This window comes from Salmo salar, chromosome ssa09, assembly GCF_905237065.1.
Source record: "Salmo salar chromosome ssa09, Ssal_v3.1, whole genome shotgun sequence".
NCBI classification, from domain to species: Eukaryota; Metazoa; Chordata; class Actinopteri; order Salmoniformes; family Salmonidae; genus Salmo; species Salmo salar.
The window spans coordinates 141,486,733-141,551,451 of NC_059450.1; the positions used below are offsets into that span (position 1 = coordinate 141,486,733).

General features: G+C 42.7%; 2 protein-coding genes across 7 annotated transcripts; one reads left to right on the forward strand and one right to left on the reverse strand.

Annotated features, from left to right (window-relative positions):
• Positions 1–25,402: 25,402 nt before the first annotated feature.
• Positions 25,403–37,058, forward strand: LOC106613114 (retinol-binding protein 2-like). 5 transcript variants are annotated; one of them, XM_014215046.2, is made up of 4 exons: positions 25,405–25,551; positions 35,352–35,530; positions 36,178–36,297; positions 36,867–37,058. In XM_014215046.2, the coding sequence occupies exons 1-4, from the start codon at positions 25,479–25,481 to the stop codon at positions 36,918–36,920; spliced, it is 426 nt and encodes a 141-aa protein (XP_014070521.1). In that variant the 5' UTR covers positions 25,405–25,478; the 3' UTR covers positions 36,921–37,058. The 5 variants fall into 5 exon arrangements, with proteins under 5 accessions (XP_045580684.1, XP_014070521.1, XP_014070524.1 ...); XM_014215049.2 differs by having other exon boundaries at positions 36,182–36,297; XM_014215047.2 differs by having other exon boundaries at positions 36,196–36,297.
• A 10,684-nt stretch (positions 37,059–47,742) lies between these two features.
• Positions 47,743–59,827, reverse strand: mrps22 (mitochondrial ribosomal protein S22). Of its 2 annotated transcripts, XM_014215045.2 has the most exons (8): positions 59,646–59,827; positions 56,160–56,320; positions 55,835–55,999; positions 55,418–55,645; positions 55,155–55,300; positions 48,472–48,580; positions 48,238–48,351; positions 47,743–48,172 (listed from the first exon to the last, which is right to left on the reverse strand). In XM_014215045.2, exons 1-7 carry the CDS (start codon positions 59,770–59,772, stop codon positions 48,262–48,264), a joined length of 1,026 nt encoding a protein of 341 aa, XP_014070520.2. In that variant the 5' UTR covers positions 59,773–59,827; the 3' UTR covers positions 47,743–48,172; positions 48,238–48,261. The 2 variants fall into 2 exon arrangements, with proteins under 2 accessions (XP_014070520.2, XP_014070519.2); XM_014215044.2 differs by having other exon boundaries at positions 47,743–48,351.
• Positions 59,828–64,719: the final 4,892 nt, after the last annotated feature.

Here is a 64,719-nt window from a genome sequence, read left to right on the forward strand (position 1 = left end):
GATTGCTATAGGGGAGGCAGATGGGCATCTGTGGACTAGGCGAAAGAGGAGTTGAGGTCAAGAGGTGAGGTCAGATCCCCTGAAGGGAGTAATAAGGGTTTAGTATCCCGTTACCCTCTTCCTGTGGAACCATAAAATGTAAGGATTGGAGAGAAGGAGTGTCTTAAGTAGGATATATATGCGTGTGATGGTGAGAAATGTCTGGCTGTCTGAATTACAGCTGTAAAGACCCTTTGGGCAGAATTAAACTTGGTCAAGCTTCTTTAGTGTCTGTGAGTTATTTACTCTGAAAAATAAGAACCTAACACTTCTTTAAAATCATGTTCACTTGTCTCCTATGGGAGACTAAATGTTTCAGCAAAGGAGAGATTTGCATCCAAAAACAACCTTTTTTTATTAATCTTTTTTTATTGTAGATACAAGTTGACCAACTCTCGCTCCAACACTTCATCTGTAATACAGTGAGGGAAAAAAGTACTTGATCCCCCTGCTGATTTTTTTATGTTTAGGTTTATTTGAACAGTGAGAGACAGAATAACAACAAAAAAAATCCAGAAAAACGCATGTCAAAAATGTTATAAATTGATTTGAATTTTATTGAGGGATATAAGTATTTGACCCCCTCTCAATCAGAAACATTTCTGTCTCCCAGGTGTATTTTATACAGGTAACGAGCTGAGATTAGGAACACACTCTTAAAGGGAGTGCTTCTAATCTCAGCTTGTTACCTGTATAAAAGACTCCTGTCCACAGAAGCAATCAATCAATCAGATTCCAAACTTTCCACCATGGCCAAGACCAAAGAGCTCTCCAAGGATGTCAGGGACAAGATTGTAGACCTACACAAGGCTGGAATGGGCTACAAGACCATCGCCAAGCTGCTTGGTGAGAAGGTGACAACAGCTGGTACGATTACTCGCAAATGGAAGAAACACAAAAGAACTGTCAATCTCCCTCGGCCTGAGGCTCCATGCAAGATCTCACCTCGTGTAGTTGCAATGATCATGAGAACGGTGAGGAATCAGCCCAGAACTACACGGGAGTATCTTGTCACTGATCTCAAGGCAGCTGGGACCATAGTCACCAAGAAAACAATTGGTAACACACTATGCCGTGAAGGACTGAAATCTTGAAGCGCCCGCAAGGTCCCCCTGCTCAAGAAAGCACAAATACATGCCCGTCTGAAGTTTGCCAATGAACATCTGAATGATTCAGAGGACAACTGGGTGAAAGTGTTGTGGTCAGATGAGACCAAAATGGAGCTCTTTGGCATCAACTCAACTCGCCGTGTTTGGAGGAGGAGGAATGCTGCCTATGACCCCAAGAACACCATCCCCACCGTCAAACATGGAGGTGGAAACATTATGCTTTGGGGGTGTTTTTCTGCTAAGGGGACATGACAACTTCACCGCATCAAAGGGATGATGGACGGGGCAACGTACCATCAAATCTTGGGTGAGAGAGCTGAAGGTTCGAGTTGCCAAACGTCAGCCTCGAAACCTTAATGACTTGGAGAAGATCTGCAAAGAGGAGTGGGACAAAATCCCTCCTGAGATGTGTGCAAACCTGGTGGCCAACTACAAGAAACGTCTGACCTCTGTGATTGCCAACAAGGGTTTTGCAACCAAGTACTAAGTCATGTTTTGCAGAGGGGTCAAATACTTATTTCTCTCATTAAAATGCAAATAATTTTATCACATTTTTGACATGCGTTTTTCTGGATTTTTTGTTGTTATTCTGTCTCGCACTGTTCAAATAAACCTACCATTAAAATTATAGACTGATCATTTTTTTGTCAGTGGGCAAGCGTACAAAATCAGCAGGGGATCAAATACTTTTTTCCCTCACTGTAAGTGGTGACACGTTAGAAAGTATAAAAGGATTCATAAGAGGAAATACCGACATCTGTGTCTCCCGCAATACAACACCACTGTCGTATTCACCTATTCAATGGAATCTAAGTATATCACTACAGCGCTTTTCATCCTTGAGGCTGATTTTATGCACTCATACCCAATGATAGCGCCAACTGCTAAGCTACATTATTCCACTGAACACTTAGCCGGAGCAGGAATCTTTACTCCATGCCACCTCAACCCTCCGCGAGTGGCCATTGCAACCAGCCCCACATGCTGGATGCGCCCTCGAGAAAAACAACCTCAACTATCACACCAGTCCTATACGTGCTTAGCCTCTTGGGGCTAGGTGGGACGCTAGCGTGCCACCCGTGGTGCACTCCATCAACAGCAGGTGCATTTCAAGAGCGGCAAATTTGAATCCAAATAAATGTCAAAATTCAAATTTTTCAAAAATACAACTATGTTACACCATTTGAAAGATAAACATCTCCTTAATCTAACCACGTTTTACGATTTCAAAAAGGTTTTACGGCGAAAGCATAAATTTAGAGTATGTTAGGACAGTACATTTACAAGAGTTGTGTGTAATGTTTTGTCAAGTCAAAGACAGGGTCACCAAAACCATAAAACCAGCTAAAATGATGCACTAACCTTTTACAATCTCCATCAGATGACACTCCTAGGACATTATGTTAGACAATGCATGCATTTTTAGTTCTATCAAGTTCATATTTATATCCAAAAACAGCGTTTTACTATGGCATTGATGTTGAGGAAATGGTTTCCCTCCAATAACCGGCAGTCAAGTCAGCGTAACAAATTAAATAATTAAAATTAGAAAACATTGGTAAAATATTATATTGTCATTTAAAGAATTATAGATTTACATCTCTTGAACGCAATCAACTTGCCAGATTTAAAAATAACCTTACTGGGAAATCACACTTTGCAATAATCTGAGCACTGCGCCCAGAAAAATACGCGTTGCGATACAGACTAGACGTCATGTTGGGGAGATCTAAAATCGAAAATACTATGTAAATAATCCATTACCTTTGATTCTCTTCATCAGATGTCACTTCCAGGTATCACAGGTCCATAACGAATGTAGTTTTGTTCAAAAAAGCTCGTCATTTATGTCCAAAAATCTCCGTCTCGTTAGCACATGATGTAAGCCAGCCGGACTTCTCGTCATGAACGAGGGGAAAAAATATATTTCCGTTCGTTCAAACATGTCAAACGTTGTATAGCATAAATCATTAGGGCCTTTTTAACCAGAACATGAATAATATTCAAGGTGGACGAATGCATACTCTTTTATAACGTATTGGAACGAGGGTACCCAACATGAACTAGCGCGCCAGGTGTCTAATGGGACATCATCGTTCCATGGCTCTTGTTCGGTCAGATCTCCCTCCAGAAGACTCAAAACACTTTGTAAAGGCTGGTGACATCTAGTGGAAGCAATAGGAAGTGCCAAAATATTCCTAAACCCCTGTGTTTTTCAATGGGATAGGTTTAAAGTCAATACAACACATCAGGTATCCACTTCCTGTCAGAAAATGTCTCAGGGTTTTGCCTGCCAAATGAGTTCTGTTATACTCACAGACACCATTCAAACAGTTTTGGAAACTTTAGAGTGTTTTCTATCCATATATAATAAGTATATGCATATTCTAGTTACTGGGTAGGATTAGTAACCAGATTAAATCGGGTACATTTTTTTTTATCCAGACGTGCAAATGCTGCCCCCTAGACCCAACAGGTTAGTGATAGTGAGACAAAGATAACCTTAAAACAACGGAACTAATCAATATCTATACACAGTTGAAGTCGGAAGTTTAGATACATCTTAGCCAAATACATTTATACTCAGTTCTTCACAATTCCTGAAATTTAATCCTAGTAAAAATTCCCTGTCTTAGGTCAGTTAGGATCACCACTTTATTTTAAGAATGTGAAATGTCAGAATAATAGTTGAGAGAATGATTTATTTCAACTTTTATTTATTTCATCACATTCCCAGTGGGTCAGAAGTTTACATACACTCAATTAGTATTTGGTAGCGTTGCCTTTAAATTGTTTAACTTGGGTCAAACATTTCAGGTAGCCTTCCACAAGCTTCCCACAACAAATTGGATGAATTTTGGCCCATTCCTCCTGACAGAGCTGGTGTAACTGAGTCAGGTTTGTAGGCCTCCTTGCTCGCACACGCTTTTTCAGTTCTGCCCACAAATTTTCTATGCAATTGAGGTCAGGGTTTGTGATGGCTATTCCAATACCTTGACTTTGTTGTCCTTAAGCCATTTTGCCGCATCTGTGGAAGTATGCTTGGGGTCATTGTCCATTTGGAAGACCCATTTGCGGCCAAGCTTTAACTTCCTGACTGATGCCTCAAGATGTTGCTTCAATATATCCACATAATGTTCCTCCTCATGATGCCATCCTTTATGTGAAGTGTACCAGTCCCTCCTGCAGCAAAGCACCCCCACAACATGATGATGCCACCCCTGTGCTTCATGGTTGCGATGGTGTTCTTCGGCTTGCAAGCATCCCCCTTTTTCCTCCAAATATAACAATGGTCATTATGTTCAAACAGTTCTATTTTTGTTTCATCAGACCAGAGGACATTTCTCCAAAAAGTACGATCTTTGTCCCCATGTGCAGTTGCAAACCAAACCAACCAGATTTTGGAGCAGTGGCTTCTTCCTTGCTGAGCGGCCTTTCAGGTTATGTCGATAAAGGACTCATTTTACTGTGGATATAGATACTTTTGTACCAGTTTCCTCCAACATCTTCACAAGGTCCTTTGCTGTTGTTTTGGGATTGATTTGCACTTCTCGCGCAAAAGTACGTTCATCTCTAGGAGACTGAACGCGTCTCCTTCCTGAGCGGTATGACGACTGCGTGGTCCCATGGTGTTTATACTTGCGTACTATTGTTTGTACAGATGAACGTGGTACCTACGTTCAGGCGTTTGGAAATTGCTCCCAAGGATGTACCAGACTTGTGGAGGTCAACATAGAAGGGCCTTTGCCATAAAAGGAACATAAAATTTGACATGCCGATTAGGATCTGGCTAAGCAACCAGTTGTAGAACCCATTGCCCTTTATGGTAAATAAAAATAACAAGAAAATTGTGTCGTCAGGTTATCTTAATATACGACACTTTAATTATTTATAATTTTACTTTTGATACTGAAGTACATTTAAGACCAAATACTTTTAGACTTTAACTCAAGTTGTATTTTACTAGGTGACTTTTACTTTTACTTGAGTCATTCTTTTTGAAAGGTATCTATACTTAAAAAAAATAAAACTTTTACTCAAGTATGAAAATTGGGTAGTTTTTCCACCACTGCTTATATTTATGTTTATTTATTTTCCCTTTTGTACTTTAACTATTTTCACATCATTACAACACTGTAAATAGACATAATATGACATTTGAAATGTCTTTATTCTTTCTGAACTTTTGTAAGTGTAATGTTTACTGTTATTTTTTTATTGTTTATTTCACTTTTGTTTATTATCTATTTAACTTGCTTTGGCAATGTAAATATATGTTTCCCATGCCAATAAAGCCGTTAAATTGAAATTGAAATTGAATTGAGTTTAACGGCCGTCGGAAGAGAGAGTAGACCAAGGTGCAGCGGAGTTAGTGTTCATCTTCAGGAATTTATTAAACAACGTGAACACTATACAAAAACAAGAAAACTGACAGCCAAACAGTACTGTCAGGTGCAAACACGAAACAGAAACAATCCCCCACAAAACCCAAAGGAATAACAGGCTCCTTATGTGCGACTCCCAATCAGCAACAAAGAACGACAGCTGTGCCTGATTGGGAGCCACACACGGCCCAAAACAAAGAAATACAAAAACATAGAGAAATTAACTTAGAACGATGACCCAATGTAACACCCTGGCCTAACCAAAAATAAAGAACAAAAACCCCTCTCTATGGCCAGGGCGTTACATTGAGAGAGACAGAGAGAGAGAAGAGAGCGAGAGAGAGAGAGAGAGAGAGAGAGAGGGAGAGAAGAAAGACAGAGAGAGAACAGAGACAGAGAGACAGACAAAGCGATAGAGACAGAGTGAGACAGGGAGAGAGAAGAGAGAGAAAAAGACACAGAGAGAGAGAGAGAGACAGAAAGAGAGAGAGACAGAGACAGAGACAGAGACAGAGAAAAGAGACAGAGAAAAGAGGTAGAAAGAGTTTGAGTTTTAACCTCACTAGGGGGTGTGGGAGCGTCCCACCTGGCCAACATCCAGTGAAATTGCAGAGCGCCAAATTCAAAAACAGAAATACTCATTATAAAATTTCATGAAACATACAAGTGTTATACATGGGTTTAAAGATAAACGTCTTGTTAATCCAACCAAGGTGTCAGATTTCAGATTTGGGAAAGTGGGGCAGTATTGAGTAGCTTGGATGAATAGGCAAAAATATGAGAAAAAATCCAACCAGGAAGAAGGAAATCTGAGGTTTGTAGTTTTTCAAATGATTGCCTATCCAATATGCAGTGTCTGTGGGGTCATATTGCACTTCCTAAGGCTTCCACTAGATGTCAACAGTCTTTAGAACGTTGTTTCAGGCTTCTACTGTGAATGAGGAGAGAATGAGAGCTGATTGTATCAGGTGTCTGGCAGTAGGCCATGAGCTCAGTCTCGCGCACAGCCATGAGCGCAAGCCACATTCCCTTTCCTTTCTGAAGACAAAGGAATTGTCCGGTTGGAATATTATTGAAGATTTATGATAAAAACATCCTAAAGACTGATTCTATACATCGTTTGACATGTTTCTAAAAACTGTAATGGAACTATTTTTACTTTTCGTCTGGACTAAATGCGCGCGCCTTGTGAATTTGGAATGCTGGACTAAACGCGCGAACAAAATGGAGGTATTTGAACATAAAGATGAACTTTATTGAACAAAATGAACATTTATTGTGGAACTGGGATTCCTGGGAGTGCATTCTGATGAAGATCATCAAAGGTAAGTGAATATTTATAACGCTGTTTCTGACTTCTGTTGACTCCACAACATGGCGGATATCTGTATGGCTTATTTTGGTGTCTGAACGCTGTACTCAGATTATGGCATGGTGTGATTTTGCCGTAAAGCTTTTTTGAAATCTGACACAGCGGTTGCAATAAAGAGAAGTGTATCTTTAATTCTATGTAAAACACTTGTATCTTATATCAACGTTTATGATGAGTATTTCTGTAAATTGATGTGGCTCCCTGCAAAATCACTGGATGTTTTGGAGGGAAAACATTACTGAACATAACACGCCAATGTAAACTGAGATTTTTGGATATAAATATGAACTTTATCGAACAAAACATACATATATTGTGTAACATGAAGTCCTATGAGTGCCATCTGATGAAGATCATCAAAGGTTAGTGATTCATTTTATTTCTATTTCTTCTTTTTGTGACTCCTCTCTTTGTCTGGAAAATGGCTGTATCTTTTCTTGTGACTAGGCGCTGACCTAACATAATCGCAAGGTATGCTTTCTCCGTAAAGCCTTTTTGAAATCGGACACTGTGGTTGGATTAATGAGAAGTTCATCTTTAAAATGGTGTATAATCCTTGTATGTTTGAGGAATTTTAATTATAAGATTTTTGTTGTTTTGAATTTGGCGCCCTGCACTTTCATTGGCTGTTGGCAGGGTGGGACGCTAGCATTTCTCAGAGAGGTTTTAAGGCGAAAGCATACCATGTGATTATCTGAGGACAGCGCCCAGGAGACAAATAATTACAAACAGTAACAAGCCAAGTAGAGGAGTTACACAAGTCAGAAATAGTGATAAAATGAATCACTTACCTTTGATGATCTTCATAAGTTTGCACTCACAAGACTCCCATTTACTCAATAAATGTTTGTTTTGTTCGATAAAGTCCATGTCTATATCCAAAAACATCTGTTTTGTTAGCACGTTTTGTTCAATAATCCACTGTCTCAAACAACATCCGGTGAAATTGCAGAGCGTGAAACTCAACGAAACAGAAATTCTCATAATAAACATACATAAAAGATACAAATGTTATACACCAGCTTAAAGATAAACTTCTTGTTAATCCAACCGCTGCTCCCGATCGCGAGCTGGACTCATCAAATCAAATCAAATGTATTTATATAGCCCTTCTTACATCAGCTGATATCTCAAAGTACTGTACAGAAACCCAGCCTAAAACCCCAAACAGCAAGCAATGCAGGTGTAGAAGCACGGTGGCTAGGAAACACTCCCTAAAAAGGCCAAAACCTAGGAAGAAACCTAGAGAGGAACCAGGCTATGAGGGGTGGCCAGTCCTCTTCTGGCTGTGCCGGGTGCAGATTATAACAGAACATGGCCAAGATGTTCAAATGTTCATAAATTACCAGCATGGTCAAATAATAATAATCACAGTTGTCGAGAGTGCAACAAGTCAGCACCTCAAGAGGAAATGTCAGTTGGCTTTTCATAGCTGATCATTGAGAGTATCTCTACCGCTCCTGCTGTCTCTAGAGAGTTGAAAACAGCAGGTCTGGGACAGGTAGCACGTCCAGTGAACAGGTCAGGGTTCCATAGCCGCAGCATTTTAAAGACAAGACTCTCCTTTATCTAACCACACTGTCCGATTTCAAAAAGGCTTTACAGCGAAAGCAAAACATTAGATTATGTCAGCAGAGTATCAAGCCAGAAATAATCAGACACCCATTTTTCAAGCTAGCATATAATGTCACAAAAACCCAGAAGACAGCTAAATGCAGCACTCACCTTTGATGATCTTCATCAGATGACACACCTAGGACATTATGTTATACAATACATGCATGTTTTGTTCAATCAAGTTCAAATTTATATCAAAAAACAGCTTTTTACATTAGCATGTGACGTTCAGAACTAGCATACCCCCCGCAAACTTCCGGAGGAATTTGCTAACATTTTACTAAATTACTCACGATAAACGTTCACAAAAAGCATAACAATTATTTTAAGAATTATAGATACAGAACTCCTCTATGCACTCGATATGTCCGATTTTAAAATAGCTTTTTGGTGAAAGCACATTTTGCAATATTCTAAGTACATAGCCCAGGCATCACGGGCTAGCTATTTTGACACCCGGCAAGTTTAGCACTCACCAATATCAGATTTACTATTATAAAAGTTTGATTACCTTTTGTTGTCTTCGTCAGAATGCACTCCCAGGACTGCCACTTCAATAACAAATGTTGGGTTGGTCCAAAATAATCCATCGTTATATCCGAATAGCGACGTTTTGTTCGTGCGTCCCAGACACTATCCGAATGGTAAAGAAGGGTCGTGCGCATGGCGCAATTCGTGACAAAAAAATTCTAAATATTCCATTACCGTACTTCGAAGCATGTCAACCGCTGTTTAAAATCAATTTTTATGCCATTTTTCTCGTAGAAAAGCGATAATATTCCGACCGGGAATCTCCTTTTCGGCAAACAGAGGAAAAAATCACAAAGACGGGGGCGGCCAGGTCACGCGCCTAAGCCCACAGTCCCTTGATCGGCCACTTGAGAAAGGCGATAATGTGTTTCAGCCTGGGGCTGGGATGACGACATTCTGTTTTTTCCCAGGCTCTGAGCGCCTATGGACGACGTAGGAAGTGTCACGTTAGAGCAGAGATCCTTTGTAAAAGATAGAGATGGCAAAGAAGTTCCAGAAATGGTCAGACAGGCCACTTCCTGTAAAGGAATCTCTCAGGTTTTGACCTGCCATTTGAGTTCTGTTATACTCACAGACACCATTCAAACATTTAGAAACTTTAGGGTGTTTTCTATCCATATATAATAAGTATATGCATATTCTAGTTACTGGGTAGGATTAGTAACCAGATTAAATCGGGTACGTTTTTTATCCAGCCGTGAAAATACTGCCCCCTAGCCATAAGAGGTTAAGGTTCTCTCAAATACATTAAAGGTGTATTAGGGGGCCTCCTCAGCTAGAGTCAATTGGGAAAAGAGTGAATTGCTGTGGGCAGGTCAGTTTCAGACAGGGTCCGCTCCGAGGTTCCCACGGGGGATTCAGTGGGGCAGAGATGGGATGAAGACTTTTTTTTTCTTTTTCTAGGCTCCGATGTCTTTCAAAAAAATAACTGGGACGGTGTAGCGGAGAAAGTGATTGTCAAGGTGGAAATGGGTGCTACCCCAGCTGTCTTATTGGGGAAGGGTGCGGTTGGTGGTCTTTATACAAACTGCCTATTGATAAGAGGACAGCTGCCCTTCATTGGAGGATAATACATGGAGCCATAGCCACCAATATCATCTGGTACATCTGGATCCTACTATTGGGAAAGGGTGTCCATTCTGTGCTAAGTCTGAAACTCTGGCACATCTGTTCTTACAGCGTCCCAGGTTGGTCGGGATGATTGACCTGATCCCTACTTGGTTCTCAGCTCTGGCAGAGGTTTTCTCTTCCCAACAGTTTATATTCGGGCTAAGTACAGGTTTAAAATCAAATCAAATCAGATTGTATTAGTCAACTGCGCCGAATACAACAGGTGTAGACCTTAGTGAAATAGTTGCTTACGAGCCCCTAACCAACAATGCAGTTTAAAAAAATACAGACAAGAATAAGAAATAAAAGTAACAAGTAATTAAAGACCAGCAGTAAAATAACAATAGCGTTACTATATACAGGGGGTACTGGTACAGAGTCAATGTGCGGGGGCACCGGTTAGTCGAGGTAATATGTACATGAAGGTAGAGTTATTAAAGTAACTATGCATAGATGATTACAAAAGAGAGTAGCAGCGGTGTAAAATAAGGGGGGGGGGGGCATTTGTGTCAGGGGAAGCTAAGTTAGCAATATGGAAGACACAAAAGAACAGTATTCGGGGGCAGGGGTCTGTAGATGTGGTGGGTATGATGGAGGGGATGTTGGCAGCGAGACTGAGGGTTGAGTTTGCCTATTACAAAATGGATTTTTATTTATTTCACCTTTATTTAACTAGGCAAGTCAGTTAAGAACAAATTCTTATTTTCTATGACGGCCTAGGAACAGTGGGTTAACTGCCTGTTCAGGGGCAAAACGACAGATTTGTACCTTGTCAACTCAGGGATTTGAACTTGCAACCTTTCAGTTACTAGTCCAACACTCTAACCACTAGGCTACCCTGCTGCCCCCTAACATCCTCACCCCCTGTAATAAAAACTGTCATGACATCTGCATACACAGACAGTGCTATCGTGGGACCCTTCATTACCCCTGGCACAGAGAAACCAGTAAGCCTTACTCTTAAAAAACAAAGCATTGGTTCAATTGCCAGACAATATAACTGTCCTGAAATTGGGTATCCCTGCCTGATACTCCTTTGGACGGGGATGGGGCAACTCTAACCACCCCCCACCTTCACCATACATGAGGCCCCAGCATACAGTAAACTCATCCATGACAAAAAAACATCCCCAAACCCAAAGGCTTTCATTGTTTTGAACAAGTACTGGTGGTCCACACGGTCAAAGGCCTTCTCCTGATCCAAATAAATTAAACCCACATTCACATCAGACAGTTTACAAATGTCGAAAACATTATTAGAAACATCAACAATAGTGCGGTCAGGTACACAGTAAGACTGGTCCTTGGGGACTAACAGCCCCAGATATTCTTTCAACCTGTTTGAGAGACATTTAGATACAATTTTATATTCTGCACACAGCAATGCAACAGGTCACCAATTTTTTAGAAGAGCCAAATCCACCTTTTTTGGCAACAATGAAAGCACAGCACGTTGACAGGATACAGGAAGAGAACCCCCACTTCATTTAAATCCCCCCCAATAGACCCCCAAAAGCGCTTATAGAACTCAGATGGTAAACCATCAATGCAAAGGGCTCGGCCTGGTGAGAGCTGCAAAACTGCTGTGGACAGCTCCTGCAGGGTAATGTCAGTCCAAAGCATCTCTTTGCTCGGGGCCCAATTGAGGAAGTCCATGTAACAACTGTTCAGCACACAGACAATCACAATCCTCCTCCTTATAGAGGGCAGAGTAGAAATTCACGGCATGTTGGCGCATTTCCTTAACTGTCATCCGTGGTCACCTTCAGGGAGACGAAGGCATTGCCATGTCGACTGCCCTAGATTATATAAAAAAAGTGCTAGGAGCATCCATATCCTTGAGGGTAGCAAAGTGAGACCTAATCAAGGCCCCTTCACTCTTTCATGTAGAAAAGCCCTCAGTTCATGTTTCTGTAAGTTCATGACTAGTCCCGGGTCATTCTGAGTGAGCAACATCAATTCAATAGATTTGATGTCCTGTTCAAGGGCCCTGATTGTCTCTTTAACTTCAATGCGAGACAGAGCAGTATACTGTTGACAAAACACCTGTATTTGGGCCTTCCCAACCTCCCACCATTGTCTCAAGGACTCAAAATTCCATTTAGTAACCCTCCATTTTTTACAAAACAAAATGTTTCACAAAACATGACATCATGTAACACCTTAACATTAAAATACCAATAAGGTGAGGACCTTCATGGACAGGATAAGTGAATATCAACAGACACATTATGGTGATCAGAGAAACCCACAGGAGTGATGTCACACCTTCCAACCCTACTACAGTAGTGATCAGATACATACAACCTGTCTAACCTTCCAACCCTACTACAGTAGTGATCAGATACATACAACCAATCCATGGTTTTCTTCTGAGCTCTCTTCTATTATTCCCGAACGTAATCTAGCCCGGGCTAAAGCAAGGAAATCATGTTCTGATGCTGATTGGCTTATTTTTAGGCCATTACGAAACAAGTGTTATTTTCTTCTCAGGAAGGTCAAGTCTGAATATTTTATGTCTGTTACCACTGATAACCTGAATGACCCTAGAAAGTTTTGGAAGGCTATTACTGTTGGGGCTACAGGTTAGCAATGAACCCCGAGCCGGGATTGCTAACAAGGCTGGAAATTCAAAACATCAAAAATCTAATAATTTCAATTTCTCAAACAATCAACTATTTTACACAATTTAAATGATAAACATCTCCTTAATCTAACCACATTGTTCGATTTTCAAAGAGGCTTTACGGCAAAAGCATAAAGTTAGATTATGTTAGGACAGTACATAGCCACAAAAGTACAAACATCCATTTTCAATTCAAGGTCAGGCGTCACCAAAAGCAGAAACCAGCTTGAATTATGCACTAACTTTTGTCAATCTCCATCAGATGACACTCCTAGGACATTATGTTATACAATACATGCATTTTTTGTTCCATCAAGTTCATATTTATATCCAAAAACAGCATTTTACAGTAGCGTGAAATTCAGATTTTTTCTTCTCTGAAATGCTTCCGGTGAACATAACAAAATTACTATTCGAAAACATTGGTAAATTATAATATTGTCATTCAAAGAATAATATATTATCATCTCGTAATTGCTACCGAATGGCCAGATCTCAAAATAACTTTACTGGGAAATCACATTTTGCAATAAACGGGGTGCTATGCTAAGAACAACAGGCTATGCTATACAGTTAGCATCATCTAAAATCGATAATAACATTGTAAATATCCCCTTACCTTTGATTATCTCCATCAGAAGACAGGCATCCCAGGTCCGGAAGGCATCCCAGGTCCGGAACAAATGTGGTTTCTTTTGACAAAGTTCATAATTTATGTCCAAAAACACCAAGTACTTAGCGTTCATTATGCTCCCACAAAACGTGGTGGGGGGACTGTAAAATCACGCCGAAAAGCTAAAAAAACCTAGTAAATAATCTATTTATGTTCGTTCAAACATGTCAAATGTTGTTTAGCATTAATCTTTTGGTCCATTTTTAACGTTAAACATCAGTAATATTTTCACACAACCTATCCTATGTCGAGATAAACAATGAAGACAAAACTCACGTTTCTCAGATTTATGCGCAGGCGCAAAAAAATGAAGTGATGACATGTCAACTTCCTTGGATTCTAATTTGCTCTCTGTTTATCATAGACGCTTCAAACAACTTTATAAAGATCGTTGACATCTAGTGTTGCGAAATGAATCCTTTCTCACTATGGTATCTATAAAACAATGACACTAAATAGTACAGTCACAAAATTCACATTTTTTTGGATCTATTTTTCACAGGTTTTTGCCTGCAATATGAGTTTTGTTATACTTACAGACACCATTCAAACTGTTTTAGAAAATTCAGAGTGTTTTCTATCCGAATGTGTTAATAATATGCATATCCTAGCTTCTGAGTTGGTGTAGGAGGCAGTAAAAAATGGGCACATATTCTTTTCAAAATGTCTCAATACTGCCCCCGAGCCCCAACAGGTTTTAAGTCAATTTCTGGAAACAGTGATGTTAACAAATTACTGTCATGTGTATTGAAGGACTTTGTTGCTGTATATGACAAAACTGAAATGCTGAATTGTTTCAATGAGCACTTTGTATCATCTGGTAGGCTGTTTGATTCAGTGTCCTCTGTCTTTGTACAACCATGTGTGGTTGATCCAGTGAGAGCTGGTCAAACTTTTGGCTTTTTGCCATTCTCAGTGCAGGAGGTACATAAAGCCCTGAAATCCTTAGATCAGAGAAAGCCTGCAGGTCCTGATCTTCTGGATCCCTGCTTTTTAAATCTGACAGCTGATTTCATAGATGAACCACTTACATATTTGTTCAATCTAACCCTGGAATGTAATGAAATTACAAAGATCTGGAAATCAGCATTTGTCCTACCACTTTTAAAAGGGGGAGATCCAACTCTTTTAAATAATTATAGGCCAATCTCAAAGCTGTCACCCCTGGTGAAAATACTTGAAACCCTTGTGAGTGAACAGCTAAAAGAGTTTTTATTTACTAACTCTATTTTATCAATGTACCAATCGGGCTTCACGAAGAAGCATAGCACAATTACAGCAGCCATGAAGGTTTTAAATGATATCACTGAAGCCCTTGACAAAAACAGCACTGTGTCTCACTTTTTATTGATCTCTCTAAGGCTTTTGATACAGTTGATCATGCTATACTAAGGCAGAGATTGTCGAGTGTAGGTCTTTCGGAGCATGCAGTTGCATGGTTTGCTAACTATCTGTCTGATAGAACTCAGTGCACTCAATTTGATGGGCTCATGTCTGTTAAATTGTCTGTCTGTAATGGTGTGCCCCAAGGATCTGTACTTGGTCCTCTCTTATTCACTATTTATATAAATAATTTAGACAAAAATGTCCAAAATGCGCAACTTCATTTTTGTGCTGATGATACTGTTATTTACTGTTGTGCCTCATCTCTTACAAAAGCTTTCCAGAACTAGCAAACTGCTTTTTATACTGTTCAACATACCTTGTGTCAATTGAAGCTTATCCTCAATACTGATAAAACTAAACTAATGGTGTTTTCTAAAGCAAGAAATAGACCTCTGAACTTTTCACCTATTATTACCTGTCAGGGCAATGAGATTGAGACTGTAAACTCATATAAATATATTGGAATTTTAATTGATGACGGCCTCTCTTTTAAATTGCATATTCAACAACTTACAAAAAAATTGAAGCTGAAATTGGGATTTTATTTTAGAAATTAGGCCTGTTTTTCTTTTGAAGCCAGAAGGAAGCTAGAATCAGTTACATTTTTGCCTTTACTAGATTGTGGGGATATTTTATATATGAATGCTTCCACTCAGTGTTTGAGATAAATTGACACCCTTTACCATGGCACTTTGAGATTTATTTTAAACTGCAAAACCCAAAACCCTGCACCACTGCAGTTTGTATACCAGGGTTGGCTGGCCTTCTCTAGTCACTCGTAAGCTCAGTCAGTGGTATACTTTTATTTACAAAGCCATTTGGGGTGTACTACCTTTTTATTTGGGCATTTTTATTGTTCAGAAATGTGGTGGGTACTCTCTTTGTTCGCTGGACTTTATCCTCTCTGGGCTAGGCGGGACGAATTCGTCCCACCTACGTAACAGCCACTTGAAGCCTGTGGCGCGATTTTCAAAACCTTAAAAATCCTATTACTTCAATTTCTCAAACATATGACTATTTTACAGCTATTTAAAGACAAGACTCTCGTTAATCTAACCACACTGTCCGATTTCAAAAAGGCTTTACAACGAAAGCAAAACATTAGATTATGTCAGCAGAGTACCAAGCCAGAAATAATCAGACACCCATTTTTCAAGCTAGCATATAATGTCACAAAAACCCAGAAGACAGCTAAATGCAGCACTAACCTTTGATGATCTTCATCAGATGACAACCCTAGGACATTATGTTATACAATACATGCATGTTTTGTTCAATCAAGTTCATATTTATATCAAAAACCAGCTTTTTACATTAGCATGTGACGTTCAGAACTAGCATACCCCCGCAAACTTCCGGGGAATTCGCTAACATTTTACTAAATTACTCACGATAAACGTTCACAAAAAGCATAACAATTATTTTAAGAATTATAGATACAGACCTCCTCTATGCACTCGATATGTCCGATTTTAAAATAGCTTTTTGGTGAAAGCACATTTTGCAATATTCTAAGTACATAGCCCAGGCATCACGGGCTATCTATTTAGACACCCGGCAAGTTTAGCACTCACCATAATCATATTTACTATTATAAAAGTTTGATTACCTTTTGTTGTCTTCGTCAGAATGCACTCCCAGGACTGCTACTTCAATAACAAATGTTGGTTTGGTCCAAAATAATCCATCGTTATATCCGAATAGCGGCGTTTTGTTCGTGCGTTCCAGACACTATCCGAAATGGTAAAGAAGGGTCGTGCGCATGGCGCAATTCGTGACAAAAAAATTCTAAATATTCCATTACCGTACTTCGAAGCATGTCAACCGCTGTTTAAAATCAATTTTTATGCCATTTTTATCGTAGAAAAGCGATAATATTCCGACCGGGAATCTCCTTTTCGGCAAACAGAGGAAAAAATCACAAAGACGGGGGCGGCCAGGTCACGCGCCTAAGCCCAGAGTCCATTGATCGGCCACTTGAGAAAGGCGATAATGTGTTTCAGCCTGGGGCTGGGATGACGACATTTAGGTTTTTCCCGGGCTCTGAGCGCCTATGGACGACGTAGGAAGTGTCACGTTAGAGCAGAGATCCTTAGTAAAAGATAGAGATGGCAAAGAAGTTCCAGAAATGGTCAGACAGGCCACTTCCTATAAAGGAATCTCTCAGGTTTTGACCTGCCATTTGAGTTCTGTTATACTCACAGACACCATTCAAACAGTTTTAGAAACTTTAGGGTGTTTTCTATCCATATGTAATAAGTATATGCATATTCTAGTTACTGGGTAGGAGTGGTAACCAGATTAAATCGGGTATGTTTTTTATCCAGCCGTGTCAATACTGCCCCCTAGCCCTAACAGGATAAATTATCCTGCTAACTGTTCCAAACGTCCGAACTGAATGTGGTAAAAGGGCTTTTATGTACTCTGCGCCATCGTCTTGGAACGCCTTACAAAATACTTTTAAACTGGAAGAAGTTGTCCCGATTGGTATTTTTAAATCACTGATGAATGATTTTGAGACTGATTCCCTGACCTGTCAATGTTTTTAATTTGCTGTTTTTGATTTTGTTATACTCTTGTGAATTCTATGGTTTTTACTAGAATACTTGTAGTTTTTCATGTTGTTTGTCTGTAATTTTTGTAATGACTTGGTGCTTCCTATCTTGGCCAGAACGCCCTTGAAAAGGAGATTTGAAATATCAATGAGCCCTTCCTGGTTAAATAAAGGTTAAATACATTTTTTTTTAAATTAAAAACCTGTCTAACCTTGCTGCACTGACACCACCTTCATTAACTTTCAACCATGTGTACTGCCTAACTTTTGCATTCCTTACTCTCCACACATCAGAAAGCTCAGTTAATAGACAAGACAGGCAAGTAGCTTACCGCAGGTGAGGTTCTTCAGCAGCGCGGTCAACAGTAAAATCCACCGTACAGTTCCAGTCCCCCCCTAAAATCATACACCCCTCTTTGTCACACTGTCTTAAGGTTTCCTTTCTTTTATCAAATACAGCAATATGCTCTGTACCCTCATTAGGAGCATAAACATACAAAACTAATTTGAAAAACCATAACATCCGCCTTGACCAATAAAACCCGACTCTTGACAATCTCTGTTGTAGATACCACAGTCACCCCTAAGCCTAAGGAAAACAAAATTGCCACCCCAGCACTGAAATTAGTACCATGACTGAGTATATGCTGCCCCTCCCACCACGTACCCCAGTCAACCTAATTACTATGTGTCTCCTGTAGAAAAACTACATTAAGCCTTTCTGTTTTATTACTTCTAATACCCAAGCCCTCTTATTCCTGTCCCTTCCCCCATTAATATTGAAATAACCCACACTTGGTACCTCCATATAGAAAAGAGAAAGGAAAAGCAGAAGAAACCACAGAGAAACCAGACATAGAGAAAAGAAGACCCTATGAGGCATAATCATCATCATTGTTTTAATTTTCTCTTAACCTTACCACGTTTCCCACTACCTTTTGCTGCGGTGACAGCCCAACAAATTTCCTCAAGTGAAAGCGCTTCTTCTCACGTCAGAGTGACCATCGGGTTTTTGGTCACCTCTCTGACCAAGGCCCTTCTCCCCTGATTGCTTAGTTTGGCCGGGCAGCCAGCTCTAGGAAGAGTCTTGGTGGTTCCAAACTTCTTCCATTTAAGAATGGAGGCCACTGTGTTCTCCGGGACCTTCAATGCTGCAGAAATGTTTTGGTTCCCTTCCCCAGAGCTGTGCCTCGACACAATCCTGTCTCGGATCTCTACGGACAATTCCTTCGACCTCATAGCTTGGTTTTTGCTCTGACATGCACTGTCAACTTTGAGACCTCATATATACAGATGTGTGCCTTTCCAAATAATCTCCAATCAATTGAATTTACCACAGGTGGACTCCAATCAAGTTGTAGAAACATCTCAAGTATGATCAATGGAAACAGGATGCACCTGAGCTCAATTTGGTGTCTCATAGCAAAGGGTCTGAATAGTAATGGAAATAAGTATTTCTGTTTTGTATTTTTAATACATTTGCAAAATATTCTGAAAACCTGTTTTCACTTTGTCATTATGGTGTATTGTGTGTAGATTGCTGATGATTTTTTATTTATTTAAGCCATTTCAGAAAAAGGCTGTAGCGTAACAAAATGTGGAAAAAGTCAAGGGTCTGAATACTTTCCGAAGGCACTGTAAACAGTGCCAACTGTTGGAGTTAGCATAGGGCTAACGTGTACCATGTTTTCTGATGGGACCATCTACAATTTAGCGTTCTGTCACATGCAAGTAAATCGACGATTTTAATTGACTGATATGTATTTTGAGCTGGAGAACCCATTTAACTTTAAAACGTTACTTATATTCGCAAGTATGGCCCCATAATGTTTTGGGCTTTGAAATGGCACTTAAGTCTTTGCCAATTGTCCCCCTATCTTTTAGACACACACACATACAGACGTAAGATCTTAATTTTACCACTTTTGTTGCTGAGAATTTTCCTGCGCAGCAGAAAATGCAAACTTGTAGTGTATTTGTGGTTTAAAAAACCTTCTAAAGTTGATAATTTCCACTTTAAAATGTCAGACTTCATTTACCCTAATGAAAGATCCATCATCCCCTTCAGAAAAATGTCCATGAATTATAATCCACATAATAATTCGCATTTCCTGCTTCTGCAGGATTATTTTCCTGCTGTAGAAAACTGGCTCAAATTAAGATCCTACATCTACATGCGTGTGTACGTGTGTGCGCATGTGCATGAACTATGAAACTTTGGCTGTCTACATCTATGTCAGATTCTCTGATGGGGCGTAGTGTTGTTGAAAGACAGGCCTTCTGCAGTCCTGAGAACGAAAAAAAATCTGTTCAACTCTGTACCGGTACCCCCTGTATATAGCCCCGCTATTGTTATTTACTGGTGCTCTTTAATTATTTGTTATTCTTATCTCTTACTTTTTGTTTGTAGGTGTTTTCTTAAAACCTCATTGTGGGTTAAGGGCTTGGAAGTTGTAAGTATATCACTGTAAGGTCTACACCTGTTGTATTCGGGGGCATGTGACAAATAACATTTGATTTGATTTGAAATTGTACTGTACGGGCACATTTTTGATTGTCTTTCGGAATGTAGTGGAGTAAAAGTTAAAGTTGTCAGAAATATAAATAGTAAAGTACAGATACCCCCCCCCAAAAAAAAATACTTAAGTACTACTTTAAAGTATTTTTACTTAGTTACTTTACACCACTGATCTTTGATGCTTCCAAAAGGAAAACTGCAACACAGCTAGCAAGAAGAAACATAAAGACAGAGATACCCAGGAATTAAAGAGATGGGAAAATAAAGCTTTCTGTAATGTACAGAGAGAGAAAGAGAGAGAGCGAGAGAGATGTCAAATTTGCAAGCAGTCCATTAGATGGGTTATAAAACAGACTCCTGTGTTAGACTATGAGGATGTAGAACGGGCTGAAAGGAGAGACAGAGATATAGAAAGTCTGAGCATGGGTAGAGCAAACGTATAGAAATAAAAATGTATTGTTTTTTATGTTACAATACCACCCTCGTGTGGTTAAAATATGGAACAATCCATGTTTGGCATTGAAGTTGCTGGTGAGGAAAGTCAATAACAAAATGTAGGGGGCTATTGCACAGGATACTCTATGGCTAGCAGGTGAATAGGGTGTTGGGGTAGTAACCAAAGGTTTGCTAATTTGACTCCCCGAGCTGTAATGGTGAAAAATGTATCACTTAACCCTAATTGCTCCAGGGTCAGACCCTGGCTATGACCCCACTCTGAGGGTGTCTATTCACACATGTATTGATACACAATTGTACATGTGTGAAATAGGAAAACATAAATCACCCACCTAATTAATATGAACCCTCTACTGCATACATTCTGGTTGAAATATATATTCCATCCAATATTTTGGAAGATTTAGGCTCTGATAATGTATCAATAATAAAAACCAATTTTTAACCCCCACAGCCAGAATCTTTTTGGGTTGTCTCAGGGCAATGCTGTGTCATAAGGGTACTAAAACACGAAGGACATTTTTTTTACAAAAAATAATCTGATATTTTCAGAACATTTATTAAGTGAAACAGTAGAAGCAAGCACTCTTTTTCACTGTCCTCAAACCCACTGTCCTCACTATTAAAGGGTATGATTCCAACTGCTCGATTAGGCTCCTCACCAATAGAAAATATTCTGTTGCCTGTGGGCAATGATGTGTAGTAGAGGGTTAAGTACTTGGATGGGTATTCTCCAGGCTTGTGGTTTGGAAATAAAGCAGAACGAGGGAAGAGCTAGGCTACATTAGTTTTAAGCACTAGTTTTAAGAAAAACGTACACAGTTGCATGACAACAGTTCTGTTCTGTGACACTTTACTAAGGTGCGTGTCAGTGCTGGGGTAACAGTTCAGATGATAAGTGTTATTTTACTCTTATCAGAGGGATGATACATTTCAGACATCGAACTTTGACCCCTTCAAAGCAACTCAAGGGTCAATTCACATCACAGTCTGTAATGAGCACGAGGGGAGACAGAGAGCTGGTTTCAAGGGAAGGTGTTTATTGCAAAGGACCACAGGAGGAGGCAGGTAGCTGGGTCCAGGGGCAGGCAGAAGGTCATACACAGGGGGACCAAAAGGGCAACAGTACAGGCAGGGAAAAGGCTAGTAACGTAGTCTGGGAGATCTAGCAATAGGTAGATACCAGGAAATTTGATAGGCTAAAGTACAGGCAGGGGATAGGCAAAAGGTGTTATTAGTGAGGCAGGCAAAAACAATCATACACAGGATGAGCAAATCACAGGGAAACCCAGTGCTCCAAAAGCCATGTGTCACAAAACAAACAATACCTCACAGTGATGGGGTGCAAAGAACTGAACTAAATAGTGTGTGATAATGACATGCAGGTGTGTGAACAGGTGATTAGAATTCAGGTGATTGGGATCTGGAGAGTGAGCTGCTTTCAGGGGATCTATGTGTTTGTGGGTGTGAGTTGGAAGCAGACGTTACACAGTCAAACTGTCAAACTGTTATTTTGATGTGATGCAAATGCAACAATCGGTGGTTCTAAATAACTGCACCATTTCAATTTGAATTCAGTTACAACTTTATTGTCCCCGCAGGTAAATGAATTGTGCAGTCAGGAGCACAGTACATACAACACAATCTATGCAGAGCCGTTGTTCAGCTGTTGTTGGTTGCATGTATTTATAGAATAGGATTGTGGCTGGGTTCACCCAACACCAAGCTCATGCATTATCTATTATCTTAATGCACTGTTTATGAGCTCAAGGTCACATTAGGAATATTAGGCAGAAACATCATGCACATTACTGTAAACATATTATGGAAATATCATGAACATTACAGTAAACATAACATTCAAATTACTGTAAGCATACCATGGCAAAAACATCATGCACATTACTGTAAACATGCTATGGAGACATCATGCACATTACTGTAAAAATGTAATGGAAACATCTTGCACATTACTGTAAACATAATATGCACATTACTGTAAACATACCATGGCAGAAACACCATGCACATTACCGTAAATATACCAAGGCAAAAACATCATGCACATTACTGTAAACACACCATTCACATTACTGTAAACATACCATGGTAGAAACTTCATGCACATTACTGTAAACATACCATGGCAGAAACATCATGCACATTACTGTAAACATACCATGGCAGAAACTTCATGCGCATTACTGTAAACATACCATGGCAGAAACATCATTCACACTACTGTAAACACACCGTGCAACAAGTTATTCATATGCTTTAGGTTTGAAAGATACAGGCATATTATTATTTTCTCTTTGTTTTAGACCTTAAGAGATGTTGAATTCAGTATACCCCCTCTCATGTTCACTTCGTCTCCCTCAATGTCTCTCTCTCTCTGTCTGCGTGTCCCTCTCTGTCCCTCTCTCTGTCCCTCTCTCTGTCCCTCTCTCTCTCTGTCCCTCTGTCTCCCCCCTCTTCCTATCTCCTTTGACTATGGGGCCATCACATAGGGCTGATAACAAAGTAATCAGTAATCTGGAGAGTGAGCTGCGTTCAGGGGATCTATGTGTTTGTGGGTGTGAGTTGGAAGCAGACGTTACACAGTCAAACTGTCAAACTGTTATTTTGATGTGATGCAAATGCAACAATCGGTGGTTCTAAATAACTGCACCATTTCAATTTGAATTCAGTTACAACTTTATTGTCCCCGCAGGTAAATGAATTGTGCAGTCAGGAGCACAGTACATACAACACAATCTATGCAGAGCCGTTGTTCAGCTGTTGTTGGGTGCATGTATTTATAGAATAGGATTGTGGCTGGGTTCACCCAACACCAAGCTCATGCATTATCTATTATCTTAATGCACTGTTTATGAGCTCAAGGTCACATTAGGAATATTAAATGGCCATGGGCCAAGGCAGAAACATCATGCACATTACTGTAAACATATTGTGGAAAAATCATGAACATTACTGTAAACATGGCAAAAACATCACAAACATTACTGTAAACATACCATGGCAGAAACATCATGCACACTACTGTAAATATACCAAGGCAAAATCATCATGCACATTACTGTAAACATACCACGGGTCCCGTGTGGCTCAGTTGGTAGAGCATGGTGTTTGCAACGCCAGGGTTGTGGGTTCGATTCCCACGGGGGACCAGTACAGGGAAAAAATGTATGAAATATCTGAAATGTATGCATTCACTACTGTAAGTCACTCTGGATAAGAGCGTTTGCTAAATGACTAAAATGTAAATGTAATGGCAGAAACAACATGCACATTACTGTGAACATCATGCACATTACTGTAAAAAATGCCATGGAAACATCATACACATTACTGTAAACATAATAAGCACATTACAGTAAACATACCATGGCAGAAACATCATGCACATTACTGTAAATATAGCAAGGCAAAAACATCATGCACATTACTGTAAACACACCATGCACATTACTGTACACATGCCATGGCAGAAACATCATGCACATTACTGTAAACATACCATGGCAGAAACATCATGCACATTACTGTAAACATACCATGCACATTACTGTAAACACACCATGGCAGAAACATCATGCACATTTCTGTAAACATACCATGGCAGAAACTTCATGCACATTACTGTAAACATACCATGGCAGAAACATCATGCACACTACTGTAAACACACCATGCAACAAGTTATTCATTTGCTATAGGTTTGAAAGATACAGGCATATTATTATTTTCTCTTTGTTTTAGAGAGGTTGAATTCTGTATACCCCCTCTCATGTTCACTTCCTCTCTCTCAATGTCTCTCAATGTCCTTCTCTCTCTCTCTCTGTGTGTCCCTCTCTGTCCCTCTCTCTTTCTGTCTCTCTGTCTCCCCCCTCTTCCTATCTCCTTTGATTATGGGGCCATCACATAGGGCTGATAAAGTAATCATCTCTCTCTCTCTCTCTCTCTCTCACTCTCACTCACTCTCACTCACTCACTCACTCACTCACAAATCAAATTGACATTGGCATTAATCATGACAAAGGATTTCAAGTCAGAAATGCGGTAGGTTATTGCAATTCAGTAGGAAGAATTAAAGTCAAAGCAAATACATCTACAAACCATTTATAGCTACAGAGGTAATTGGCAAATATGCAATCAGAACCGGTGAAAGTGTACAGAAAGGGTTTCCACTTCCCCTGCAGATTGCATCTAGCCTGGTTGCCAGATCAGTTTCCTAAATGTATTTATGTTTTATTGATTTATATTTTCGGGGGTAGATCAGCTTTAGTAGTGCAGATAGATTGTAGATTCCATCAATGTAATTGTCTGCATAATTTCCCTTCAACATATATTTGTTTGTAAAATATATTTTCCTTCATTATTTTCCTCTAACCCTACATACCCCTCTCCTAATTGGATTAAACTAATGGACAACAACACTTCTACTTCCAGTTTATACATACTATATACATTTTACAGACACGTTGCACAGTTATCTGTTGTTTGTTTTAATCCCATCCCTAGCCAGTTTCCCTTAGCTAAATCATAGGAGTTAGCTAAAGCACATACACATCTGGCAACCAGGCTAGATTGCAGGTTAAATGCAAATGCCAGTGTGTTGCTTTGACTTAACATGAAGAAAATAGTCAAATGTGCACTCAATGGAAACCTATTCTTGTTTCAGAAGAGAGAAATAACTTTCTGACCTTCTCCTCAGCATTGCTTTTTAGTGTCTGTGTTTACGGGTGACAGTGGAACTAACTACCATTGCTCTAGCTGGTGCTCTCCATCTTGTTTCCTTTCTGCATCATCACAATGAACAAGTGATCCGGCTAGCCTGTTAAGAGTCAGTGGGTTAGCTGACGCTAAGTGCCTCCACACTTGACACACACACACACACACACACACACACCCCTTCTCTTTCAAAGAAATAGAGAGAGTGTTATCAGGCGAACCCTGCCCCTTAATTCCACATGTAAACAGGCAGTATATAAAGGGTTGGGCCAATAGAATCTACCTCATGCATTGTGTTTGCGTGTGAGAAAAATCCCCATAGACATATACAGGGCATATACAGTAACACAAACCCAGCCGGTGCCAGGATGCCTGCAGACTTCAATGGACAATGGGTGATGGTCACCAACGAGAACTTTGAGGATATCATGAATGCCATTGGTAAGCTGTTCTTCTCATGTCTGTTGGAAAATAGATGAGATACAGAGATACAGAGATACAGACATGCAGAGAGAGATGGTGAAGAGTGAGGGAGGGAAGGGGTGAAGAAGAGAGAAGGAATTGACAGAGAAAGAGTGTGTCATGTGTGTGCATGTGTGTGTGCATGTGTGTGTGCCTGTGTGCATATGTGTGTGCCTGTGTGCATATGTCATTGTGTTTGTGTGCAAGAGTGTGTCTGATTGAGAGGGGGATGTCGGAGATAACGTTTGTGTAAAGACTATTTAAGTGTGTTAGTGAGTGAGATTGTGATAGACAGTGAGAGTGTGTGAGGGAGAGAGGAAGAGAGAGAGAGAAAAAAAGGGCGAGAGAGAGAAAGGATTCTCTAGTGCTGCTTCATTTACTTACTGAGCTGCTGTCACGGTGACTTAACCTCGACTGTTTGTGTGAATGGCTCCTGCTTGTTACCACGTTGAATAAATATAGATTTACTCTTTTCCACATTTAACATCGTCCCCATACCCATTCCCCTCCCGAGCTCTGCCAAGCGGCATCGGCATGTCGCTGGCAAACGAAGGCCCCCATCCATCCATTCAGCATGGCGTTGATCAACCCCAAGTCGTTTATTATTCACGACTTTATCTGCAATTCATAAGTCCCTCCCGCTCAACCCAGAAAAATCCCCAAAAACAAACAATCCAAGGTGTCTCATTCCGTGCCGCTCTCTCATTTCCATGAGCGGATCGAAAATTACACTCATATGGAAATAGAGGGAGGAAGAAAAATATTCGGATGGGTAAGTAAAAGAGCCTCATCAAAACGAGAGATGGGTAGAAATTGAATTTGCACTTTGTGGCCAATGCAATATGAATATCAAAATGAAAGAGGCGGTCTCTTTTGCAGGCTCACAGTTTACCTTATTTAGCTCTATTTCTGGTACAATTCCATTTTTAAAGGGTAAATTAGATTGTCAACAGAGCTGGTTTGAGTGGAATAGTAATTCTAGGACTTGAGCTGCAGTCTCATAACTGAAGAGGAGGACTGGTGGCTTATGCACAAGGGAGCACAATAAAAAGTATACTATACACACACACCTCACTGTCCAACCAAGGTGAACAGAATCTATATGAAAACATACTTGATACTTATCCTGAGTGTACAAAATATTAGAAACACCTTCCTAATATTGAGTTGCACCCCCTGATGAACTCAGAAATGCCTCGGTTCGTCAGGGCATGGACTCTACAAGGTGTCGAAAGCATTCCACAGGGTGCTGGCCCATGTTGACTCCAATGCTTCCCACAGTTGAGTCCAGTTGGCAGGATGTTCTTTGGGTGGTGGACCATTCTTGATACACACGGGTAACTGTTGATCGTGAAAAACCCAGCAGCGTTGCATTTCTTGAAACACCAGTGTGCCTGGCACCTACTACCATATCCCGTTCAAAGGCACTTCAATATGTTGTCTTGCCCATTCACCCTCTGAATGGCACACATACACAATCCATGTCTCAATGGTCTCAAAGCTTAAAAATCCTTCTTTAACCTGTCTCCTCCCCTTCATCTACACTGATTGAAATTAATTTAACAAATTAAATAAAATTTTATTTGTCACATGCGCCGAATAGATCAGGTGTAGACCTTACAGTGAAATGCTTACATATGTCACATGCGTCGGAAGGATTGGACCAAGGCGCAGCGTGTAAAGTGCTCATCTTCTTTTATTAACGTGAACACCAAAATAAACAATACAACAAAACAGTTCCGTAAGGTGCACAGACGATATGGAAAACAACCACCCACAACCCACAGGAAAAAAAACAGGCTGCCTAAGTATGGCTTCCAATCAGAGACAACGAAAGACACCTGCCTCTGATTGGAAACGATACTCGGCCACACGTAGAAAATGAACATAGAAAATGAAAACTAGAACAAATCCCCATGCAACAAACCAACCCCAAAACACACAAAAACAACACACCCTGCCACACCACAATGACAAATGACCCCTTTTACTGGTCAGGACGAGTCAACATACATGCCCTTAACTAACAATGCAGTTTTAAGAAATACTTTAAAAAATGAAGAGATAAGAATAACAAATAATTAAAGAGCAACAGTAAATAACAATAGCGGGGCTGTATACAGGAGGTGCCGGTACAGAGTCAATGTGCTGGGACACCGGTGTCGAGGCAATTGAGGTAATAAACTCAACAACAAAAAGAAACGTCCCTTTTTCAGGACCCTGTCTTTCAAAGATAATTTGACCCCCCCCCGAAGGTGCAGACCCCGACTGCACCTCAAAACCAAAAAAAACACAAAAACAACCCCAAACCTAAAGTGAGGGAAGGGAGGGTGGCCACCGTCAATGACGGTTCCTGTGCTACACCCCCCCTTCGCCAATCCTCCCACGACGGAGGTGGCTCTGGCTCCGGGCGTAGCTCCCGTTCTGCGCTGCCGACCCCTGCTGGAGGCTCTGGGCTGTAGACCGTTGCTGAAGACTCTGGGCTGCAGACCACCGCTGAAGGCACTGGGCTGCAGACCACCGCTGGAGGCCCCGGACTGGGAGGCGTCGCTGGAGGCCCCGGACTGGGAGGCGTCGCTGGAGGCCCCGGGCTGAGGGGCGTCGCTGGAGGCCCCTGACTGAGGAGCGTCGCTGGAGGCCCCTGACTGAGGAGCGTCGCTGGAGGCCCCTGACTGAGGAGCGTCGCTGGAGGCTCCTGACTGAGGAGCGTCGCTGGAGGCTCCTGACTGAGGGGCGTCGCTGGAGGCTCCGGGCTGAGGGGCGTCGCTGGAGGCTCCGGGCTGAGGGGCGTCGCTGGAGGCTCCGGGCTGAGGGGCGTCGCTGGAGGCTCCGGGCTGAGGGGCGTCGCTGGAGGCTCCGGGCTGAGGGGCGTCGCTGGAGGCTCCGGGCTGAGGAGCGTCGCTGGAGGCTCCGGGCTGAGAAGCGTCGCTGGAGGCTCCGGGCTGAGGAGCGTCGCTGGAGGCTCCGGGCTGAGGAGTGTCGCTGGAGGCCTCCTGCGTGGAGCTGGGACCGGTCTCCCCGGGCTGGGGAGACTTACAGGAGACTGGGTGCGCAGAACAGGCACAGGGCACACTGGGCCGTGGAGGCGCACTGGAGGTCTGGAGCTCAGGGCTGGCACACCCCGTCCTGGCTTAATGGTCACTGTAGCCCAGCACGGGCGGAGCGCTGGCACAGGGCGAACTGGGCTTTGCTGGAGAATGAGGGCTGCCGTGCGTAGAGTAGGTGCAGGGTAAGCTGGGCTGAGGAGACGCACTGGAGAACAGATACGTTGTGCCGGCGCACTTCTCCCTGGCTGCCGGCCGACTCTCACACGGCAACGCTGAGGAGCCCGTACTGACCGCACCGGACTGTGCGTGCGTATGGGCAATACAGTGTGCATTTCCGCATAGTTCGGTGCTTTCCTCGTCACCCGCTCCCCACGGTAAGCACGGAGAGTTGGCTCAGGACTCCACCCTGACTCTGCCCAACTCCCCGTGTGCCCCCCCCCCCCCCAAAGAAATGTTTGGGGCAGCCTCTCGCACTTCCCTCTAGGCTTATACAGCACCTGATAGTAACGCCGCTCTGCCTTCGCTGCCTCAAGGTCCTCCTTCGGCCAGCGATACTCCCCAGCCTGCCTCCAGGGTCCTTTCCAGTCTAACATTTCATCCCACGTCCACAACTCCAAGTACTTCTCCTGTTGCTCCCTTCCACGCTGCTTGGTCTTTCGGTGGTGGGTGGTTCTGTCACATGCGTCGGAAGGGTTGGACCAAGGCGCAGTGTGTAAAGTGCTCATCTTCTTTTATTAACGTGAACACTTAACCAAAATAAACAATACGGCAAAACAGTTCCGTAAGGTGCACAGACAATACGGAAAACAACCACCCACAACCCGCAGGAATAAACAGGCTGCCTAAGTATGGCTTCCAATCAGAGACAACGAAAGACACCTGCCTCTGATTGGAAACGATACTCGGCCACACATAGAAAATGAATATAGAAAATGAAAATTAGAACATATCCCCATGCAACAAACCAACCCCAAAACACACAAAAACAACACACCCTGCCACACCCTGACCATACTACAATGACAAATGACCCCTTTTACTGGTCAGGACGAGTCAACATACATGCCCTTAACTAACAATGCAGTTTTAAGAAATACTTAAAAAAATGAAGAGATAAGAATAACAAATAATTAAAGAGCAACAGTAAATAACAATAGCGGGGCTGTATACAGGAGGTGCCGGTACAGAGTCAATGTGCTGGGACACCGGTGTCGAGGCAATTGAGGTAATAAACTCAACAACAAAAAGAAATGTCCCTTATTCAGGACTCTGTCTTTCAAAGATAATTTGAAAAATCCAAATAACTTCACAGATCTTCATTCTAAAGGGTTTAAATATGCTTGTTCGATGAACCATAAACAATTAATGAACATGCACCTTGGGAACGGTCATTAAGACACTAACAGCTTACAGACGGTAGGCAAATAAGGTCACAGTTAAGAAAACTTAGGACACTAAAGAGGCCTTTCTACTGACTCTGAAAAAATCCAAAAGAAAGATGCGCAGGGTCCCTGCTCATCTGCGTGAATGTGCCTTAGGCATGCTGCAAGGAGGCATGAGGACTGCAGATGTGGCCAGGGCAATAAATTGCAATGCCCGTACTGTGAGACGCCTAAGACAGCGCTACAGGGAGACAGGATGGACAGCTGATAATCCTCGCAGTAGCAGACCACGTGTAACAACACCTGCACAGGATCGGTACATCCGAACATCACACCTGGGGGACAGGTACAGGATGGCAACAACAACCACCCGAGTTAAACCAGGACTGTACAATCCCTCCATCAGTGCTCAGACTGTCCGCAATAGGCTGAGAGAGACTGGACTGAGGGCTTGTAGGCCTGTTGTAAGGCAGGTCTTCACCAGACATCACCGGCAACAACGTCGTCTATGGGCACAAACCCACTGTCGCTGGACCAGACAGGACTGGCAAAAAGTGCTCTTCACTGACGAATTGCGGTTTTGTCTCACCAGGGGTGATGGTCGGATTCGCGTTTATCGTCGAAGGAATGAGCATTACACCGAGACCTGTACTCTGGAGCGGGATCGATTTGGATGTGGAGGGTCCGTCATGGTCTGGGCGGTGTGTCACAGTATCATCGGACTGAGCCTGTTGTCATTGAAGGCAATCTCAACGCTGTGCGTTACAGGGAAGACATCCTCCTCCCTGATGTGGTACCCTTCCTGCAGGCTCATCCTGACATGACCCTCCAGCATGACATTGCCACCAGCCATACTGCTCGTTCTGTGCATGATTTCCTGCAAGACAGGAATGTCAGTGTTCTGCCATGGCCAGTGAAGAGCCCGGATCTCAATCCCATTGAGAACGTCTGGGACCTGTTGGATCGGAGGGTGAGGGCTAGGGCCATTCCCCGCAGAAATGTCCTGGAACTTGCAGGTGCCTTGGTGGAAGAGGAAGAGTTGGGAAACATCTCATAGAAAGAACTGGCAAATCTGGTGCAGTGCATGAGGAGGAGATGCACTGCAGTACTTAATGCAGCTGATGGCCACACCAGATACAGACTGTTACTTTGGATTTTGTCCTCCCCTTTGTTCAGGGACACATTATTCAATTTCTGTTAGTCACATGTCTGTGGAGCATGTTCAGTTTATGTCTCAGTTGTTGAATCTTGTTATGTTCATACAAATATTTACACATGTTAAGTTTGCTGAAAATGAACGCAGTTGACAGTGAGAGGCTATTTCTTTTTTTGCTGAGTTTATGTACATGTAGGTAGGGGGGGCAATGCAATAGTGTGGGTAGCAATTTCATTAGCTGTTCAGGAGTCTTATGGCTTGGGGGTAGAAGCTGTTTAGAAGCCTCTTGGACCTAGACTTGGTGCTCCGGTACCGCTTGCCGTACAGTAGCAGAGAGAACAGTCTGTGACTAGGGTAGTCTTTGACAATTTTTAGGACCTTCCACTGACACCGGCTGGTATAGAGGTCCTGGATGGCAGAAAGCTTGGCCCTGGTGATGTACTGGGCCATACGCACTACTCTCTGTATTGCCTTGCGGTCGGAGGCCGAGCAGTTGCCATACCAGGCAGTGATGCAACCAGTCAGGATGCTCTCGATGGTGCAGCTGTAAAACCTTTTGAGGATCTGAGGACCCATGCCAAATCTTTTCAATCTCCTGAGGGGAAATAGATTTTGTCGTGCCCTCTTCACAACTGCCTTGGTGTGCTTGGACCATGTTAGTTTGTTGGTGATGTGGACGCCAAGGAACTTGAAGCTCACGGTCAGGTCTCTGACCTCCTCCCTTTTGGCTGTCTCGTCGTTGTCGGTGTTCAGGCCTGCCACTGTTGTGTCATGGGCAAACTTAACCTCTCTAGGCTAGGCGGGACGAATTCGTCCCACCTACGTAACAGCCACGGCTATCCTGTGGCGCGATTTTCAAAACCTTAAAAATCCTATTACTTCAATTTCTCAAACATATGACTATTTTACAGCCATTTAAAGACAAGACTCTCGTTAATCTAACCACACTGTCCGATTTCAAAAAGGCTTTACAACGAAAGCAAAACATTAGATTATGTCAGCAGAGTACCAAGCCAGAAATAATCAGACACCCATTTTTCAAGCCAGCATATAATGTCACCAAAACCCAGAAGACAGCTAAATGCAGCACTCACCTTTGATGATCTTCATCAGATGACAACCCTAGCACATTATGTTATACAATACATGCATGTTTTGTTCAATCAAGTTCATATTTATATCAAAAACCAGCTTTTTACATTAGCATGTGACGTTCAGAACTAGCATACCCCCCGCAAACTTCCGGGGAATTCGCTAACATTTTACTAAATTACTCACGATAAACGTTCACAAAAAGCATAACAATTGTTTTAAGAATTATAGATACAGACCTCCTCTATGCACTCGATATGTCCGATTTTAAAATAGCTTTTTGGTGAAAGCACATTTTGCAATATTCTAAGTACATAGCCCAGGCATCATGGGCTCGCTATTTAGACACCCGACAAGTTTAGCACTCACCATAATCATATTTACTATTATAAAAATGTCATTACCTTTTGTTGTCTTCGTCAGAATACACACCCAGGACAGCTACTTCAATAACAAATGTTGGTTTGGTCCAAAATAATCCATCGTTATATCCGAATAGCGGCGTTTTGTTCGTGCGTTCCAGACACTATCCAAAATAGTAAAGAAGTGTCACGCGCTTGGCGCAATTCGTGACAATAAAATTCTAAGTATTCCATTACCGTACTTCGAAGCATGTCAACCGCTGTTTAAAATCAATTTTTACGACATTTTTCTCGTAGAAAAGCGATAATATTCCGACAGGGAAACTCCTTTTCGGCAAACAGAGGAAAAAATCCCAAAGGCGGGGGCGGTCGGGGTCACGCGCATAAGCTAGTGTCTCTTGATGGGCCACTTGAGAAAGGCGATAATGTGTTTCAACCTGGGGCTGGAATGACGACATTCTGTTTTTTCCCGGGCTCTGAGCGCCTATGGACGACGTGGGAAGTGTCACGTTAGAGCAGAGATCCTTAGTAAATGATAGAGATGGAAAAGAAGTTCAACAAATGGTCAGACAGGCCACTTCCTGTAAAGGAATCTCTCAGGTTTTGACCTGCCATTTGAGTTCTGTTATACTCACAGACACCATTCAAACAGTTTTAGAAAATGTAGGGTGTTTTCTATCCATATGTAATAAGTATATGCATATTCTAGTTACTGAGTAGGAGTGGTAACCAGATTAAATCGGGTATGTTTTTTATCCAGCCGTGTCAATGCTGCCCCCTAGCCCTAACAGGTTAATGATGTTGTTGGAGTCGTGCCTGGACGTGCAGTCATGAGTGAACAGGGAGTACAGGATGGGACTGAGCACTCACTCCTGAGGGGCCCCCATGTTGAGGATCAGCGTGGCGGATGTGTTGTTACCTACCCTTACCACCTGGGGGCGACACATCAGGAAGTCCAAGATCCAGTTGCAGAGGGAGGTGTTTAGTCCCAGGGTCCTTAGCTTAGTGGTGAGCTTTGAGGGCACTATGGTGGTGAACGCTGAGCTGTAGTCAATGAATAGTATTCTCACATATGTGTTCCTTTTATCCAGGTGTGAAAGGGCAGTGTGGAGTGCAATAGAGATTGCATCATCTGTGGATCTGTTGGGGCGGTATGCAAATTGGAGTGGGTCTAGGGTTTCTGGGAAAAGGGTGTTGATGTGAGCCATGACCAGCCTTTCGAAGCACTTCATAGCTACATACGTGAGGGCTAAGGGTCGGTAGTCATTTAGGCAGGTTACCTTAGTGTTCTTGGGCAAAGGGACTATGGTGGTCTGCTTGAAACATTGGGAGAGGTTGAAAAGGTCAGTGAAGACACTTGCCATTTGGTCAGCGCATGCTCGGAGTATAAGTCCTGGTAATCCGTCTGGCCCTGCGGCCTTGTGACTGTTGACCTGTTTAAAGGTCTTACTCACATCGGCTGCAGAGAGCGTGATCACATAGTCGTCTTGAACAGCTGATGCTCTCATGCCTTTTTCAGCGTTACTTGCCTCGAAGCAAGCATATAAGTTATTTAGCTCATCTGGTAGGCTCGTGTCACTGGGCAGCTCTTGGCTGTGCTTCCTTTTGTAGTCTGTAATGGTTTGCAAGCCCTGCCACATCCGACGAGTGTCGGAGCCGGTGTGGTACAAGTCGATCTTAGTCCTGTATTGACACATTACCTGTTTGATGGTTCATCGGAGGGCATAGTGGGATTTCTTATAAGCTTCCGGGTTAGAGTCCCGCTCCTTGAAAGCAGCAGCTCTACCCATTAGCTCAGTGCGAATGTTGCCTGTAATCCATGGCTTCTGGTTGGGCTATCTACGTATTGTCACCGTGGGGACGACGTCATTGATGCACTTATTGATGATGCCAGTGACTGATGTGGTGTACTCCTCAATGCCATCGAAAGAATCCTGGAACATTTTCCAGTCTGTGCTAGCAAAACAGTCCTGTAGATTAGCATCTGCTTCATCTGACCACTTTCTTATAGACCGAGGCACTGGTGTTTCCTGCTTAAATTTTGGCTTGTAAGCAGGAATCAATAGGATAGAATTATGGTAAGATTTGCCTTGTGGAGGGCGATGGAGAGCTTTGTATGCGTCTCTGTGTGTGGAGTAAAGGTGGTACAGCGTTTTTTCCCTCTGGTTGCACATTTAACATCATGATAGAAATTAGGTAAAAGTTATTTAAGTTTCCCTGCATTAAAGTCCCCGGCGACTAGGATGAACGTTTTCCTGTTTGCTTATTGCAGTATACAGTTCATTGAGTGTGGTTTTAGTGCCAACATCGGTCTGTGGTGGTATGTAGACAGCTACAAAAAATACAGATGAAAACTCTCTAGGTAGATAGGGTGCTCAACTGCTTATCATGATATACTATACCTCAGGCGAGCAAAACCTCGAGACTTCCTTAGATATCGTGCACCAGCTGTTGTTTACAAATATGCTTAGACGCCCCCCACGTGTCTTACCAGAGGCTGCTGTTCTGTCCTTTCGATAGAGTGTATAACCCGCCAGCTGTATGTTATTAATGACGTAGTTCAGCCACGACTCGGTGAAACAAAGGATATTACAGTTTTTAATGTCCCGTTGGTAGGATATACGTGACAAATGACATCAGTAAGGGATCATAGCTATCACTTGGATTCACCTGGACAGTCTATGTCATGGAATGAGCAGAACATCTTTAAATGCTGACGTTGTTTCACTGTTTCCTCCAGATATTGACTTTGCCACCCGTAAGATCGCCCGTCACCTGACCCAGACCAAGGTGATCGTCCAGAACGGAGACAAGTTTGAGACCAAAACTTTGAGCACCTTCAGGAACTACGAGGTCAACTTCACCGTTGGGGAGGAGTTTGAGGAGGTCACTAAGGGACTGGACAACAGGACAATCCAGGTAGGACCACAACCACTCTGACCATGGTCAGAGAGACACTTTGTCACTGCACTCCGTCTCTCTCAGATTAGAATAAAAGAGACAGTCAAACACTGCTGTGAGTTGTTGACCCTGGCTTTATGGAAACATACACACATATCTTCAACCTGGACTCAGGGGTAGACGTAACATAGCAAACGAAAATCCTGGACACTCAAAATAGTATGATATGTTACATTTGGTATGGTATTTATCAATTTATGGATATCCATCATCCATTTCCTGTGATATGTTACAAATTACAATTCGTATGATATGTTATGAATGACATTTAGAACACAAAACCATTAGCTTGCCAGACGTTAAAGTTATATGCCCACTCAACCACCCTGACCAACTACCCTCCTTTAGTTTTTGCCTTTAATAACCTTCTGTCTGATGCAACAATACCAAACGTAACATATACTTATTTGAGTGTTCCAAATGTTTGTTTATTATGCTACGTCTACTCTATGCTACCGACCTGATATCTTAGCTGTGGGGTACTTGGGCAAATGTGTGTCTACGGTAAGCTGACTGTTGTTTGTTTGTTTGTGTGTGTGTGTGTGTGTCTGTGTGTGTGTGTGTGTGTGTGTGTGTGTGTGTGTGTGTGTGTGTGTGTGTGTGAGAGAGAGTGTGTTCTTCAGACACTGGTTACCTGGGATGGAGACAAGTTGGTGGCTGTGCAGAAGGGAGAGAAGGCCAACCGTGGCTGGATGCAATGGATAGAAGGAGACCTGCTACACCTGGTGACTGAGAGAAAGATGGAGGGAGGGGGATTAGAAAGAGAAAAGAGAGAGAGAGAAATGTCCTAGACTTCAACTTCAACATACAGAACATTACAGATTCTTCATACCTAAGACAACAGAAGCTCCATACCTCTCAAACTCAACTCTGGAACTCGAAGCCAGTTCCACGGCATTTTTTCATTGTTCCCCTCTAATTAGGGACTGAATTAGACCTGGGGCACCAGGTGTGTGCAATTAATTTTCAGGTAGAACAGAAAACCAGCAGGTTCTGGACATCGTAGTGTAAGAGTTCAGTACCCCTGACATATAGACTGCATCTGAAATGGCACCCTATTCCCTATATCAGGGGTGTCAAAGTCATTCCACGGAGGGCCAAGTGTCTGTGGGTTTTTGTTTTTTAATTCATATTAACTGCACACACCTGGTGTCCCAGGTCTAAATCAGTCTCTGATTAGAGGGGAACACTGAAAAAATGCAGTGGAACTGGCTTCGAGGTCCAGAGTTGAGTTTGAGGGGTGTATGTTATTTGATTGTCTCATTGTCTTTCTGGTCGTCTCTTTTTCTTTCAGGAGATCCACGTTGAAGACAAAGTCTGCAAACAAGTATTCAAGAAGAAGCCCTGAAACATCTGACATAACCTTTTTTATTGTAAAATGACCTTCATGTGTTTCTGCCTGCATAATTATGTAATGTACTTATGATGTGATTGTACATACATTTAATAAATACTTAATTCATCCCAAGCAGATGGGAGGCATTGACTTTGGTCAATACATGAAAATAATATTTATATGGGTGTATATTGACCAGAGGAAACAGTACTTGCAAATAAAAACAAACAATATAAACTTTTAAAAACATAACATACTGTACCTTCTCAAATTAGCGTGTCATTGTGAAAGAACAGAACTATGTGTAAATGTGCAAATCAATCCAAAATATTGTACATTGTACAGTAGATGACCAGAAGAAGACATATGAATAGCATACAGTATATGATGTTAATCAGTTGGGTTGTGAAGGCCTGCGACCTTATCTATTACTTCACAGGGACAGATCTAAGTGATTATCAATGACAGAACACCAGGTCTACAAAACCTTTCAACATGCAACTGTAAAGACTGTGGGTAACTGGTGAAAGGAGTCAGGCTCAGGAGAGCTGAGATGCGTGGACAAGGTATTTAATTCAAGAAAACACCAGTATAAACACAATACTATGGTGCTGGAAAAATACCGGTACCACGAAATAAACGGGCGTAATAACAAAACCCGGTAACAATATACCAGCCGTCAGAATACAGCCTTACAATAAAACAAACACGCACACAACATGGGGGAAACCAGAGGGTTAAATAATGAACATGTAATGGGGGAATTGAAACCAGGTGTGTAAAAAACAAAGACAAAACAAATGGAAAATGACAAGTGGATCGGTGATGGCTAGAAGGCCGGTGACGTCGACCGCCGAACGCCGCTCGAACAAGGAGAGGGACCGAAGCGGCGGGTGAAATCCTCGAAGTGGTCCAACACCGCTTCTTCTTCCCCCCATATGGCGTTGGCCCACTCCAAGGCTTTCCCTGAGAGGCAGGAGACGAGGGCGGCGACGATCTCTCGGCCCGAAGGAGCCGGGTGGACAGTTGCCAGGTAGAGCTCTAGCTGGAGCAAGAACCCCTGACAACCCGCCGCCGTTCCATCATACTCCTTCGGGAGGGCCGTATCCCACTGGGCCCGGGTGAAAGAGGGGTGAGTGATGGTGAGACTGGTGGTGCTGATGGAGCTGGTGGAGATGGTGGAGGGACTCCTGTTCTCTCCCAGTGCTCCATGGTTTGTAGCACGCGATCCATGGCGCTGCCGAGGTGCAGCAGCATGGCAGCGTGCTGCTGAACTTGCTCCTCAACCCCTACTGCTGGGGCACCTGCTCCTGCTGACTCCATTCCTTTGGGGTGTGTGTTTCTGTCAAGGCTGTGGGTAACTGGTGAAAGGAGTCAGGTGCAGGAGAGCTGAGATGCATGGACAAGGTATTTAATTAAAGAAAACACCAGTATAAACACAATACTATGGTGCTGGAAAAATACCGGTACCACAAAATAAACGGGCGTAATAACAAAACCCGGTAACAATATACCAGCCGTCAGAATACAGCCTTACAATAAAACAAACACGCACACAAACATGGGGGAAACGTCGACCGCCGAACACCGCTCGAACAAGGAGAGGGACCGACTCCGGTGGAAGTCGTGACAGCAACAGTGATGAGGTGTGGACTTTGAATACAAGATTGGGAGATGATTCCTCACACCATCCAGGGTTTCTTATCAAGACCTGATTGATTTCAAAACCTCAACAGAGGGTGCAGTTAAATGATTTAACCTCTTATGGACAGACGTTCCGCTAGCGGAACGCCTCACCAGTATCCAATGGTAGCGCCTGGCGCGAAATACGAAAAACCTTAAAAATGCTATAATTTCAATTTCTCAAACATATGACTATTTTACACCATTTGAAAGATAAGACTCTCCTTTATCTAACCACATTGTCCGATTTCAAAACGGCTTTACAGCGAAAGCAAAACATTAGATTATGTCAGGAGAGTACCCAGCCAGAAATAATCACACACCCATTTTTCAAGCTAGCATATATGTCACAAAAACCAAAACCACAGCTAAATGCAGCACTAACCTTTGATGATCTTCATCAGATGACACTCCTAGGACATTATGTTATACAATACATGCATGTTTTGTTCAATCAAGTTCATATTTATATCAAAAACCAGCTTTTTACATTAGCATGTTTTGTTCAGAACTAGCATACCACTGCAAACTGCTGGTGAATTTACTAAATTACTCACGATTAACGTTGACAAAAAACATAACAATTATTTTAAGAAGTATAGATACAGAACTCCTTTATGCAATCGCGGTGTCAGATTTTAAAATAGCTTTTCGGTGAAAGCACATTTTGCAATATTCTGAGTAGATAGCCCGGCCATCACGGCTAGCTAATTTGACACCCAGCAAGTTTGGCCCTCACCAAACTCAGATTTACTATTAGAAAAATTGGATTACCTTTGCTGTTCTTCATCAGAATGCACTCCCAGGACTTCTACTTCAACAACAAATGTTGTTTTGGTTTGAAATAATCCATAGTTATATGCAAATAGCTCCGTTTTGTTCGTGCGTTCAAGTCACTATCCGAAGGGTGACGCGCCGGCGCGTTTCGTGACCAAAAAATTCAAAATATTCCATTACTGTACTTCGAAGCATGTCAAACGCTGTTTAAAATAAATTTTACGCAATTTTTCTCGTAAAATAGCGATAATATTCCAACAGCGCGACGTTGTATTCGTTCAAACACTGAAAGAAAAAAATGGAGTCGTCTCATGCACGCGCGCGCGAGTGTCATTGTTCCCAGAAGGACCACTCACCAAAACCCCTGCTGTTTTTCGCCCAGAGACTGCAGACACTCCATTACACTTTCTGGCACCTTCTGAGAGCCAATGGAAGCCTTAGAAAATGTCACGTTACAGCACAGATGCTGTATTTTCGATAGAGATGCCACAGAAGGAGAACAAATTGTCAGACAGGGCACTTCCTGTATGGAATATTCTCAGGTTTTGGCCTGCCTTATGAGTTCTGTTATATTCACAGACACCATTCAAACAGTTTGATGTAGATTTTTCTTCTTCAAACTCACTTTGCATTATGTTAATTGATAAATATAATCTAATAACATGTCTATTTTTGAAAGCATTCTTACTTTACAGCATTTTTTCACACCTGCCTTAACTTATGCACAGTACTGTATTTGGAGACATACACTACCGTTCAAAGCCAGTTTGCTCTGTTCTATGAAGGGAGTAGTACACAGCGCTGTACGAGATCTTCAGTTTCTTGGCAATTTCTCGCATGGAATAGCCTTTATTTCTCTGAACAAGAATAGACGGACGAGTTTCAGAAGAAAGTGCTTTGTTTCTGGACATTTTGAGCCTGTAATCGAACCCACAAATGCTGACGCTCCAGATACTCAACTAGTCTAAAGAAGGACAGTTTTATTGCTTCTTTAATCAGAACAACAGTTTTCAGCTGTGCTAACATAATTGTAAAAGGGTTTTCTAATGATCAATTAGCCTTTTAAAATTGTAAACTTGGATTAGCTAACACATTGTGCCATTGGAACACAGGAGTGATGGTTGCTGATAATGGGCCTCTGTACGCCTATGTAACCGGTGTGAAATGGCTAGCTAGTTAGCGGGGTGCGCACTAATAGCGTTTCAATTGGTGACATCACTCACTCCGAGAACTTGAAGTAGTTGTTTACCTTGCTCTGCAAGGCTTTTGTGGAACAATGGGTGACGATGTTTCGAGGGTGACTGTTGTCAACATGTGCAGAGGTTCCCTGGTTGCTGAGGAGATCATAGGGGGATGAGTGTAACCGGTGTGAAATGGCGAGCTAGTTAGCGGTGTGCACGCTAATAGCGTTTCAATTGGTGATGTCACTTGCTCTAAGACCTTGAAGTAGTAGTTTCTCTTGCTGTGCTAGGGCCATGGCTTTTGTGGAGTGATAGGTAACGGTGAGTCGAGGGTGACTGATGTGTGCAGAGGGTCCCTGGTTCGAGCCCAGGTAGGGGCGAGAAGAAGTACGAAAGCTACACTGTTACACCTATGTAGATATTCCATAAAAAATCTGCCGTTTTCAGCTAGAGTAGTAATTTACAACATTAACAATGTCAACACTGTATTTCGGATCAGTTTGATGTTATTTTAATGGACAAAAATGTCTTTAATTTAAAAAACATGGACATTTCTAAGTGACCCCAAACTTTTGAACGCTTGTGTATACTATAAGATGAAATGAGAATAACTGTAGTGAAGGATATATGTTTAACTAATCAAAAGCGTAGTGAATATGACTTCTATTCTGTTTGTGATTGTCTTTCCAACATGGCATAACTGTTCTCTCTCTCTCTCTCTGTTTCCCCCTCCCTTTATCTCCTCTCTCGCTGGCATGGTGCCCTCCAGTCGGAGCAGAAGTGGAAGCAGTTGGCAGAGCTGGCCACCACTAAGTGCCAGTTTGTCCTGGCCCAGGAGTGTCTGCACCATGCCCAGGACCATGGGGGGGCTGCTGCTGCTGGCCACAGCCTCGGGTAACGCCAGCATGGTGGGTAAGCTGACAGAGGGGGCAGAGAGAGATGGCAAGACCAATGTGGCTTTCCTCACCTATTTCCTCCAGGGAAAGTAAGTGTGTTTAGGGAGAGAAGGGTGTGGGTGGGTGGATGTTACAGAGGGAGGTGAGGAGGAGTGAGCAGAGTGTTTAGGTTTAATTTTTATATGTACATCATCTGTCAATAAATTGTTTTTATCGTTTAATCATTGATAATTCATTATTGGATCTAGGTGCCCTTTATATGTTCAAGATCTGTATGTATACATTTTCTTTGGTTTCATCATTAATAATTGGACTTCCGAGTGGCGCAGCGGTCTAAGGCACTGCATCTCAGTGCTGGAGGCCTTACTACAGACCCTGGTTTGATTTCAGGCTGTATCACAACTGGCTGTGATTGGGAGTCCAATAGGGCGGCACTCAATTGGCCCAGCATCGATCGGGTTTAGACGGGGTAGGCCGTAATTGTTAAAAACAATTTGTTCTTAACTGACTTGCCCAGTTAAATAAAGGTTAAATATATCTATCTATCTATCTGTTCTGTTTATTCCTTCTAGACTGGACAAATGTCTGGAGCTCCTCATTAAAACCAACCGGCTGCCAGAGGCTGCATTCCTGGCCAGAACATACCTGCCCAGCCATGTGTCTAGGTACAGCACTGGCAGGTTGACGTTTATAATCATGAGTCTTGCCCTGGAGGCAGAACTGAGCAATTGCAGCTAGCCCATCTAGTGGAAAAGTCCAAATTGGCACTGTGCGTGTCTGCGTGTCCTGACCTCTCTCTGTGTCTCCAGAGGGGTGAAGCTGTGGAAGGAGAGCCTGGGGAAGGTGAACCAGAAGGCAGCTGATACGTTGGCCGACCCTACAGACTACAGCAACCTGTTCTCCGGCTTACAGGAGGCCTTCCTGGCCGAAGACTACCTGAAAGAGACCCACGTCAGGCTGAGGCCCGCCGCAGAGTACCCTCTCATCACCGTGAGTAGATACACACACACACACATCTTGGGCACATTGTGCCAAAACGTTTGCAAATGTTTTCGGTCATTTTTTTTCTGTTTCATACAAATTTAACATGACCCTGATTGAACATGTTCTTTCCATCGTTCACTGAACAAAAATATAAACACAACATGTACATTGTTGGTCCCATGTTTCGTGAGCTGAAATAAAAGATCCCAGAAATGTTCCATACACACAAAAGGCTTATTTCCCTCAAATGTTGTGCACAAATTTGTTAACATCCCTGTTAGTGAGCATTTCTCCTTTGCCAAGATAATCCACCCACCTGACAGGTGTGGCATATCAAGAAGCTGATTAAACAGCATGATCATTACACAGGTGCACCTTGTGCTGGGGATAATAAAAGGCCACTTTAAAATGTACAGTTTTGTCACACATTTAACATTTTAGTCATTTAGCAGACGCTCTTATCCAGAGCGACTTACAAATTGGTGTATTCACCTTATGATATCCAGTGGAACAACCACTTTACAATAGTGCATCTAAACCTTTTGGGCGGGGGGGGTAGAAGGATTACTTTATCCTATCCTAGGTATTCCTTAAAGAGGTGGGGTTTCAGGTGTCTCTGGAAGGTGGTGATTAACTCCGCTGTCCTGGCGTCGTGAGGGAGCTTGTTCCACCATAGGGGTGCCAGAGCAACATCACAATACCACAGATGTCTCTGGTTTTGAGGGAGGGTACAATTGGCATGCTGACTGTAGGAATGTCCACCAGAGCAGTTGCTAGATAATTGAATGTTCATTTATCTACCATAAGCTACTTCCAACGTCATTATAGGGGATTTGGTAGTATGTCCAACCGGCCTCACAACCGCAGACCACGTGTATGGCGTCGTGTGGGCAAGCGTTTTGCTGATGTCAACGTTGTGAAGAGTGCCCCATGGTGGGGTTGTGGTATGGGCAGGCATAAGCTACGGACAATGAACAAAGTTGCATTTTATCGATGGCAATTTGAATGCACACATATCAAGATCCTGAGGCCCATTGTCGTGCCGGTCATCCGCCGCCATCACCTCATGTTTCAGCAATGATAATGCACGGCCCCATGTCGTAAGGATCTGCACACAATTCCTGGAAGCTGAAAATGTCCCAGTTCTTGCATGGCTTGCATACTCACCAGACATGTCACCCATTGAGCATGTTTGGGATGCTCTGGATCGACTTGTACGACAGCGTTTTCCAGTTCCTGACAATATCCAGTAACTTCGCACAGCCATTGAAGAGGAGTGGGACAACATTCCACAGGTCACAATTAACAGCCTGATCAACTCTATGCGAAGGAAATGTGTCGCACTGCAAGGTGGTCACACCAGATACGGACTGGTTTTCTGATCCATTCCCCAATGTTTTTTTTAAGGTATCTGTGACCGACTGTATTCGCAGTCATGTGAAATCCATAGATTAGGGCCTAATGAATTTATTTCAGTTGACTGATTTCCTTTATATGAACTGGAACTCAGTAAAATCTTTGAATTGTTGCGTGTATATTTTTGTTCAGTATAGTTATGTTACTATTTGTCAGGGCAATACTTTACAGTTACCATAACTCTTTTATACCTCTGCCATTGTTTTCTAGTCAAATAATATTATAATAATGCTTATTATAATAGCATAAGCCTTGTTCCCTGTACTTGTAATAGCACTATTGTAATACTGTGCTGTTCTGTCTCTCCACTCGCTGCTCTGTCTCTCCACTCGCTGCTCTGTCTCTCCACTCGCTGCTCTGTCTCTCCACTCGCTGTTCTCTCTCTCCACTCGCTGTTCTCTCTCTCCACTCGCTGTTCTCTCTCTCCACTCGCTGTTCTGTCTCTCCACTCGCTGTTCTCTCTCTCTCCACTCTGCAGCCCAATGAGGATAGGAATATCCTGGAGGAATCTGCAGGCTATGTGCCAAAAGGAGTGTCAGCTGAACCAGAGGTAAAGTCTGAAATCTCACACCTACTGTAATACTGGACATGACCATAGCTGTTGTGTTTAGTACTACTTACATAACCCCTAGTTTAGACACAACCATTCATTGTGATTTGTCAACTTGTCATTCTCAATTAAAATATGCTATTATCACTGTTCTATGTGCAGGAGGTTGCTGGCATGGATGAAACCCCGGTAATGGCAGCAGTGGTAGAAACACCGGTAATGGCAGCAGTGGTAGAAACCCCTGCAATGGCAGCAGTGGTAGAAACCCCTGCAATGGCAGCAGTGGTAGAAACCCCGGTAATGGCAGAAGTGGTAGAAACCCCGGTAATGGCAGCAGTGGTAGAAACCCCTGTAATGGCAGCAGTGGTAGAAACCCCTGTAATGGCAGCAGTGGTAGAAACCCCTGTAATGGCAGCAGTGGTAGAAACCCCTGTAATGGCAGCAGTGGTAGAAACCCCGGTAATGGCAGAAGTGGTAGAAACCCCGGTAATGGCAGAAGCGGTAGAAACCCCTGTAATGGCAGCAGTAGTAGAAACCCCGGTAATGGCAGAAGTGGTAGAAACCCCTGTAATGGCAGAAGTGGTAGAAACCCCGGTAATGGCAGCAGTGGTAGAAACCCCTGTAATGGCAGCAGTAGTAGAAACCCCTGTAATGGCAGCAGTAGTAGAAACCCCTGTAATGGCAGCAGTGGTGGAGGCTGCTGCTCCAGTAGTGGAAGAGTCCATTGTCATGGAAGAGATAGAGCCTGTTGCGGCTGCAGTGGAGGAGTTTATTCCAGCAGTAGAGGAATCTATCCCAGTGACATTAGTGGAATCAACTATGACTGCAGTGGAAGAATCCATTGAGATGGCAGAGGAGAAACCCATTATTGTTGAAGTGGAAGCTCCCAAGCCAGAGGAGGTAACAGCAGTGGAAGATACCATCACGAAGATAGAGGTTCCTGTCACCATAGAAAATTACTTATTGGGAGATGTCATCACAGAAACACCCCTCTTGGCGCAAGAGGTAGCACAGTCCACCCCAGAGGAAGAAGTCATAACAACACCAGAGGAGGCTGTTGAGGAAGAACCTGCAGCAATAAAGCACAGAGCAAAAGATGAAGCACCTGTTACCGAGTCAGTCACAGAACCCATTTTAACAGAAGCACCAGTTGCCGAGGCAGCGCCAGTGCCTATAGCAACAGAACCAGAACCTGTTACCATAGAAGCAGTGGTGGAAGTAAAAGCACCCATTGCCGCAGTAGTACTAGAAGCCATAGCAACGGAACCCACAGTTACAGAGGAAGTAACAGAACCCATAGCAACTGAACAAGCACCTGTTACCATTGAAGTGGCAGCAGAAGCACCCAATGCTGAGGCAGTAGCAGAACCCATAGCACCAGCTGAAGAAGCCCCAGTCATTGTAGAAGAGAATTAACCTGGCCCAGCCATAGACCCAACCCCAGTCCTAGCCCCAGCCTTAAACCCTACCCCTGTCCTACCCCCAGTCATAGACCTTACCTCTGTCTTACATCCAGTCATAGACCTTACCCCTCTCTTATCCCCAGTCATAGACCTAGCCCCAGCACCACTCATAGACCTAGCCCAAGCCATAGATCCAGCTCCAACCCCAACCGTAGAGGACCAGGCTGCAGCAGCCCCAGCAGTAGAACCCCTACCAGCCCCTACCAAGGTGCTTCCACCAGAGCCAGCCCCTCTAGCTGCCCTTTTAGAAGGTAAAGGAGTGGAGGAGCCATCCCCTCTAGCTGCCCTTTTAGAGGGTAAAGGAGTGGAGGAGCCATCCCCTCTAGCTGCCCTCTTAGAAGGTAAAGGAGTGGAGGAGCCATCCCCTCTAGCTGCCCTCTTAGAAGGTAAAGGAGTGGAGCCATCCCCTCTAGCTGCCCTTTTAGAGGGTAAAGGAGTGGAGGAGCCATCCCCTCTAGCTGCCCTCTTAGAAGGTAAAGGAGTGGAGGAGCCATCCCCTCTAGCTGCCCTCTTAGAAGGTAAAGGAGTGGAGGAGCCATCCCTGCAGCAGTAGCAGCAGCATCATGGACCTGCTGGACCTGAATGATAAATGGAATGAAGAGGTAAACCTGGCCAGAGTCGATACATCCTGCCAAGACTTACACAGTATTTAGAATGCTAATCCATATTGGAAATCACCTTTTGATGTTTGATATAGAATAATGATGTATGAATGTAAAGGGACAACAGTGTACCAGCAAGGTACTTCACCCTCGCTCACACCTAGTCTTCCACTGAGTCATCACTCATATACATTACTTTTCCCTCCAGGGCCTTGACGATCTGGACATCTTTGATCTGGACGTCGACACCACAGACGTTGACCTGGACGACGAGTTCTTAGACTGAAAGTCTTGGTGGAGGAATGTCCTTAAAGTGACCAAAGAACACGTAGTGTTGTTCATACTCCTAGTGAAAGGGAGTGTTTGGGGGGGGTGGGGGGGTTGTTACCTTTACAGTGAAAGTCAGGTGGAGGAGTTTCTTTGTCTTTTAAACTGTGAAACAATGCGAGGGGTTTGTAGAATGCTTTGGGTGAGAATGGGATGGGCAGGGTCCCACTCGTTAGGAACAAACGCAGGAAATGTTTGGCAACGGGAAAGAAAAATAAAATTTATTTTTTAACAGGTACAAATTTACTGTGTCAAATCTATTTCTGGTAAAACAAATGCTGAATGTGAGCCCGGGGTGTATTCATTAGTCAGATTTCATTGCATAACATTTGGTCTGTTGCTAAATGTTTTTGCATTGGAAACTGTTTACTCCAAATGGAAAACGAGTTTCTATTGGACAAATTCAGGTAGGTCCCTCCCCGTTTTGTTTGTTTCCTAGAGTAAACTCTTTCCATTGCAAAACATTTAGCAACAGAATCCAACTAATAAATACACCCCGGTTTTGAAATCCTTTGTGCAGTACTTAGTACCTCATCATCCACTCTCGCATTGACCCACAGTATAGAATGAAACGTAGTGTGAACCAGAGGTGTCACTGGTTTGAAATGTTTACCTTATCCAATCACATAGGAAGATGGGAATAGATTTGTTCTCTACACTACGTCTTAACCCTAGCTAACCAGGCTTCAGTCTATCTTTTATTAGTTAGGTCCTCTCCACAGGTGTTGAGCTTGTGTTGAGTATACCTCTACTTGTCTTGGCAAGCATGCTGCTCTGCCATGGTCTAGTGCCTTAGGTTCCCTATAAAAACAGCAGAGACCTACTTCATTGTTATAGATGTGAATCCAAAGTGCCTTCTGTGTGACTGGTCTAGAAAAGGGAATGAAATGTTATCAACTCAATAAAGATGACAAGTGTTTGTCTGAATCAGGCCTAAGAATTCAGATTCAATAAATGAGACTGTAAATAAAGACATTTTTATTTTGTAAGTACATACATCATGATAATTAAACAGCTTACTCAGTTCCAATGTTGAGATACAGTATGATTAAGGTTATGGACAAATGACAAGGTTGAAATGCAGAAGTGACAATCTGCACTGCATCGTGTGCCCTTCCACCAAATGATAGAAGCTTGGAGCACCCCAGTTATGTGCACATTATGATGCCATTTATTGCCAATGGACACTTGGCTTGCAAGTGGTTCATATGAGCTCCATAGTTCAAGGACTAAGTTATTCTCTTTACTCACCGAAATTGCCCAGTTGATGAAAGTTTTGATCATGGATAGGCAGGCCATTGGGGATAATGTCACAGCTCTGTTGGTGTGAGGTGTATGGGACGGTTAGACTGAGCTCTGCTGTAACGTGACGCAGCTGTCCTGTGGTTAGGTGTGGTGATGCATGACGGTCAGACTGAGCTCTGCTGTAACGTGACACAGCTGTCCTGTGGTTAGGTGTGGTGATGCATGACGGTCAGACTGAGCTCTCTGCGGAGGTCTGTTCGTAGGCCTGCAGGGCCAGCTCTACGTATCCTGCCCTCTGGGACTCCCGCTTAGCGTAGATCTGGTGGGGAACAGACACAGAGGTTAAACAAAGAGTTTACTGGGTATCATGGCTACCAATACGGTGACTGGTGCATCAACCAGGTCCTGAGATGCACTAGTGTCTACTGATTGGGCCCACCTTGAGCAGGTCCAGTCCTGAAGCCTGTTGGCTGGAGGCCTCCTGGGCTGTCTCACTGTGTGGATGGACCTTGTTGAACAGACCCACCAGACTCACTGCATCCTGCAACCTAGAACAAAGAGAACAATACTGCCACTGTTAGAGTGGCTACTCTGGGATAACAATGACAGCTATGGTGTTAAATCATTACTTGTCACAATTAGGGCTGAGGTGGTCACAAAATTTCGTCAGTCGGTCTCATGGTAATTGACCATTAATTAACAAACACATTTAGCATCTCCTGGCTTCCACACATAGCCTACAAGCCATTTTAAATAGTCGAATAAATCCTTGTAATATAGCATACACCTTCACAATAAATACATTATTTATTTTAGACAGGTCTAAAGAAGGATGATATGAAGAAAATGTAGTCTATTTCAGGAGAACAGAATAGCATACTCTGATTCGTCCTAATGTTAGGTCCTGATGTGGCTATGCCAAATGGCTGTGGGCTACACTAGTTCATTTAGCAGACAGGATTTGCTTATATACAATTGAACAAAGCCGAATAAAATATAAATATTTTCTCCAAAACGAAGGAATGTGCACATGCGGCTATTCTGTGTTGAGCGGTTAACAAAAATAGGTACTCCTATATGCTTAATTTAGAGTTATTAATGTAACTTTAGTTCTACAAACGTTGGGCAATACGTTTTGATTTTTAATACATTTTAAGGCTGCATGATGAGACTAATGATGATTTGAAAAAAAGTTGCTTGAAAGGCATGAGCTCTGCTTTGTTTTTTTTGTTGCAGGCTGCACTCCAGTAGTCTCTCATTCACAATTTGACAAGCACTTGATAATGCCTCGAATTTCACAACTTCAACCCCTTTGTGGCCGTAACACACCCTAAAAAAATCCATGCCTATTGCGGCCCAGAATGCTGCATTGTGCCCTACTCTGAGTGTGCTGCGCAATCCGAAGCGCATCTCACTCACATGGCTGTCCATCATGTGATCAGGTCTTTCTCACAGGCCACAAGTAAAGACAGACACATCGGAGACGCAACTGTGCGTCCTTATCCAATACCAAGGTGCATATTGAAGATATTGGAAGAACTGGACACATTTACTTTGTCTGCCAACAAGATGAGTAGGCCTAACAGGCTGACTACACAGCTCGCGTCGCGTGCGCAAGCGTTGCAAAATAAATTTAGAAATCTATATTATTCAATTATTGCACCCACACTGCTCACGCGTGCGTGCCAAGGGCTAAAATAGAAGTCAGTTCTATTTGTGACACAGACTGTGCTGCAAGTACTGCCTCTCCCATCTCCTCATTGGTTTATAGAAGCAGGTACCCACGTGCCATCTCCTCATTGCTTATACCCACGTGGGTGACTGAAAGACGAACGAGGTCAGTGGGAGTAATGCACCTAATTTATGAAAGTTTCCAATCGCAATATAAAATCAAGAGAAGAAAAAGCCTGGAAGAAGGAGAGATGACTAGAAACGATTCGGTTGATCGTTTTGTGTGTGCATTAATTGGCGGAGTAGAGGACCAAGTGCATTTCAGGTAAAATAACTCAATGTTTATATCCCAGGACAAATTAGCTAGCAACAGCAAGCTAGCTAAATAGGACAAATTAGCTAGCAAGTGCAAGCTAACTAGCTAAATTGTCATAAATGTTTAATGCTTTTCAACCTGTTCCCCAAAAAATGTAATTGGTTCAGATTTTGTTTTGATATTTTAACCTGCATGTCTGATCGCGTTTGGTGTAGGGGGACAAAATACATTTATGCACAATGGCGCACGCGCGCAGCCGGTTTGGGTTCCGTGTTAGGCTATTTCTTCACATTATAAGCGCAGCAATGCGCACATGGTAGTAGGCTATAAGCGCGAATGTTCCATTTGCGGAAAACACCATTATCAAAAGTTACAGAAAATGCAATTATGCATGTAATACTTTTAATTAAAAAAAGTTGCATTTTTATGTTGAAAATGATCTTCCCCAAACTTGAAAGTCACGCGCTGCTTATAAATGCCAATTACAGGCTGACGTTGCAAAATAAAATGTAGACATACATGTTATTCAATTATTGCACCCACACTGCCAACGAGCGTCTGCGTTGCCAAGGGCTAAAATAGAAGCTAACTAGCTAAATTGTCATAAATGTTTAATGCTTTTCAACCTGTCCCCAAATGAATATAATTGGTTCAGAGTTTGTTTTGATATTTTAACCTGCGTGTCGTGATCACGTTTGGTGTGGGGGGACAAAATGCATTTATGCACGACGGCGCACGCGTGCAACCGGTTTGGGTTCCATGTTAGGCTCTACATCCCCTTGTAAAGCAGATTAAGTTATTTGGCCACTTTAGTTGTGATACAAACCTTATTAAAACATATAGGCCTATGGGCTAGGCTACATGAGGTGTGCGACTATGATTCTAACAAGTCGCAAAAAAAAGGCATTGTATCTTATGCTGGGCATCATTCACAAGTGATAATATATAATTCAGTGATAGGATAATAGTCACCCATCAGACTATTCTTGATTTAATCTTGTCTTTACATATAGTAAATAATATATATACACTAAATAATATGTGTGTGTGTGTGTGTGACATCCCCGTGGTTTATTTTCATGCCAGCCAGGTAGGCTATATTCCTGTTGTAAATATAAGCAATGTGCTTAATATTAGGAAAGTTGAGAAATAAATAGTAGGCCTAGCCTATTGAAAGCTGATGAGATCCTCTTTTTATTAGCGGCCATCACTCTGGTTCTCACACACAATTGCACAGCTGGGTTGGCGCCCCCCCCCCTTGGGTTGTGCCATGGCGGAGATCGTTGTGGGCTATACTCGGCCTTGTCTTAGGACGGTAAGTTGGTGGTTGGAGACATCCCTCTAGTGGTGTGGGGGCTGTGCTTTGGCAAAGTGGGTGGGGTTATATCCTGCCTGTTTGGCCCTGTCCGGGGGTATCATCAGATGGGGCCACAGTGTCTTCTGATTCCTCCTGTCTCAGCCTCCAGTATTTATGCTGCAGTAGTTTATGTGTCGGGGGGCTAGGGTCAGTCTGTTACATCTGGAGTATTTCTCTTGTCTTATCCGGTGTCCTGTGTGAATTTAAATATGCTCTCTCTAATTCTCTCTTTCTCTCTTTCTGTCTTTCTCTCGGAGGACCTGAGCCCTAGGACCATGCCTCAGGACTACCTGGTATGATGACTCCTTGCTGTCCCCAGTCCACCTGGCCGTGCTGCTGCTCCAGTTTCAACTGTTCTGCCTGCGGCTATGGAACCCTGACCTGTTCACCGGACGTGCTTGTTGCACCCTCGACAACTACTATGATTATTATTATTTGACCATGCTGGTCATTTATGAACATTTTAACATCTTGACCATGTTCTTTTATAATATCCACCCTGCACAGCCAGAAGAGGTCTGGCCACCCCTCATAGCCTGGTTCCTCTCTAGGTTTCTTCCTAGGTTTTTGGCCTTTCTAGGGAGTTTTTCCTAGCCACCGTGCTTCTTTCACATGCTTTGCTTGCTGTTTGGGGTTTTAGGCTGGGTTTCTGTACAGCACTTTGAGATATCAGCTGATGTACGAAGGGCTATATAAAAATAAATTTGATTTGATTGATAGAAATGGTGTGCAACATTAGCTCATGGGCTCTCATGAAGTGTTTGATTACATTTTTGAATACATTTGCATTGATGTCAGTGTGATTAGAGGGACAATAGAGTAGAGGTCGACCGATTAATCGGAATAGCCGATTAATTTGGGCCGATTTCAAGTTTTTATAACAATCGGACATCGGTATTTTTGGGCGCCGATTTGGCCGAATATTTAAAAAAAAAAATGTACACCTTTATTTAACTAGGCAAGTCAGTTAAGAACACATTCTTATTTTCAATGACGGCCTAGGAACGGTGGGTTAACTGCCTTGTTCAGGGGCAGAAACGATAGATTTTTACCTTGTCAGCTCGGGGATTCAATCTTGCAACCTTACGGTTAACTAGTCCAAAGCTCTAACCACCTGCTTTACATTGCACTCCACGAGGACCCTGCCTGTTACGTGAATGCAGTAAGAAGCCAAGGTAAGTTGCTAGCTAGCATTAAACATATAAAAAACAATCAATCATAATCACCAGTTAACTACACATGGTTGATGATATTACTAGTTTATCTAGCGTGTCCTGCGTTGCATATAATCGATGCGGTGCGCATTTGCAAAAAAGGACTGTCGTTGCTCCAACGTGTACCGAACCATAAACATCAATGCCTTTCTTAAAATCAAAATTGTGTCACTTCTCTTGCAACAGAGTCAAGGGTATATGCAACAGTTTGGGCCGCCTGGCTCGTTGCGAACTAATTTGCCAGAATTTTACGTAATTATGACATAACATTGAAGGTTGTGCAATGTAACAAGAATATTTCGACTTAGGGACGCCACCCATTAGATAAAATACGGAACGGTTCCGTATTTCACTGAAAGAATAAACGTTTTGTTTTCGAGATGATAGTTTCCAGATTCGACCATATTAATGACCTAAGGCTCGTATTTCTGTGTGTTATGTTATAATTAAGTCTATGATTTGTTAGAGCAGTCTGACTGAGCGATGGTAGGCACCAGCACGCTCGTAAGCATTCATTCAAACAGCACTTTCGTGCGTTTTGCCAGCAGCTCTTCGCAAAACTTCAAGCATTGCGCTGTTTATGACTTCAAGCCTATCAACTCCCGAGATTAGGCTGGTGTAACCGATGTGAAATGGCTAGCTAGTTAGCGGGGTGTGCGCTAATAGCGTTTCAAACGTCACTTGCTTCCAGACTTGGAGTAGTTGTTCCCCTTGCTCTGCATGGGTAACGCTGCTTCGAGGGTGGCTGTTGTCGATGTGTTCCTGGTTCGAGCCCAGGTAGGAGCGAGGAGAGGGACGGAAGCTATACTGTTACACTGGCAATACTAAAGTGCCTATAAGAACATCCAATAGTCAAAGGTATATGAAATACAAATCGTAGAGAGAAATAGTCCTATAATTCCTATAATAACTACAACCTAAAACGTCTTACCTGGGAATATTGAAGACTCATGTTAAAAGGAACCACCAGCTTTCATATGTTCTCATCTTCTGAGCAAGGAACATGAACGTTAGCTTTCTTACATGGCACATATTGCACTTTTACTTTCTTCTCCAACACTTTGTTTTTGCATTATTTAAACCAAATTGAACATGTTTCATAATTTATTTGAGACTAAATATAATACCTCAATAAAATGAATTAAGTTAAATAAGTGTTCATTCAGTATTGATGTAATTGTCATTATTACCCCCCCCCCCCCCAAAAAAGAAAAATAATCGGCAAATTAAATCGGTAGCGGTTTTTTTGGTCCTCCAATAAATCGGTATCGGCGTTAAAAAAAATCATAATCGGTCGACCTCTATAATAGAGTGCTGAATACCAGGCAGTTAACCTCTCTGGGGTTTGTGGGACGCTAGCGTCCCACCTGCAGGACACACTATTCAACAGCCAGTGAAATAGCAGGGCGGCAAATTCAAAACAACAAAAATCTCATAATTCAAAATTCAACTATTATATCCCATTTTAAAGATACACTTCTCGTTAATCCAACCACATTGTCCGATTTCAAAAAGGCTTTACGGCGAAAGCATAGCATTAGATTGTTAGGACAGCACCTAGACAAGAAAAACCACACAGCCATTTTCCAAGCAAGGAGAGGCGTCACAAAAACCAGAAATACAGCTAAAATGAATCACTAACCTTTGATGATCTTCATCAGATGGCACTCATAGGACTTCAATTTACACAATACATGTATGTTCTGCTCGATAAAGTTCATATTTATATCCAAAAACCCAATTTTACATTGCCGTGTAATGTTCAGAAATGTTTTGCCTCCCAAAACTTCCGGTGAATGAGCACATCAATTTACAGAAATACTCATCATAAATGTTGATAAAATATTCAAGTTATTTAAAGAATTATACATGCACTTCTCCTTAATGCAACCGCTGTGTCAGATTTCAAAAAAGCTTTACGGCGAAAGCAAATTTTGCAATAATCTGAGTACAGCGCTCAGATATCAAAACAAGCCATACAGATACCCGCCATTTCGTAGTCAACAGAAATGACAAATTACATTATAAATATTCACTTACCTTTGATCTTCATCAGAATGCACTCCCAGGAATCCCAGTTCCAGAATAAATGTTAGTTTTGTCGTGTCTTTGGCATCATTAAAACTGAAGACATATTTATCAAATAAGGTGCAGTACTGCTGGTAATAACAGTACTACCAGTAGAGCTGGTATGTGTCTCTATGGACGCGGACCTTACTATTTTTAACCATTTACCCATTTTCGAGCAAACGGAATGAGCAGCAGCAACGTTTGGCTACATACGGACCGTTAGCGGAACTCCCGTGAGAGAGTAACGGTTAATGTGACTGGGTGTTAATTATTTGACTAGGCTACCTACCTGTATTTGACTTTGTGTGTTATTTCACTGAACACTATATTTTTGGCAGTGAAACGAGGCTACTCCGGCGAGAGAAAAACTTCACCCCAATGTATAGCCCTATTGGAAAATATAAATGGTCTGTTTGAAAATGTGAAGGGAAAAAAGTAGGTGGTACAGTAACCAAAAAAGGTTGGGAACCCCTGCTCTAACACAAGATACTCACAGGTCTTTCTGCAGCATGTCTATCATGAGTCCGTCCACCCTCCTGGCATTGACCAGGTACCAGACCAGGCCTCCAAAGTGTCTGGTGGAGCGTAGCAGATCATACTTCCCCATCTTCTCTAGATCCTCATAGGTGGCTGCATGCACCTGGACAACAGAGCACAGCCAATAGTGAGAGAGTTTTACTAACTGCTAATGGGCAATAATAATTGAACCACTCATCTGGACAGCCTGTTGAGGAGTGTGAAGGAAGTGGTATTTTACCCTGATGTATTCTGAGGAGTCAGGTTCAAACTGGACCTGGCACAGATCCAACATATCCTCATGACGATCCTGGCCAAACACCACCTTCAGGTTCTCCTCCTTGAAGACAGGGGGTGCTGTGAGCCTGCGGCCCTCTTTAGGAAAGTAGACCTGCAGGATCCTATCCCTCTCCTCCCACGATGCCTTCCTCAGAGTCCCAGTGGGTTCCCGGATCACTATGAACCGCTCCTGGAAACAACCATTGAAGAGAGAACAAAACTAGACAGTGAGAAGACAAAAGAGCACTAATTGTTTGAGGCATTGTAAATGATAAATGTTGGTTATGTTGGACACAAACCATTACGCACACTTTGCTTGCCGTGCATGTTGAATATGACGTTGGTGGACACAAACACACTCTCTTCCTCTCTTTCCTACCCTGTGCGGTATGTTGAAGGTGATGTCAGTGAAGACGTATCTGGCTGTGTCCATGCCCTCCAGGATCTTGTCCTCAGACAGGACATCGTTGATGGGCTTCCTCTCCGGCAGCACTGGAGGCATCTTCAGCAGCCTCTGGGCCTGCTCCCTGGCACTCTGGGTCGCCTACAACACAAACACACAGTGTGACACATTAACAAGACTGACAGCAGCTGTACAGGGATGTAATCTGCCAACTGAAATGTTCAGAATGTTGCAGTAGATGTTGTAGAGCCATTCTCTACTCAGCATGAAAGACAAACTATCAGCCCTACTGTGTGTGTACCTCTTCCAGCTGTGCGTCTGTCATGAGTTTGTACTTGGGGGGCTTCAGCTCCTGTTTGATGGGTCTGAACACCTTCTCCAGGTCCAAGCCTGTGATTCTGGTTAGGATGTCCTGCACCTCTGCATCCATAAACTGGGGCTTCACATGGGCATCTGTAGAATCTAGAAACAAATGAATGACTTCAGAGATGGACGAAGCTAGCTCTGGTCTCGGATCTGCAGGTACAGCCTGCATCAGAGCTAGTCACACTGCGCATATTGACACAGGAAGTGACCTCACTGATGACGAAAAACAGGAAGAATGGCGCCAAGTACAAACCTTCTCCTGAATACAAGCCTTCTAGATATTTTTCATAATTGCACTTAATCTTCAACTACTGGAATGATTGTAGAACATGGAACAAAGAATCTTAAAACGGACTCTGTATTTAAAGATCAGAAATCAAACTTGACGAGAGTGAGGAGGAATATAAGTCGTAAATATACAAATCTTTTTTACCTAGGGATGAAGTAGCTACTGCGATAGGTGTCTTTCAAGTCTTCCTCCAATGATCATGCTCAAGGTAATTCTGGCAAAGTGGAATTATGATTTTTGGGGAAAAAAAGTGTACCCCTGCCTTTTTTGGGTGAGTTACAAAAGCATCTATATTGAAGCCAGTCCCTAAACAAATCTAGGACAACCACCCGAGCCACAGCTTGTTCATCCCGCTATCATCCAGAAGGCGAGGTCAGTACAGGTGCATCAAAGCTGGGACAGAAGCAGTTTTTCAGTCTCAATCTCAAGGCCATCAGACTTAAATAGCCATCAATAGCCAGCCTCCACCCAGTAACCTGCCCTGAACTTAGTGCCTGCCACCTGGTTACTCAACTCTGCACCTTAGAGGCTGCTGCCCTATGTACATAGACATGGAATCACTGGTCCTTTAGTAATGTTTACATACTGTATTCTAGTCAATGCCACTCCGACATTGCTTGTCCTAATATATAAGGACATTTTTTTGTATTATTCTAGTCTTTTAGATGTGTGTATTGTTGTGAATTGTTAGATACTACTGCACTGCTGGCGCTAAGAACACAAGCATTTCGGTACGCCCGCAATAACATCTGCTAAATATGTATGTGACTAATAAAATTTGATTTGAGCTTAAAGGGAAAGATTCACCCATTTTGAATGTTATATTGTTTTTGTCAATTTCCTTTCGATTCCCAGGGTCATTTCATGTTTATCTGAGATATTGCCGTTCAAGCAGGCAGAAATTCGGCCATTATGACGTAGCATTGTGATAAAACCGCTCTCACTACACTGGAAGTTACACTGAACAAAAATATAAAACGCAACATGTAAAGTGTTGCGCGCTCATGTTTCATGAGCTAAAATAAAAGATCCCTGAAATGTTCCACAAAAAAAGTTAGCGAGCCTTTCTCCTTTGCCGAGATAATCCATCCACCTCACAGGTGTGGCATATCAAGAAGCTGATTAAACGGCATGATCATTTCACAGGTGTACCTTGTGCTGGGGACAATAAAAGGCCATTAAAATGTGCAATTATGTTAAAACACAATGCCACAGATGGCTCAAGTTGAGGGAATGTGCAATTGGCAAGCTGACTGCAGGAAAGTCCACCAGAGCTGTTGCCAGAGGATGTAATGTTAATTTCTCTACCATAAGCCGCCTCCAAAATAATTTTTGAGAATTTGCCAGTACATCCAACCAGTCTCACCACTGCAGACCACGGCTATGGCGTCATGTAGGCGAGTGGTTTGCTGATGTCAACGTTGTGAACAGTGTCCCATGGTGGCGATGGGGTTATGGTATGGGCAGGCATACGCTACAAACAACAAACACAATTGCATTTTGTCAATGGCAATTTGAATGCACAAAAATAACATTCTGAGATCCTGAGTACCATTTTTTTAAGGTATCTGACCAACGAGATGCATATCTGTATTCCCAGTCACGTGAAATCCATAGGTTAGGGCCTAATAAATAAATTCACATTGACTGTTTTCCTCATACGAACTATAACCCAGTAAAATCTTTGAAATTGTTGCATGTTGGGTTCATATTTTTGATCAGTATAATAGAAATACGACTTTTAGATTGCGAAAACGTCTATCAAGTCAGATTTCAATACTGGCCGATGTCATAACACGGTGAAGTTGTCTTCTCTCGAATGAGCCATTTTTCATATTTTTTTTTAAATATTCCTACACTCAAAAAGTTAGCTTGTTCAGGCCATGGTAGACAGATACAATGAGTCTGATTGCTGTCACGTTCAAAACAACTTCAAACTTAGATATCGGAAATCTCCCACTCCCGAAAGGTCAAGACAACTGGGAACTCAGGAAAAAAACGTGCTTCTGAATGGAAAAAATTATTTCCAAGTCAGAAAATGTCAGAAGCTCTGGCATCTTACAAGAGCTTTTACATATTTAATTTAACTAGGCAAGTCAGTTAAGAACAAATTCTTATTTACAATGATGGCTACCATAACACAAAAAGGCCTCCTCTGGGGCAGGTTTTAAAAACACATTTCATATAAATATAGGACAACATACACATCACAACAAGAGAGACAACATAGCAAGGCAGCAACACATGACAACAGCACAAAACATGGTACAAACATTATGGAGCACAGACAACAGCACAAAGGTAGAGACAACAGTACATCTCGCAAAGCAGCCACAACTGTCAGTAAGTGTCCATGATTGAGTTTTTGAAGAGATTGAGATAAAACTGCCCAGTTTGAGTGTTTGTTGCAGCTCGTTCCAGTCATTAGCTACAGTGAACTGAAAAGACAAGCTACATTTAACAGAATGTGACTGGCAGAACAGGTGTTGTATGTGGAGGATGAGGGCTGCAGTAGGTATCTCAGATAGGGGGGAGTGAGGCCTAAAAGGGTTTTATAAATAAGCATCAACCAGTGGGTCTTGCGACGTGTATACAGAGACGACCAGTTTATAGAGGAGTATAGAGTGCAGTGATGAGCTCTGAAGATCACTGAAGTCATTGACATCGTCCCACCCCCGCTAATGATACGTTCAAGACTAGCGGAAAATCTGAAAAAAACGGAGGTCAAACCATGACGTCAGTTATCTTCAGGTCGGAAAGTCGAGTCTCTAGAAAGATGCCCGAGTTCCCGTCTTGGAATTCCTAGTTGGATGACCGTTAACGATTTCCAGTCTGAACTTTTCCGAGTTCGCAGTTATCGTGAACGTGCTGAATTCGGAAGTCGGAGATTTCAAAGTTCCCAGTTTTGAACTCAGCATAAATGTACGTTCTTGTCAACATGTGTGTAAATAGCTTCAAGGATAACAGCTAGCTACCAGTATCATTCAAGTGATTCAAATACTAAAAAGTAAACGCTAGCAAAGTTTTCGCATAGGCAGCTAACAGTAGATAACAATAGCTGCACATGCTACAAGGTCAGTGGTAGAACTCCAGTTTCTCAGTGTGGCCACACATTGTAAATAAACGACTTACTGCTGTCAGACGGTGCACTGCACAACATCCTTTTGCTACATGTGACAAGTATTCCTGAATTTTGATCGACATTTTTGACCCGAGAATAGCTCCTAAAGAGGCACCGTGCTGCACCAAACGCCGCCATGTTTGTAGCTACCTCATCGAGTACACTATCGTGACCTAATACATACGACGTAGAAATTGGGGGATCATGGGAGATGGAGTCTTACGATTGTGTGACAGTTTTATAAAGGATGTTCACCAGATGGCGCGAATTGATCATGTATTCTGTGTCCACTTGCAATGTGTTCATGGTTACAATGGTGATGCTCATGAAACTGACATGTAGTCCTAGGTTGGAATAAGTACGAAAATGTATGCATTCACTACTGTAAGTCGCTCTGAATAAGAGCATCTGCTAAATGACTAACATGTATAATGAATAAGGAATTTAGTATTGTCCTCAAATTGTAAGTATCCTAAACATGTATTATGTTTGTCTGGTCAATACAGACAGTATTTTCTCATTACAAAAATGAATACAATAAAAAACATTCCATTTAGATGCCATGAGTCTCAACATGTTGGGGTACCAACAAAAAAAACATGTCTCTTGCCTTCTCTCTGCATGGTAGAATTGTGTCTGATGTAACAATTCAGCTATTCCTATATTCAGCAATTTGGTTGTTTTTCTGCACTGCTGTGTGATGTCTGCCTATCCTTGAGGCATAGCTTTGAGTCAGAGTACTAGACATTCCTACACCATCGTTACAATGTGTTCCTGCATTGTCTGATAGATAGCTGAGAAATCTGTCTGGATGATAGGAGCACACACACACACTTTTTCATGCAGACATACAAAACCCTTTCTCATGTAGACATCCTCAAAAACACAGACACTTAATGTTGCACTTTAGCACAGATTTACTGACAAACACCTTATGATTTGGTCTGTGAACAATTATCTCCAAGTATTTTTGAAACATTCTTAATAATAAATGATTGTGGGATAGATTCTAGGGCAATATTTTTGTATGGAAACTTTAAGGAAGTCACAAACATTTTGTTAGATTCATTCTTACCCATAAGTCAGCAACTGATTGGACAGTTCTATAATGGTAGGCAATTGAAATTTGATTGTACACAATAGTGTATTCCACAAAAGAAGGAGAGTGAAACCAAAGAGACTGTTTTTGGACTGTTGAGTATTTATTCAGAGAGAAAGAATAGGCTAGCTTTGGCAGGCGTTCTCTGGTCGTCCCTGGTAACATGTAGGAGTGAAGCCTTGATCACTGCTAAGATCTTCTAGAGAGGGATTATGTCAGACCAGGTGGCTATCTCTCACAGTGAGCCCACAGCGCGCACACACACACACACACACACACACACACACACACACACACACACACACACACACACACACACACACAAGCCACCACCATAGTATACAGTCATGTAACCAGAGCTAGCTATCTGTATGTCATCATCAAAAACAGCATGTGTCACACATAAATCCTTCCCCCAGGGAAGGGCTAGACAGTAGATGGGGGATGTAAGATAGAGCAGGGTAAAGGTGTGTGTTTGTCAGTAAAGAGGTGATGTGTAGCACGACAGAGTAAAGCATGGCAGACAGTGGGGTAGCTGTAGCTAGCTGTATGTAACGATGTGAGGATTGAGCTGTAAGGGGCCTATGGCTCCAGATGTACGCAGCTGTCGCCCTGCTGACAGCCCTAATCCTGCTACCCACAACTGAGTGCCCTGAGAGGGATGGCGCGAGCGAAGGGGAGAGCGGGAGAGAGATGGTAAATGCTTTCTGTATTTCTGATTCTCCTCTGTATTCTCTTTATTTTTCTGTAAGATAGAGGGAGTGATGGAGAAGAAATCTGTCTATTTTTCTACATACACTACATGACCAAAAGTATGTGGACGCAGCACGGCGAGCGGTACCGGAGTGCCAAGTCTAGGACCTAAAGGCTCCTTAACAGCTTCTACCCCCAAGCCATAAGACTGCTGAACAATTAATCAAATGGCCACCTGGACTATTTACATTGACCCCCTCATTTGTTTTTACACTGCTGCTACTCGCTGTTTATTATCTAAGCATAGTCACTTTACCCCTACCTACATGTACAAATTACCTCGACTAACCTGTACCCCCTCACATTGACTCGGTACCCCCTGTATATAGCCTCGTCATTGTTATTTTATTCGGTTACTTTTTATAATTTTTAACTTTAATTTTTTTGGTAAGTATTTTCTTAAACTGCATAGTTGGTTAAGGGGTTGTAAGTAAGCATTTCACTGTATGGTCTACATCTGTTGTATTCGGCACAAGGGACCAATAAAGTTTGATTTGATTTGATCTGTTGACCCTCCTCCTCCTTTCTCTCTCAGTACAGAGATTGTTGGATACAAACAGGAACCTTGACACATGATGAAGCAAGATCAAGTTCAACACACACACATGTATATATTTTACATTTACATCTGGGTTAGGGTCAGTTGCATTTAGATTCAGGTAATTCAGTAGGAGATTGATTCGAATTTCATTTAAAGAACTGGAAAGTGCAATTAGGGTGTTTTCAGCTCTTGACATGGGATTGACCCCAAACCTGAAGTACCTAGACAAACATGTAGGCCTACATATTTTCTCCCACCCACACGTTCAATATTGGACTGGTTGAGTGTAAGAGTGTGTGTGTGTGTGTCACTGTGATTGGGAGCAGCAGGAAGAACAGAGAGGTGAAACCTGAGTGGAGGGGCTCTCTGATAGAGGGGCTGCTATGGCGGGCGGTGAGGGGGGCACTCAGGGAGCAAGTCAGTCAATGTTTATTTGTCTTTTTGCATGGTGGACAGAGGAGAACGGGTTCAGAGGTGAAATGGAAAGGTTTGTGACTATGGTGGAGGATGGTCCTTCTTGAAAACCTATATGGCCAAAATGTGAGAATAGAAATACTACCAATGCTGTATAGAGGAACAGTATCAGGTCACTAACAGGTCAAATAATGTTTTCATTGCGGGTGAATTGTAATGTGCCATCAACTTTCAGTAGAAAAGCATTTATTGACACTGATAAAAACAAAAAAATCTGAAAGGATACATTTTACTTAAATCTACCTGTTTTAATTTCTCTCAAATGCTTCGGAAATAAGTGTTAAAAACAACCCTACGGTCAATGTCCACGTCCCAAGGAAATCTAATTAGGATAATTTAAAAATCCCGAAAATCAGTCTTCTCACAAAACCGTCTGCAGCGTCCAAACGGTTTGGCCTACAAACTATTACGAAAGACGAGGCTCCAGGGTGTTCTCTGTTTTGCTCTATGATCCCCACAAGCTTATTGGGACTCGTTTGATTTAGGGTTAGAGGTTAGGGAAAGTAGGATTTTGGATCGAAATCAATGAATTGGTCCCCACAAGGATAGCTATACAAAACTGTGTGTGCATCAGCTGAGAAACCGGGGCATCTGTGGCTTCAGTCTCAAGGACAGCAGCTCCTCCTCTCGTCTTCGTCATTGAATAAAGAGGAGTGAGAATGGGAAAGGAGGAGATAGGAGGACAGAGAAGACAGATAGGGAGAGATTGAGGAGAGGAGAGGGAGGAAGAGAGAAGGGCATAGTGACATAGCGATGGGTTCCTCCACAACTATAATCTGCATCTTTTTATAATGATTACCCAGGGAAGTTACTGGTTCCCACCATACTGGAATCAGAGAGAGAGAGAGAGACAAAGAGAGAGACAAAGAAAGAGAGACAAAGAGAGAGAGACAAAGAGAGAGAGAAAGAGAGATAGAGAGGATGAGAGGAGAGAGAGAGAGAGAGAGAGAGAGAGAGAGAGAGAAATAGAGAGAGAGAGAGAGAGAGAGAGAGAGAGAGAGAGAGGGTGAGGGGAGAGAGAGAGAGTGATAGAGAGAATTATGGAAAAAAGGGAGAGTTCACCTGCACTCAGAGTTCTGACCTCCCTTGACCCACCTACATCTGCACATGCTCACTGGTTTCTATTCAAGCCCAGACTAGCCCCATGCCATGCACTAAGCTACAGTATATGCGTCCCAAACTTTATTATGCTTTTCACCCTAACTTCGACACTTTTTGTCCCGCTTCACACACACTCACAGACACGCAAACACTCACAGACACACACACACACACACACACGCAAACACACACACAGACTACCCCCGAACTCCTCCTTCAAATGAAACTAGAACCAACCAGACATCTCACCCTGCTACACCTCCACCATTAGAAAGGCCTTTAGACTGGATTTGTTTCCAACTAAAGCCTGTCTTGGTTTACACGCAATGCGAGAAGGCCCTCCTCTACACTCCTCTGGTCCACTCCTCTTGTTATTTCATGCTGTTTTTATAATTTAGGCTAGGGGTGTGGGGGGATGGATGAGGATGAGGATGGGGAGCGTGGCACTGATAAAGAAACTAATACCCTGGCACTGGGGAGGTCAGAGGTCAAGCTGGGCAAACTGGGTGGTGCGGGGAGGTGAGGTCTGGTGAAGTAGGGTTGTGGGAGGTAGGTGGGCAAGTGGTGCCACATACTGGACTTTTAAGGGGAAGAAAGAAGAGAGGAGGGAGAAAGATTGAGTAAAAAGATAGAGGTAGGAAAGGTGCTCCTGAGTTGGGGGATACACTGGGACAGGGGACTCATTGCGTGCCACATCATCCTGGACTTTTGAGGGACAAGAAGAAAGCAAGCGAAAGAGGGGAGGGAACGCTCTATCTGGTCAGTGACAGTAATCAGAGCCAGTGTCCCAAAGGAACAGGAAGTCCCATGGCATCCAGCTACTGATCCGCCCCAGCACTCGGAAGCCTCCACTACACCCTGTCCCACACACACACACACACACACACACACACACACACAGAACTTGTTCCCCTACTCCCATATCCCTCCCACCGCACACACCCGGCTCCAAATTAGCCTGGTGATTGAGCCGGCCACTAATTTTAGCCACAGACGCCCCTCTCCCTTCGAGCGGCCTTTGCATCCTGGCTCCGAATCAGAATTGTCGGAAGAAGAGGTGATCAATCGCTGTCATCCCTGCCACGACAGAAAAAGGACAAATGCCGAGCGGAGGGGA

Excerpts from the sequence above, each read along its gene's own strand:
- LOC106613114 (XM_045724728.1), top strand. The coding sequence starts at position 25,479 with ATGCCTGCAGACTTCAATGGACAATGGGTGATGGTCACCAACGAGAAC. Across the intron at positions 25,552-35,351 it reads GGATATCATGAATGCCATTG|ATATTGACTTTGCCACCCGT; the intron begins GTAAGCTGTTCT and ends TGTTTCCTCCAG. Across the intron at positions 35,531-36,177 it reads TGGACAACAGGACAATCCAG|AGAGAGTGTGTTCTTCAGAC; the intron begins GTAGGACCACAA and ends TGTGTGTGTGAG.
- mrps22 (XM_014215045.2), bottom strand. The coding sequence starts at position 59,772 with ATGGCGGCGTTTGGTGCAGCACGGTGCCTCTTTAGGAGCTATTCTCGG. Across the intron at positions 56,000-56,159 it reads CAGACGCACAGCTGGAAGAG|GCGACCCAGAGTGCCAGGGA; the intron begins GTACACACACAG and ends TTTGTGTTGTAG. Across the intron at positions 48,352-48,471 it reads CAGGACTGGACCTGCTCAAG|ATCTACGCTAAGCGGGAGTC; the intron begins GTGGGCCCAATC and ends GTTCCCCACCAG.